This window comes from Rattus norvegicus, chromosome 17 (assembly GCF_036323735.1).
Source record: "Rattus norvegicus strain BN/NHsdMcwi chromosome 17, GRCr8, whole genome shotgun sequence".
NCBI lineage: Eukaryota > Metazoa > Chordata > Mammalia > Rodentia > Muridae > Rattus > Rattus norvegicus.
The window spans coordinates 18,714,241-18,786,329 of record NC_086035.1 but is presented as its reverse complement, the minus strand read 5'-3'; the positions used below and the strand labels follow the sequence as shown (position 1 = coordinate 18,786,329).

General features: G+C 44.4%; 1 long non-coding RNA gene across 1 annotated transcript; it reads left to right on the top strand.

Moving 5' to 3' along the window:
* Positions 1-16,394: 16,394 nt before the first annotated feature.
* On the top strand, positions 16,395-42,898 carry LOC108348532 (uncharacterized). Its single transcript, XR_001841837.3, has 4 exons — positions 16,395-16,598; positions 17,230-17,325; positions 37,827-37,955; positions 41,453-42,898. It is a non-coding gene; the product is annotated as an uncharacterized LOC108348532 (long non-coding RNA).
* Positions 42,899-72,089: the final 29,191 nt, after the last annotated feature.

The following is a 72,089-nucleotide window of genomic DNA, read 5'->3' as shown; positions in this document are numbered from 1 at the left end:
TCCATTTCCATCCCTGCACTTCTTTCAGACAGGAAGACTTATGGGCCAGAGTTTTGACTGTAGGATAGCAACTCCATCCATCACTTGATGCCCTGTCTTTCTGCTGAAGGTGAGCTCAACAAGTTCCCTCTCCCCACTGTAGGGCATTTCATTTAAGGTTCCCTCTGCTGCTTTGAGTCCTGAGAGTCTCTCACTTCCCAGGTCTTTGGTACATTCTAGAGAGTCCTCCCAACCTCCTTCCTCCCGAGGTCGCCTGTTTCCATTCTTTCTGCTGGTCCTCTGGGCTTCAGTCCTTTTCCTCCTCCCAATACCAGATCATGTTCCCCTTTCCCTCCACCCCATCCCCCTATACCTCCCTCCCCCCTTATGGTGACTTTCTTCTTCCTCCTAAGGGGGACTGAGGGGTCCTCACTTGGGCCCTTCAGCTTGTTGACCTTTTTGAGTTCTGTGGACTGTATCTGGGGTATTCTGTACTTTTGTTTGTTTGTTTGTTTGTTTTGGCTATTAGTGAGAACATACCATGCATGTTCTTTTGGGTTTGAGTTACTTCACTCAGGATGATATTTTCTAGTTCCACCCATTTGCCTGCAAAACTCAGAATGTCCTCATCTTAATAGCTGAGTAGTAAGCATCCCATTGTGTCCATTCTTCTGTCACGGGACATCTGGGTTGCTTCGAGCTTCTGGCTGTCACAAATAAGGCTGCTATGAACATAGTGGAACATGTGCCCCTATAGCATGGTGTGGCATCTTTTGGGTATATTCCCAAGAGTGGTATTTCTGGGTTTTGTTTTAAATGCTGGAATTGGTTACATGGGTTCTGACAGCACTGTGAATTATGTTGATTCCCTGGGACTCTGACCACATAGTCTAATCAAAATAAAAGTCACAGGATATACATAAGCACTAGCACATTTTGGTTGTAAGTTCTCATAGACTTCCTTCTCAATGTATACATGAAATCAAAGATGATGGTAGGAATAACACACAGAGAGACACACATACACATACAGATACACACATACACACAGAGAGACACAGACATACACCGATATGCACAGTCACACATACACACAGGCACACACATACCCACAGACACACACACACACACACACACACACAGCTACACACATACATACACAGGGACACATACATACCACACACAGAGAGACACACACATACCACACGCAGAGAGACACACATATCACACACAGACACAGACACACATGTGCACACATACACATACACTACACACTACCCATAATGCATTTTGAGCCCTATGTACCTTCTTCAGATAAGAACTGACAGGTCTGAGTTATAAAAGCAGTACGTTTTCCAAGAGCTCATCTAAGTATTTGTTGTACCTGGGCTCTTGTTTGCCTTGTGGGAGTGGAGGAGGAGCTATAATTTTTCTTTCCAGAAGCTTTTATTTTTAGCAAGATTGGCATTCCCTAGGGGACTACCGTTTTCTCTTAAATTTTTAAATGATGCATTCTTGTTTTATCTACTCTGTGTGTATGTTGTGGTGTGTGTGTGTGTGTGTGTGTGTGTGTGTGCACGCACGTTCATGTTCATGTGTTCGTGTGTTCAAAAGCTTGACGGAGCTTACAATGGTTTTGTGCAGAGGTCAGAAGACAGTGTGTGGAAGTTAGTCCACACTGGTTCCACCACGTGGGTACCAGGAACCAAACTCCTGTGCTCAGGTTTGGCTTGCAAGCACTTTTACCTGCTGAGCTGTCTCACCAGACCAGGGAGACTAGTTCTATGGCTGGAGGCTCTTTTCGATCTGTTAGAAATGTCTATTTGGATCTGCCAGAGCCAAACAGGTCTCAGTTCGCTAATAGCAATAAATGGGCCCAGACACTAACATCAGCAAGTTCTATTGGACTTAAAACCAGTCATTAATCGGACAAACACTTCTCCATAGAGCAGATTTCCATGGCAATCGGAAGTATTGGGATGAGGTCTGCAGTGGAAATCTGCAAGGAGCTTGACGGTTGAGTCGTCAGAGGTAATTAAGATGGGGAATGTTCAAGCCTAGAAAGGAAAGGTAAGTTACTGTCTAAGGGGAGGTGGCAGGCCTGGGCCTCTGATTCAGCTGTCCTTTGTCTTGGGACACCCGTGTTCACAAGCAAGAATGTGGTTTTCCCTTTCCTCTGAAGACAAACTCTCATATCTTCATAATCCATGGGTACAGAAGTGTCTTTATTCAGATCCGTTTTATAGCCTCAAGGTTATGAGGCAAAAATTTATTGAGCAAACTTCCAATAAAACATCGCTTTTATTAAGCCCGTATCCTTAAAATCCTGAGACATTTTGCATAGCAAAATTTGTCCTTTCTAACTTTAAGATGTGCTAAACTCGAGCCGAGAATGAGGCCAGTATCTTCAACTTCATTAGTGGTTACACAAGTGTTAGAGTCAAACTGAGATCAGATTCAAACATTTTAGAAAAACATTCTCAGAAAATGAAGGTCTGGGATTTGCAGATCTTCACAAACCTAAAGTGATTACTGCTTCTTGTTTTCTAGTTATGAGGGCATTATGTCTTTGTTGTAAAAATAATCGCGATTTTAGAGAAAGATAAAACTCAGCTTGGATCCATTTTCCATAGCATCTAAAATAATAAAGTACTGATAAATAAATATAATAAAAGAAACTTATTGAAAGCTACAGAACATCGTGGAAAGAAGCAAAGAGGCTCAGTTGAAGGAAGATACCCTCAGCTTCTGGATACCCAGCACTGTCGGGGTGGCCATATTCCCCGACTTATCTACAAATGCAGTGGTTCTCAACCTGTGGCTCATGACCCCTTTGGGACGTCAAGGACTCTTCTCACAGGGGTTGCCTAAGGTAACTGGAAATCACAGATATTTACATTATGATTCATAACAGGTAACAAAATTACAGTTACAAAGTAGCATTGAAAATCATTTTATGGTCGGGGAGGTCACCACAACCTGAGGAACTGTATTAAAGGGAAGCAGCATTAGGAAGGTTGGGAAATGCTATACAGATGTAATGCGAGCTCTCATGGAGTAACAACTACCATTTTTTTAACCCCTAAAATTTGTATGGTAACTCAAAGGACCCACAGCAGCCAAAACCACCTCAAGAAAGAAGCACAAACTTTATATAAAGAGACGAGAATTAAGGTACAAAGTGTTGACGAGAAGTTGGGCATTAGAATCAGTGGCACAGGACGAGAATCTAGAATCAACCTTCACATTTATGCTCAGCTGACGTTCAAATGGGACATCGAGGTCATTCAAGAGGAAAAGGCCACTGTTAACTCCAATGTTTTCTCTCTACGATAGCACACGAGGGAAGTTGGGTCCCGCATCATGCATACTTTTCACTCAAAATGAACTTTAGTAGCAAAAAAAAAAAAAACCGTAATAATTAAAGTTTTTAAAGAGAGCAGAAGCATCCATATTGGTGATCTCAGGAGAGGCTGTCAGTTTGTCAGACGTGATTTTCAAACTACAAAAGAAGAACTTAAAGACTGGGGTGTGGCTTAGTTGGTAGAAGATGATTTGCTTCATGTGAATGAAGCCCTGGGTTCCAACCTTAGTACCCCTGAAAACAGAACGTAGTGGCTCATGCCTGTAATCCTAGTGCATAGGAGGGGAAGACAGGAGGAGCAGAATTCAAAGCCATCCTCATCCTCGGCTACACGGTTAGCTCAAAGCCAGTGTGGGCTATCTGAGATGCCATTCAAATGCAAATGTGTATATTTGGAATTAGTAACATTTACATAATTTTATGTTTCAAACATACAGTCAAGAAAGTAAAAAAATCCAATTCACAGAATGGGTAATATATTGCACTATATATTATACAATGTATTCAATATATGCATTATGTATATGACTCATATTCCTTATATCATATCTTGTGATATGTATATGATGTGATAGAAGGAACATGAGTCTAAAATATATAAAGAGCTCTTACAACTCAATAATAAGACAAATGGGCACACGTTCTGAGTTCGAAGTTGTCCAAGGAAGGTATACAGGCAGATGAACCCATGAAAAACAGTTCATTATTAGTTAATGGGGAAGTGCAAATTGAAACCATGATAAGATGCCATTTCATACTCATAAGAAGAACTGAAGTTAGCCCCAAGTAACAAATTTGAAGAAGAGGCAGACATGTTAGAGGCCTCTAGGACGGTGCATGCCTGCAACCCCTATGTAGGGGGCAGAAGCGTTCTCTCCACACTCCACATCACCCTTGGCCACTATGGCAAGCTGGAAGCCCACATGAACTGCAGAGTGAGATCCCACCTCAGAACCCAAAGCAAAACAACAGCAAATCCTAATGTTCTTCTGGTGGGACTGTATCGTGACACTGCACTTTGGGAGAATACTTTGGTACTCTCTTCAATTCAGTTTCTTTTTTCATTTCTTTCATTGGATATTTTCTTTATTTACATTTCAAATGTTATCCCCTTTCCCAGTTTTCCCTCTACAAACCCCCTATCCCTTCCCCCTTCCCCGCCTCACTTCTATGAGGGTGCTCCCTCACCCACCCACCCACTCCCTCCCACCTCCCCACCCTGATATTCCCCTACACTGGGGCATTGAGCCTTCACAGGACCAAGGGCCTCTCCTCCCAGTGATGCCCAACAAGGCCATCCTCTCCTACATATGTATTCCATGTCTACTCTTTGCTTGGTGTTTAGTCCCTGGGAGCTCGGGGCGGGGGGGAGGGTCTGGTTGATTGATATTGTTGTTCTTCCTATTGGGTTGCAAAGCCCTTCAGCTCCTTCAGTCCTTTCTCTAACTCCTCCATTGGGGACCCCCTTCTCAGTTCAATGGTTGGCCGTAAGCATCTACCTCTGTATTTGTCATGCTCTGGTAGAGCTTCTCAGGTGACAGCTATATCAGGCTCCTGTCAGCATGCACTTCTTGACATCTGTAATATTATCTGGGTTTGGTGACTGCATGTGGGATGGATCCCCGTGTGTGGCAGTGTCTGGATGGCTTTTCCTTCAGTCTCTGCTCCAACTTTGTCTCCGTATTTCCTCCTGTGAGTATTTTGTTCCCCTTTTAAGAAGGACTGAAACATCCACATTTTGGTCTTTCTTCTTCTTGAGCTTCAAGTGGTCTATAAATTGTATCTTGGGTAATCCCAGATTTTGGGCTAATATCCTCTTATCAGTGAGTGCATACCCTGTGGGTTCCTTTGTGACTGGGTTACTTCACTCGGGTTGATATTTTCTAGTTCTATCCATTTGCCCAAGAATTTCATTCAGTCATTGTTTTTAATGAGTAGTACTCCATTGTGTAGATGTACCACATTTTCTGTATCCATCACTCTCTTGAGGGGCATCTGGGTTCTTTCCAGGTTCTGGCTATTATAATTAAGGCTGCTATGAACATGAGTTACCACAGAGCTATGTATGATCCAACAACACCGAGTATGCAACCAAGAAATCCAAAAGATTGCATCCGGATAAAACATATACATAAATGTGGGGCTGGGGAGATAGGTCTGTGGTTGAGAGCATGTACTGCTCTTTCAGAGGACCTGTGCTTAACTCCCAGTGCTGACGTCAGGCAGCTCATAGCCCCCTAAAACTCCAGTATCAGGGGATCTGAATCTGTCTTCTGTTCTTCATGGGCACCTACACAGACAAATCAATGTAAAACCGTACCTCTGTGTTTATAGAAGATTATATATAATAGCCAAAAGGTAGAGGGGTAAGGGTGAGCAGCAACAAAAGCACAAATGCAACGTGTGTTGTCCCATTCATGACCTACAAGAAGGTCCAAGGTACTTTATGAAGCAAGCAACAGAGGCTACAGCCTTCACAAACTATGCTAAAATGGGCAGCCAGTCACAAAGTCGATATTTTGTATGATTTCATATTCAATAAAAATCCATTTTAGGCAAATCTACATATATACACGCAGAGAAGAGACAGAGATATAGAGACAGAGACAGGCACACACAGAGACACAGAGGGGGTGGGGGAGAGAGGGGGGAGGGAGGGAGGGAGGGAGAAGGTTGGTGATTTCTCAGCAGCAGAGGGTGAATGTGCAAAGCAGTGGAGAATATTTGATAATGGTCACACAATTAGGGAATGAAAAATCATAGTCATACCCAAATCTGTAAAGAAATAAAAACGCCCCCAAACCACCAAATTTTATGATAAAAGCACTGAACATTTTGCCATGACTATTCTATTTCAATATGTTGGGGAGATGTCTCATGTTTTCTCTCATGTCTCTCATAGGAGAGAAAGAGACATGGAATTAAAAAAGAGAGGTTTTCAGAGACTTGGGGTTGGAACTGAGATAGAAGGGAAGATAAGAAAGAGTAACTGAGCAGGGTAGATATGATCAAAGCACACCGCACGCCTGTATGGCCCTGTCATAGTGATTTTTGCAAAACTGAATAAGCAGTTAAAACATTGCAGTGGCTGGTGAGGTGGCTTAGTGGGTAACAGTGCTTGCTGCCAAGGTTGATGATCTGAGCGGCATTCAAGACCTACATGATGGAAGGAGAGGACTGTTTCCCACAAGTTGTTCTTGGGCCTCTATGCATGTACCAGAACACATTCAACTCCCCTACTCACACACACACACACACACACACACACACACACACACACACACACACACACACACACACTAAGAAGTAAATAAAAGCTCTATTAGTAGAGTAGAAATGAGAACTAGATATGAGTAGTCTCTGAGTACTAACACCTCATTGACCCATTTAGAAATGGGATTTTCTAAAGGATAGTTTATTCTGAGAAGGATTTTATAACCTCAACTTTTTATTTCCTTTTTCTGTTTAAAACCATACCCAATCATTCTATCATGATGGGTATAATAAAAAAAATTGTATTTCTCTGTTGACAAGTATGTCTTAATATCTTGTTCAGTAGTCCTGAGTGCTATAAAAATGAATATTAAGAAGCTGGGTTATATAGTATGGATGTTATCTCAGTGAAGTTTCTGTTGTGATACAGCATCATGGGGCTCAGGATAAAAAGGGTTAATATCATCTTTCGCTCTCACATTCTAGTCCATAATCGAAGGAAATCAGGACAGGAACTCAAGGCAGGAACTGAAGCAGAAGCCATGGCGGAACATAGCTTACTGGTTTGTTCCTCCTGGATTTCTCAACCTGCTTTCTTATACAACACAGAAACTGCCCACAGCAAGTTTTAACATCAATCATTAAACAAGAGGATACTACCACAGGCTTGCCTATAGGGACAATTCAATGGAAGCATTTTCTCGATTCAAAGAAAGCCCCTCTTCCCAAATAACTCTAGCTTGTGTTGACAAAAAGCTATCCAGAACAATTTATATTTGATTTGTTTGACACTTTCTAGAACTATATCAAGAAGCATGCATTGTGTTATGGGGAGGCGATCTGTGTGCTAGTGTGCGTGTGCATGCCTGTGGGCCTGCATACACGCCGACTCATCCCTACTGGCTCCCATAGGGTAGTTTATTGTTACATGGATATACCATACTCCTGTCTCTATTGAAGGACCAGTCGGTTGTTTGTCCTCAGGAATCATTCTCTGATGAGCCTCTCCACAGCACCATTGAAATCCTCCTGGTTATGTTCAGCCATGATTGGTCACCGAAGCTAATGAAGTCATCACTTTAAGTTATCCCTTAAGACCTTACTAGTGACCACCAGGGGATGCTTCACCCACTTTTCACACCACTGTGGCAAAGGGACTTAATGAAAGAAAGAGGCTGGTGCCCAGGTTCAGAGGCTCCAGTCATTGTGCTTGGGTAAGAACATAGTGGAAGAACTGTGTGGCAGAGGAAGGCTGTTTACTTCATTGCCAACCAGGAAGCATGGTGAGACAGGGAGAGACCAGGCAGCAGTAATAGGTCTCTACGAACCCACATTCAGGGACTTATTCCCCCCCTCCTTCTAAAGCTCTCAGAACCTCCATAAATACATGGTGAACCAAGAATGTAAAATATGAATTTACGGAGCTATTTCATACTCAAACCATAATAAGAGGTCACTTGGATACGTTTTAAAAGTACTAATTTACTGGATGTGTGCTCTTGATTGTATTTAACGTTGCTTGTTTTCATGGAGAAAAGCAAGACAGACAGACACAATGGATCAAACTACTTCCCTTCACGTTCATCCCTCTCCCACCCACAGTGTACCTCTACCATGCAGGATCTACAACAGTGACCAAAACAACTTGGGGTTCCTTCCTACAAGACACCTGTCACTCTCACTGTTACCCCATGGTCCCATCCTTCCTTCCAAGTAAAGAGACAGAACCACAGGCTTCTTTGGGATTTAAAAAAAAAAATAGCTCTTAGAAGGATAAAATGCTCGGGCAGTGCTTGAAAGGCGGCACTGTGCATTTAGAAATAACCTGTTTTCAGGAAATGCAGAACTCTCTCCTGCAAGTTATGCTGGAGATAGCCGATTTCTCTTTCAGGGTCACTTGCTTGTATTAATAGAAATCCATCTGCATAAAGTGATAGTCTACGTTCCTGTTTCCCCGTCTGTCACCAGATGGAGACTTGGTCAATGTGGGATGCTGTCTTCCACACGGATGCCAGCGTATATAAAAAGACAAGTTATTGGTAGGAATTATAAGAGATGGAGATGAGGGACCATTCTAAAACAGACTTGGATCTCTGCTTTTGACACAGGAAATGTTGTTTACGCCATTTCAGTGGGGTTGCCTAAAATACACTGGTTTCACGATAATTACTTATACTACTTACTAACAGGCAATACATCGTTCCCAGCAAGTGTGAAAAAAATAAAAAGAAACTTTTTGTTAAGAGTTAATTAGGTTTTATCTTACCTTGCCTTAACTTGGAACGTCTTTACGAAATAATTAATAAAAGTGATGGAAGTAAGAAGAGGCTGGGTCATTCAGGGAACATGGTGGTAGAGGCTGGGTTCTCCCCTCTTTGGTCTCCACTCTTGGATGCAGAAGTTTGCTAAGTCACCCAGCGATAGACACAGTGGGCAGCTGGATGACAGTCAGCATGAAATGTGATTGAGTCTGATCAGAGAAGATGATAATAATGAAAGTAGGTGTACGACTTATTTCTCGTGACCATGAAGAGTACTGGGAACCAGCGTTAACCTTACAGACTGAGGATTCAGAAGTCACCTATCCTGGGAGGAGTGAGAACTAACCTTTCTTCCAATTTTAGAGAGAGCCAAAAGCAACTCTGACTTGTCCTTTTTCTTACAGAATCCTCCGGCATAGACCAGTAGTTTCCAGTATGTCCTGGGCAGCGAGACATGCTTCCTTGCAACCTCAGTTTAATCTATGTCATCTCCCAGAGTCTCCTGAAGTTTTAAGGCTCATTTGATGCACCCTCTTATTCTGCAGGATGTTAGCCCCTCATCCAGAACCTTGAAAGCTCTTCATTTACTCTATCTGGAGCTAAGTTTGGAAGACTCTGAACTCGTCAGGATTGTCTTTGACCATAGAGGTCTGACTATGGCGGTTCAGCGAAGCAAGGACCACTGTCTCATGTGAGAGACTTTCCAGAGGGGGAAATCCATCTAGAATTTCTAAAGCTACCCTATGAGATCATCAAGGGCCTGCATTCTTCTTAATGTCCTATTCTGAGATGCCAGCATGAGGGTCACAGTGTACAAGATGACTCTTCTACCCCTTATGGTTCCAGGCAACTGGAAGACTAAGGTCTAAAGATACAAGATAGCAAAGATGGTCCCTGAATCCTTCTTCTACCCTACAAAGAACGATTTTCAGAAAACATCACCCAAAGACTTGCGTTCAATCTACTAGTCAACAAAAAATTGCCCAGCCACATCAATATCAAGAAAGCCTAGGAAAAGGGTTTTCTTTGTTTTTAAGATTTATTTATTTTGTTGTGTGTGTGTGTGTACACATGTGTATGTGTAATATGTATGTATGATACACATATAATGGTCACGATTATGTGTGAGTGCCTACGGAGTCCAGAAAAGGATATGAAATCTCCTGGATGGATCTAGAGTTACAGTCTGGAAGTTGTAAGCCATGTAATGAGTTTGGGGAATTGAACTAAGATCCTATGGAAGAACAGTGAGCACTCTTAACGACTGAGCTATTTCTCCAGCCAAAGAGGGTTTTTCACTAGACACACAATGAGTTGCGTTATCAGAAAGAAGGAGAGAATGGATGAGGAGTAATGGTGCAACTAGCTATGTCTTGCACAGACCAAGTTCACTGAATAAGTTGGGCACCTGGAATGCTGGTCCTCTCAGTGAGCTGACTGCCTATGTCACCTCCACTATGCCACCGCCACACAGCAGCTCCTGTCTCCACAATGGTCCAGGATGCTCATCTTCCTAACAGTGGAGATGGTTCCATGTGCCACAGCCGTCAGTGGTAACTACTACAGCTAGGCACGGTCTTTGATGTTGTCCTCTCTCCACAGGCATCTCACGTCAGACCCGTGAAAACTCACACATCGTGGCCAAGACTCAGGGTCATAACAATATAGGATCTCAAAGGGGGCGTGGCATTGTGAGGATTGAGGGAGGTAGGGAAGATGTCTATTTTCTTTATTCAGATGATATAGAAATACCAGGAATAAGAAAATTTGACTGGTATGTTGAAGTCTCCCCTCTCCCACAAACCCATCGCTAAATACACGTTGTTGATGCTATTGCTAATTCTTGGTGTTTGCATCCAGAAACTTCTACCCCAGCGCACACATAAATGGTAGAATCTTGGTCAGCTTGACACAAGCGAGAGCACCCTGGACAGCTGTTACCTGATATTTTCAACAAACCTGATAAGCTTGAAATTACATGATTTAGATATCTCAAATGTCTTACACCGTTTCCCTGTTCTCCAAGTTAGCTTTGGCCGTCAACGTGAGATACTCCGGTGATGAGTGAGGTAAAAGCTCCATGGAGGGAACGGCCTGGAACAGATTTGCCTGTAGCCATGTCTGCAGAGAACTGTCTTGCTGCTGATTAACATGGGAGAGCCCAGCCCACTGTGGAAAATGCCATTCCTGGCAAGGTGGTCCTGGGCTCTGGTAAGAAAATCAGCTGACCATGAGCCCGGGAGGAGGCCAGGGAGGCCTTCATGGTTTCTGCTTCATCTTGGCCTTGACATCCCCCAGTGGTAGATTTTGGCTTGGAAATAAGCATAAGACAAGTAAATCTTTTCCTTCTCCAGTTCCTTTTCGTAAGAGTGTTTTATCACAGGAGCAGGCAAATTGAGGAAGCACACGCCAAGAAGTATTTAACTTGCTTCCATTCCTTTAGGGTTATCCAGAATGCTGAAGGGGGCAGCTTTCTATAGAGGACTTTAGAACCTCTGTGAAAACATGACCTGGGAAATTTCCTAAACGGATGGTAAACCTCACATTTATTGAAAAACAAAAATCATATTGGGGTTGGGTTTTTTTTTTGCCACAAATTCCTGGTTATACAGACAGAATAACTGAAACTATTCTCCACTCATAAACAGCCAGGCAGACCTAAGTGAGATGCTATTTTCCCCATTCACCATAAGCTACAGTTGAAACCTCAGAAGAAAAGTCTCCCCTTCTGATTTTTCCTTTGAGAATAAGAATAGTTAAACGGTGCTGCTGCCCCAGAAAAACCCACAAGTTAATAAAAAATATGACATTTTTCTTAGTAGTATTATGCTTTCACAAAGTGCATAACTGGTTTGAATAATTCAAAAGAGAAAACACAACAAATAATTTGATCCTAAAATAGCCAGAAGAGGAGATGGAAAGTATTGTGGGTTTTTCTTAATGTCTTACTATACTGGAGGGTGTCATTTTTAAGGATTTATGTCTCGTGTGTGTGTGTGTGTGTGTGTTTGTGTGTGTGTGTATGTGTGTGTATGTATGTGTATGTATATGTGTGTATGTGTGTGTATGTGTTTGTGTGTATGTGTGTATATGTGTGTATATGTGTGTATGTGTTTGTGTGTGTTTGTATGTGTATGTGTTTGTGTGTGTATATGTGTGTATGTGTTTGTGTGCATGTATGTGTGTGCATGTATGTGTATGTGTGTGTATGTGTTTGTGTGTGTGTATGTATGTGTGTGTTTGTGTGTATATGTGTGTGTGTTTGTGTGCGTGTATGTGTACACATGTGCATGTGTATACCTGTGTACATGTGTATGTGAGTGTGTACCACATGTGCACAGGTGCCTGAGGGGAACAGAAGATGGTGCTCTGTTCCCTGCAGCTGAAGTTAAAGACAGTTGTGATCCAGCTGATGTGTGCGCTGGGAACTGGAAGAGTAACAAGTGTTCTTAACCCCTGAACATCTCTCAAACCTTGGAGCTTCATTTTATTAGGAAACTTTGAGGGGGAAACTTTGTATCAATATCAAATATCTGTATGCAATGGTGTACATTTTAACTTTTGCATAAAGTTTTAGGTAACTTAGGGTTTTTGAGGAGACTTTATCCTTGCCACAGGTGATTCTGTAACCTCGTGACCTATAACCTCCTGACTCAGAAATTTTCTTTTCACTTAACGATATATCCATATATACTCACGGGCAGATGTAACAGAACAGTAAGAAGGCAATCATGGTTGAGTACAAGGAAAAGTGCAGGGACCATTGATTCTTGTTCAAATAATGCAGTGCCTTATACAGAGTTCAATAAACACTGAAGTCTAAGCTAAGCCACAATGGTAACTTACACGTATAATTCCAGTAAAAGGATGGGGGCAGGGCAGAAACATCGTTGTGAGTTCAAAGCCAGCCCTAGGTATAAAAACCGAGATGCTGTCTCAGAAATAAATGAGGCTCGGGGCAGTAAAATTAGAGCCAGACTTTCAAAGTGGCAGCTTGCTTGCTTGGTGGCTGATCTTAGGTCAATGCACCGACTAGACTACAGGATTTGGGAAACTTTTTAAATAAAGAATTTGGGAGAAAATGACGAGTAAAACTTTATATCTCTATCAAAAGGACTTTCATGGTGTCTCCGAGCATTTGTTGAAACCAGAAACGGCATTCATTTCACAGGCCGGCCCAAAGCTTTCCATTTTGCGCTCGGGCCTGGAGCCCGAGGAAGGAGAGCTGTTTCGTTCCCTCGCGCAGCTGTTATGTAAAAGCGAACTCTTGCCTCGTTTGTCTTTGTTCCTCTGTCTCTTTTATAAAGATGAATGATGACCTCATGACTTTTGAACATCAGTGGTTGGTTATTTCCAGACTTCGCCCCCAACAGAGCTGTCTTCTTCTCCTTCTTCTTCGAACCTTTCATCTATTCTGAGTTAAGCACTGACGGTATCAACCTTGGCCCTCTTTCTTTGGGGATGACTAAGAAAAAAAAATATCAACTTCTTAAAGATTGTCTCTTTAGGTTTTTTTTCTTTTATGCTTAAAGCTCTTCATACCCCCTTCCTGCCCCCACCCCCCAGTCGCGTTGCTACTGGAGCCTAGAAGGTTTCACTTAGTACCCAGTTGATTTGTATCCTACCTCTGTATCCATGGTGACTAGACTTTCCGACATCATTTTACAAGCGACGACACTGAAGCACTGAAGGTACTAAGGCATTTTGCCTTGTTCTTGTCTTGGTTTTTGATAGAGCTTGAGATCAGACATGCACTTTTCCGTCCAACTCCGCTTCCCCCCTTGTTTCATAACCAGCTCCCTCTGAACTCTTAGGTCTTTTATGAGATGGGTTTATAAACTCTGAATAGAATAAGTGGATGGTAAGGGAGGAGTGGCTGGAGCACCCAGCCACGGGCGCGCAGGAAGAGCTGGCTGAGTGACAAGCCAACTTTCAGAAGAGCTGCTTAATCTTCTGGGAGATGTCGGCCACCACCCAGGCTTACTCTGCTGGACTTTGGTCTTACAGTCTCCCGGTGCTGCTGTACTTTAGTCTGTACCTCACGATACCAAACTAAGGGAAGTGTGGACCTCAGACAATCTGGATGGTCTGGATTCTAGTTGAATTCAATTAGTGTGGTCTTACGGACAGGCTCTTAACCTCTTAGTGTTTTACTTTGTAAAATAGGGGCTTGGGCTTTCTGTGTCTGCTGGGGCTCAAACCGGAGGTTTTCAGGAGTGTTAGGTAGCACTAGCACTCTCCCTTGTGCCAAGCCCTCAATCCTGAGTTCTCATTACATATTCTGTGGCTGATAAAAGGGTCCAAGAAAAGGCTCAAGATATAGAGAGCCACTTGTTCACATACTTAGGAACACTATAAAAATTGGAAGCCTTAATATAACAAAGGACCTACAGGGCACGCACACGCACACACACACACACACACACACACACACACACACACCTACAGGTTAAAAACAACAAAAAAATTAAAAAGCATTCTTTGGTTGTTAAGAGCAAAAACACATTAAAAATACTAGAAAATATCAGTGTGTTTATTTTTGGATTTTTTATCATTTGATAATTAGAGTTAAGAATTGTTTTAGTGATTTTTTTTTCCGGAGCTGGGGACCGAACCCAGGGCCTTGTGCTCCCTAGGCAAGCGCTCTACCACTGAGCCAAATCCCCAACCATGATTTTTTTTTTAATTAGAAACAATTCACATTACTCTTTCTGATTGGTAGTATTCTAATATATTTAGAGAGAGCAGAAGTCTCTCCCTTTTTTTGTTCCTTAGTTGTTCTAAAACAATGAGTGCCTTTACACTTTCTATGACATTTATTAACTGTGTGGGATTGAGGGGCTAGGGCATATGCACTCCTCGGTACATAGGGGGAGACCAGGACAACTCTTGGGAATTGTTTTCTTTTACTACCATGTCTGTTCCAGGAACATAACTCAGGCCACCACCCTTTCCTGGCCAAGATAACTCACCAGCCCCCAAATTAACGCCTTTAAGTGACCTTACTAGACCCTGCTTGTAAGCCAAAGATGAGTCGTAGCCCATAGCCTCAGGTAATGTAGAGTGCACAGGTATGTGGCCAATGAATGCAATCAAACAAGTTTAACAAATGGATCTAAAGATTCAGTGGGTACATGGCTTTCAGTGCTTCCCGTAGGGAGATCTTGGAGAGCTTTATGGGCAGGGCCAGCTCCTGGGTACATTGGAGGCACCCAATACATTCTTTTCTATAGAGTGAGTGATGTAGCATATGAACCAGGTCACTGAGTTAAGTAGAAATTCATCGTATTGAATCAGGAGAGCAGGGGACAGAGGCCAAAAGAGTTGTGTGAAGGAAGGGGGAGACCTTGTGAACACGTTTGAGGGTGAGCTTGTGTCTAGTCAGGTCTGACACTCCCAAGATACTGCCATTTCAGTATGGTCTCTCAGCCTCTGAGTGTGCATACGCGGGGTACTTGCTTGCCCTTTCAGATCTGTCAGCCTGACAGACAGAGTGCCAGCCAACCCTCCATTAGCAAGCAGGGAACCTTTTCTCTCTGAACTCACTTCTAACCTCCACATCTCTGTCTTACTTCCTGGTCCTGAGCCGTATTTCTCTAAGCTGCCTCCATGCTAAGCTGTCTCTTAGATATTAGCTCTGAAAAGTCCTTGGGCTTTCAACACATAAGACATTAATTCACTGTCTCCTGACGGCCAAGGCTTCTAATAAAGCTGTCACAACCCATTGGCACATTAGTCCCCCCATCTGTAATATATGCAATGTGTCATTTTTCCCTAGAAGGCTCTAGGTCACCGGTGCTATCTATCTATCTATCTATCTATCTATCTATCTATCTATCTATCTATCTATCTAATTTATCAATGTATATGTGTAACTATATATTATGCATAGTAAAGTAATATAGAGAAATAGACAGATATAAATAGATATAATATAATATAGGTATATCTTATTTTAACCTTTGATTTATAGCCCTTTAATTATTATATATCCAATGTGGTTTCCTTTGTGCTTAACCCTATGGCATTCACTGAATTGCAATGACTTGTAAAGTTACTTTATTCTTTTTTTTTTTCCTTTTCTTTTTTTTTTGGAGCTGGGGACCGAACTCAGGGCCTTGCGCTTGCTAGGCAAGCGCTCTACCACTGAGCTAAGTCCCCAACCCCAAGTTACTTTAATCTTAATTTGTCTCTTTCAGAGCTGACAAGATAGCTCAGTGGGCAGAAGCCCCTGCTGCCAACTGTGAAGACCGTTCCGTACGCAAGACCCACATAGTGGGAGAGATTTCACTCCGATAAGCTAGCTTCTCACCTACATGGGTACTCTGCATGGGCAATCACAAGCCCATGCATACGCACATGCACATAAAATTAAAAAAAAAATGTAGCTAACATTGCATCTTCTTTCAACTGTGGAAGTTTTCAGCTCCAATCTGCTTCTCATCATCCCTTGGTGAAATTCCAGTGACGTGGATGTTAGAGCACGTGATGGTCTTCTGGGGTCCCAGAGGCTTCGTCTTCCTTTTGTTCTTATCTCTGGCCCTCAGGTTGGATCATTTCTATTGACCTGTCTTTAAATTGATACTCCTTTTTCCCCTTCGTCATTTCATGTCTTCTTGTGGACTTATCCAGTAGTTTTTCAAATTTCAGGAGTCAGGTTTCGAAAGCGTTACTGGTTCTACCGTTCCCAGCGTGTTCCTTCTAGGCGTTCTGCCTCTCTGCAGAGACCTCATTACCTTCCGCCCTCCGCATGGCTGTTTAGCTGTGCCTCACGGACCATGGTGAGACTGGCTGTTTAATGCCTCTGCCTGAGGATTTTAACATTTGGGTCATCTCTAAATGACACGTACAGCTGTCCTTTTCCTTAGAAATTGGTCTGCTCGTGGTGTAGGCAGTGCAGCCAAGACTCTGAGACATTGTGAACATCATTATATAAGCCTCTGGGAAATGTTGGGGTTCCTTTTAATTTATGAAGTGATCGTCTAAGCTAAGGGCTCCCAGAAAGCTCTTCTGGCCTCTGTGGGTGGTGGTTTAAGTGGGATGCCTCACACATGTACCTTCAGGATTAACTGCAAGATGGCTGACTGTTTAGAATTTCAGCTTTTACAGCCTTCGCTGTGCGGGTTAGACCTTGCACACAGTAGGTTCAGAAGCAGAACTGTGGGATTCTCCTCTTATGTTCTCTCCGCTCCTCAGCTGCTAGCACACAAAACCTCTCTTCCCCATCCCTTCAGTTCAGAACGCCGGGCATTATCTTGATTTTAGTTGCCTGAAGAGTAGACCTCTTCCAAGCTAGGCTTGCAGCTCCTCCAAGGGTAGACTGATAAGATAATAAGCAAAAGGCAATTGGAAAAATCAATTGTCTGATAGGTCATCTTTTCAAGTGTCAATGTCTTTGGCTTAATTTTTAAGGAACCAGCGACTTTGATCATTGTATCTGTCTGGAGTCTAGAGTCCAAATCCATATGAAAGGTAGCGGGCACCAGCTATGGAGACTAAGCTTGTGTGGTAAGTACATTTTCAAGGGTTTTAGCAAGGCAAGGGAGGAAGGAAACAAGATGGTCAGGAAGCAAGGGGGAGAGATGGATGTTCCTAGAAAGGTGTGGGCGGGGATGTTTGCTTAAAGGCTTAGAGCAGGGACCCTGAGGAGAGGTTAAATGAGGGTGACCTGTTTCCCTCTAAGATAAAGGGATGCTACACTGGAGAGAAATCTGAAAACTAGGTCAAAGCCTGCAGACTGTGGAGGGAAACCGCAACTTGGTGAAGTGACTTGCAAGAAATGAAATTTCCCAGGTGTCTGTTTTTCCCTTTCTGGCTTTGCCCTGTGGGTGGCTCCAAGCACAGAGCTGGGTAGGTGCTGCCAGCAGAGGATGCTAAACAATTCCGAGGAATCGGAGAGCATGGAATTTGTGGGCCCGACAGAGGGAAGAGCCATGAGAAAGGATTGCAAAGCCTTATGTCAGCCCAGACAAGTGCCGAGGGATTCACACTGCTAATTAGAGAAGGAAAAGATGCTACCCAGGATGCAAACACTGGGTGCAGCTTATAGGAGTATAGAGATGGAAGGGACGAGGTGGTGATGAGAATGGTCCCTTCAACTTTTGGGGTACACAGAAAGAAAGCTGACAGCTGACTTAGCTGACAGCAAATATTCTACTGCAATTCCTTGGTAAGAGCAAGAGAGGTACAGGGCCTGGATCCACGCTTGGTCAAAACATCCTGAGCAGAAAGGAAGCCCAGTCCACCTGTAGGGTCATCATTCATTCCTCTCGGACTGAGGCAGGCCATTTTTAGTTTCCCGGCACACCCCTGTTGCTCCTGTAGAGCCATTTACCAGCAGGACACTGTTGGGAGAAAACTGGGTCTAGCCCTGGGTAACATGTGGACTGCAGATTCTTTCCATTTCTTGAGTTGAAAATGGCTTTGAGGAAAAAAAAAACAAACCCATACAATTATAATATGTGGACCAAAGAAAGAAGAAGAAAAGTTAGCAATGTTCTGGGAATGGTGCCCAGCTCTTTTATGATTCTGAGTAGTAAAGTCTCAGAGCATCACATGCAAACTTATTGGCATTGTGTAGGATGAAGAAAAGCTCAGGCCAGGAGCCTCACCACCCATTTTCTCCTCCTCCTCTTCCTCCTCCTCTTCTTCCTCCTCCTCCTTTCCTCCTCTTCCTCCTTCCCCTTCCTCCTCCTCCCCCTTCCTCCTCCTCCCCCTTCCTCCTCCTCCCCCTCTTCTTCCTCCTCTTCCTCCTTCTCCTCCTCTTCCTCCTCCCCCTCTTCTTCCTCCTCTTCCTCCTTCTCCTCATCTTCCTCTTCCTCCTCTTCCTCCTCCCCCTTCCTCCTCCTCCCCCTCTTCTTCCTCCTCTTCCTCCTTCTCCTCCTCTTCCTCTTCCTCCTCTTCCTCCTCCCCCTTCTTCCTCCTCCCCCTCTTCTTCCTCCTCTTCCTCCTTCTCCTCCTCTTCCTCTTCCTCATCCTCCTCCTCTTCCTCATCCTCTCCCTCCTTCTCCTCCTTCCCCCTCTCCTTCCTCCCCCCTCCTCCTCTCTCCCCTCCCTCTTCTTGCCCTCCTCCTCCTCTTCATCTTTTTCTTCTTCTTTCTTCTTCTCTATGATTGTCATTATTTATTACCATTATTACTATTATTATGCCTCTCCCTCTTCCTCCTCCTTCTCCTCTTTCTCTTCTGGGCTACAGAGTCATCAAAGAGCCTCCTTGTAGTTTTGTGTTCATTCTGATAGAACTGCCCATTATCTCTCTCAACATCTCTTTCTTGCAGTTTGAAGCCCTCTCTCCTTCCTACTTCCTGAAACCTGACTCAGTCCTCTGGACCTGGACGCCTTCAAACTGTCCTGTGAGATCAAATGATCAAATTTCCTGCCCCTTGGCTCTCTGGAATCCCAGGCACCCGGCTTCTCCTCCTGATAGAGAAGCGGCATTTAGGGCCATGGTGTTGGTTTCATTTCTACCAGCCATGGGACCTTACCAACACTTCCTCAGGCAACGACACAAATGACACATTCCTTTTCCGTGTGTGGTTTTGTGGTTTGTATGTCTTAAATTCTTAAATGTTTTCATTAGAACATGGCAGAGTCTACATCCTGTGATAATCACTGTTCTATCATTAGATGATGGGACTTTATGTTTCTGTGAAGAATCCCCTGGTCTGGGACTGATTAAAGAGTCACCCTGGAGTGTCATGTAAAAGAGGGTCTCAGATAAAACTAGAGAATCAAGAGAGGAGAAAAATGGCTTGAGAGTGGATTTGCAACCACAATCTGCGGAACTGAGGATTAGAAATCAATACCATGGGATGAATCAACTTCGGGGTTGATTTCTTCATTCCTGTCAATCATCCAGGCAGCCGTGACCTCATTGGGTGAATCCTGACAATAGGCGGGGATAGGACACGCCTCTTTTTTTTTTTTTTTTTTTTGGTTCTTTTTTCGGAGCTGGGGATCGAACCCAGGGCCTTGCGCTTCCTAGGCAAGCGCTCTGCCACTGAGCCAAATCCCCAACCCCAGGACACGCCTCTTACAAATGAGTTTTAAACTCCCAAATCAGTCTGGGGATTCTGAAGGAGATCTGAGCTATAGAGTCTCTGCTGTTTATAGATGGAACAAAAAGGGAGGGGGTGGTCAGAGCAACGGTTCCGTGGTTGAGAGCAGTTTCTGCTCTTGCAGAGGGCCCTGGCTCCATTCTGAGTACCCATGTGGCAGCCCACAACCACATGTAACCCCAGTTCCAGGCATCCAGTGCCCTTCTATGGCATCCGTCAGCACTGTACACATGTAGTGCATGTACATATGTACAGGCAAAACTATACACATAAATGGAAATAAAGGCATCTTTTAAAAATGAAATCATCTCACACAACCTCCAGGAGTAGAAATGCAAGAGACGTTAAGCTACCCCCCCAGCCCCCCGTTAAGGTCACACAGCTCTGACTGTCACAGCTACAACTCAGAGCCCCAGGTGCTCCTTCCTGGGCATCTTCTTTCTGTGTGCAAATCTCTGACGATTCTTGCTGATCTTACTTTGGCCTTTGCTCTTTGGACTAACGTGTAGAGTGGGAGGAAGGGAAATGTTACAGGAACTGCCTTGAAAGAATGTCAGTCGGTTTCTCCAAAGGAGATGGCTTGAAGACAACAGTGCAAATGTATTACAAGATTTTCAGGGCTGGAGAGATGGCTCAGTGGTTAAGAGCACTGACTGCTCTTCCAGAGGTCCTGAGTTCAATTCCCAGCAACCACGTGGTGGCTCACAACCATCTGTAATGAGATCTGGTGCCCTCTTCTGGCCTGCAGTCACATATGCAGGCAGAATGCTATACATAAAATAAATAAATAAATGGAAAAAAAAAAGATTTTCACTCAGAGGGGAAAAAAAAATACAAGAAGCAAGAACTTGTCCTGCTCATTCCTGAAAGAGCTCCAGGCATCTAGAGACTTCTAAAACTTCCTTCCTTGCAACTCACAGCAATAACTCCAGACCAGGAGTCTCCTTAGCTCACAGCAGGGGCAGCTTCCCCATTGTTTCCTGAAGGTTCACACCCTACCTCTCCCCCAGGAGGCCAGTGAGCACACCCACCCTTCAGTTGGAAGAGACTTCTCATGAAAGTTAAGAGATTTTGCTTTGGTCCCCTCAAAAAGCTGCTCTTCTAAACACTCCCCCCACTAGTCAGTGCAGTGAGGAAAAGAGCTGAAGGACCTCGGGCCAACTCGGGAATGCGAGTTTTATTTAGGTTTTGAACAGCCTCTCTTCCTAGATGCTCATTCGTGAGCCAGTCTGAAGAAGGAAGAAGCAGTCAGCGGAGAGTCTCGGATATTATTTTAAAATAAATGTAGTCAAATCAGACTAGGCAACAAAGTGTGTGTGTGTGTGTGTGTGTGTGTGTGTGTGTGTGTGTGTGTGTTTTACCAAGCAGGGTCAGAGAAGACAGAATCCGGGCAACCCCAATCTCAGTGCGTGGTAGCATCAAAGTTGAATCGGGCTCCCCCAAGTCACTTGTTACCTCCAACAGGTTCTGGCAGGTTCTAGACAGTGTCTTCTGGAATTTCCTGAGCCCTGGGCCTCATGTCTTCCCCCAAAGTCCTCTTCTTAGAGTTCAGGAACCGTTATACCACCCTTGGGTGGTAACTCCAAGAAATAATACAATTCTGTACATGGAGCAAAACAGTGGGACTCATTCACAAAGCAGGGAACCAACCCCTACCTTGGCTAGGGTTGTCCTCCCTCCAACCCATGGATATATAGTGGATGCTGTCTTATTGTGGCTGTTTTCTAGAGATACACATTCACAGTACATATGTACGGGGAAACAGTGTGGTGTTTTCATATGTGAAAATACTGTGTAATAATTCAAACAGCGGAAGGAACCTGTTCATTGCTTCCCCCATGTGTGGCTTCTTCGCGGTGAAAGTGTTTGAAGCAGGCTCGCCCATCTATCCTGGAGTAGCCTATACGATGCTAATGCTATTAACTACAATCGCCCTATGCCTTAATAGAACTCGAGAATGGATTCTTCCAGTCCATCTGTAGCCTGGCGGCTGTGTACCATTCTCCCTCCTCCCTCTGCTTTCTCTTCCGGAGCTCTGGAAACCAGCCTTCTCCTCCTCAGCTTCTATGAGATTGCACACAGTGGTGAGATCATGCCGGATTCACCTTTCAGTCCTTGGCTTCTTTCCCTCAGGAAATTATAGCACTAATTTATGAAAACCCCAGAAGGTTTTAAAACAGGAGCCCTGGACCCCCAACCCCAGTTCAAACAAAACCATCAGCAACTAGTTGTAGGGCCCAGAGAAGTACTTTTAAGCGCTGTGTCTACACATGCCGCCTCCTTTTAATCTCTGGATCCATTTTCTATTTGAGATGCTATCTTTGTCACTCTGTCTTGCTGTCCTTCTGATCATTATAACTTTATCCAGCTAGAGCCTAACCCCAATTCCACTTGGTACCTCATGCTTTCTCTTCTTACTCAAGGGGTCAATGCAAGCTTTTTTGTTTGTTTTCTGTTTTGTTTGTTTTTTAAGGCAAATCTCAAGCCCTTCCTCAGACTCCCGGAATCAATATTCATTTTTAATCATATGATCCCCGTGTGATTGATACCAAGACTTAGCAGCACTCTTGAACTCCTAGCAACGGAGTTCGCCTAAAATTTTTCATCAACCTTGTCGAGGAGAGGATGTCTGTCTATAAGAAAGACATATAAACAATTTAAAATACCCATTTTCTTGACATATACATACTCAGAAGAGAATAGACTCTGTGGAGCCCATTTCTATTTAGAAAGCCATTCTTTCAGTAACGGTTAGAAAAGAGTAGCTTTGCGATCCTTTCTTCTATCTCCTGGTCATTGAGATGAGGCGTATCCTACACACAGCTCTCGGCTATGCTCTGGTAAAAGAGACACGAGCTGGGTCAGGGCCGTGCTTTCTGTGCAAGTGAGAACAAGAATTCAAATTCCTGTCATCCACATAAAACCTGGGCCAAGTGACATGCTCTTGTAATCCCAGTGCTGGGGAGGCAAAAACAGGAAAATCTCTGGGCCTTTGTGGCAAGCCAGATAAGCTGAATTGATGAGCTCCCAGTTTAGTGAGAGACTGTGTCAAAAGTAGAGGAGCCGAGATACTTGACATCTCTGTCTCTCCTCCATGGGTACATGTGCACATACATATATGCACATGCACATATGCACATGCACACATGCACATGCACGCACATGCACACATAAACATGTACGCTGATTCACATGCGAAAGACATAAATAACACATTCATACATTCTTTACTGTAGTTTATACTGAGTCTAGTGAGAAATTTCTGTTAACAAGAAAATCTCTCTCTCTTCCGTCTTGTGTCCCCCCAAGGTCTACAGCTAGAACAATAAAGTAAATATTCAACAAACATTCTTAAACTGAAATCACAATGGAAGAATGCGTGAACATGGCTTGACTAATATTTTGCAATTGCCTGAACTGTTTGGACAAAGCCCATCAGAAAGCTGAGAAGAATGTGGCTAGCGTCTAATTTATTCTGTTTCTTCTTGCACTATCAAAGTCAGAACAGTTTGTCAGGTTTTGTTTATAGCATGTAACTTTCCTAAGCAATGCATCCATGTTTCTCGTTATGCATGAATAGTATTTGGTTAAATATGGTCTACGCTGCTGTCTACCTAACGGGTAGAAATGATTTTAGCAGGAAAAAAAAAAAATGCAAGATGGGTGGTTGGAACATGTTCTCTTCCCTCTCCCTCTCTCTCCTTTTAAAAAATTTCCATATTGGTTTTGGTCTTTGTTTCAAGATATTTGTATCTGAGAGGAGATTTCCAGACAATAGTCTTTTGACTGAGTGACACAAAGCAGGGGTTACACCCTGTCTTGTCTTTAATCCCCCCCCCCCCGAGCTAAATAGAAAGGTGGAAGATAATTTGGCTCCAGAAATTATTTGAAAATGTCTGCCTGGGAAAAAAATTGGCCAGAAAATAAAAAACTCTGAGAAAAATCAGAGTTGGAAAAAAAAAAAAAAACATAGGTAAAGTCTAGTTATGCTGGAGAAAGAGTGTGGGGGGAGGGGAAGCTCACCTCATTTTACAGACAAGGAGAAAAACTCAGAGAAATGACTTATGTAAGGGCAGTTGGGTTTTAATGAAATAACTGAACGATGCCTGTAGCTTGTGTACAAGGTTCTTGTAGGAAGAGTTCTAACAGACTTCCTCACCGGCCCCCTCCTTTATCCCCCTGTGTATGTGAGGGGTGTTTGTGTGTTTGCCTGTGTGTGAGCACACATGGCTGCAGGGGCATGTGCACTTGTATGTGGAGGCCAGAGGTTGACCTCAGGTGCCATTCTCTGTCTCCTCCTTTCATATTGAGGCAGCGTCTCTCACTTGAACCCAGAGCTGGCTGAATTGGTTTGTCTAGCTAGCCAGCTTGCTCAGAGATCCCGTCTCTACCTCCTGAGCACTGGGGATTGATTTCACCTGGGCACACCACGCCAGTCTGGGGGTCCTTGTGCTTATATGGCACATGTGTTAGACACATCACACTCCCCAACATCCTTCCTTCCCTCCTTCCTTCATTCCTTAGTTCCTTCCTCTTTCCCGGTACGTTTTTGTTCTTCCTTTCTTTCTTCTTGCTTCCTTGTTTTCTTTTGTTCTTTCTTTTCTTTCCTTTCCTTTCCTTTTTCCTTCCTTCCTTTCTTCCTTCCTTCCTTCCTTCCTTCCTTTCTTTCTTTCTTTTTCTTTCGAACCTTTCTATTGGTCTATATAGCCCACCAGCCCTGGACATTCATGTTAACTACCCAGATATATAACAAAAGCTAAGGGCAGATGTTCCAAATGTTTCTGTTCTTTTATTTTTTTTTTTTTTCATTTTCACATTACTGCAGGGCTTTTCCTCATCCAGCACTGGTTGATTCTGTCTCCCAGGTCCATCAACCCGTGGCGTGTTCTGAGGTCTCTGCTGAGGGCCTGTCTGTTTCCCTCTGAAGTGCTGTTCCCTCGCTCTCACTCGGATAGTTTGCAAGTCTCTTCTCTTTCCATAATAACTGTGTCTTTCCTCCTAAGCAGTCTTTGCCTCCTCCGGGTTCAGCATTCCCTTAGTGACGGTCTGCATGCATAGATCTTATATTTTGACTTTGAGTTTTGAAGCCAGCATAGTTCGGTCCCCCCTTTTTAGTCTACTCATCTCTCCTTTTCAATTGGCTTATGTGTCGATTTACTTTTGAGAACAGTTCCGATGTTATTGCACTTCGGTTCTGTTTGTTTTCTTTCTGCTCTATCTCCCTGCTCTCTCCAGGTTCCCTTCCTTTGGGTTATTTGAATGTTGTGTATGCCGTTGCCATTCTATTGTATCTTACATTGTGTTCCTCTTTTTGCATACTTAAGTTTTCAGCAGTTGCTCTGAATAATAATAAGAGCTGAACGCTAATAGTATAAACTCTGGACCAACATTTACCACTTCTGACGGGATGCAGCCTTTTTATCACTACATAGAATCCTTTGCCATCTCCCGTCAGCACTGTCCTGTTCTGTGACAATTGGCTTTAAATGTCATCTCGCTAGAACCTAGAACTGTCTGGGAAGAGAAGCTTAGTTGAGGAGCTATGCAGGTCGGGTTGGTGTGTGAGCATGACTGCGAGAGGTTGCCTTGCTGGTTGATTGATGTAAGAAGGTCCACTGGGAATGTGTACGGTACCATTTTATGGGCTGGACCCTGACCCGCACAAAAGAAAGGAGGTGGGACATGAACTTAAGCACGCCGGTAGCATAGGCGTTTGCCTTTCTCTCAGCTCCGGTGTGATGTGGCAGCTGCTTCATATCCTACCTGGGATTCCCCACAGTAATGGACTGCGACCTGGAGCTGTGAACTAGATAACGACTTCCTTCCCCGATGCCACTTGGCATCAGGATGTTTGTCACAGCAACAGAAGAGAGCAGGACAGGTTCTATTATGTTCATATGGTTTGAAATTATAATCTATCCACAGGTGGCATTTCCAGAGAGTATTGTCACGTGTGAGGGTAAAAGATGGGGAGGGGGTGGCACCTTTCCTGAATGGGTACAGCACCTTTGAATGCTCCAGAGAGAAAGGGAAGCTGGAGGCAAGAAATCAGGAGCGGGCAGGTCTCTTCATCCCTCAGCGTTCTGTCACTGTGCCATCCACTGCCAGCAGTCTCTGATTTCTTTGTTCTTCCAAAGCACCTGCTTTTCTTGGTGAGAAACCGGCTTTTCTGCCTGCCTATCTTGCAGATTTCCACTGTTGGATTAAGTGCCTGTGAACCTAGCAGTCCAAGGCTCTCCTCCTCTGGAAAAGGAAGTTAATCGTCAACTATGTTCCCCTGCCTGCCTGCCGTTTCTATGCTTCCTCTTTCATTCCTGAGGCTTCCAGTTTCGTGTTGCGAACATTTCCCTCTGTCTGTTTTACCATCCATGAGTGGAGCTGGTACATTAGCTAACAGCACCCTTTGCAGTGGGGCCTTACCATCAGACTGTGGAAACAACCAGTAGCACTGGTTGCAGTCTGTGATGGTTGAGGGGTCTTTGGGGGACCATTTAGCCAATGACTTAAAAACATGCAACTCATTCCTGATAGTGAGGGTTTTATTTTATAGCATATGGTGTTAACTTGGGGTATTATCTCTGTATTTATATTCGTTTCATTCCATTCTCACTATTTTTTCTATCTCGGTTCCTCTCAGATTCTCCCTACCTACCTATCCAATATCATATTCTTTCTGTCTTAAAATAAAGCACGAAACAAAATGAAAACACACACACACACACACACACATTACACACACATACACACACATACACACATATACACACACATACACACATACATGCACATACACACATACACACACATACACACACATGCACACACATACATACACACACAAACACACACACAAACACACACACATATACACACACATACAGACACACACACACACAGACACACACATACCACCACTACCACCACCACCACCAACAACAACAATGACAAAGCAAAACAAAAGCACTCATGGGTATTTTGTGTTGCCGACTGTCCCATATCATGTGACCTGCCCTGGGGTGAGGTTGATCCACCCAGTATTGTTCCAAAGATTTTCTTTTTCCCATCATCTATTAATTACAAATAGCTTATTGGTTAGAGACGAGTGAATGTTCATTCCCACTTTTCCATGGGGTTTTATCTGGTTTGAGTTTGAGCCGATCTTATGTCTGTTGTCATAGTCTCTGTGACTTCAGATGTGCATCAATTCTATTGTATCTAGCAAACACTGCTTAGAATTGTCGGCCATTTCTGACTCTTACAGTCTTCCCACCTCTGCTTCTGCATAGATTCCTGAGCTTTGAGGAGAGAGATGTGATACAGGCGTCTCACTTAGGACTGAGTGGTCCAGGGTCCTTCCCTCTCCGTCTATTTGTAGGTCTCTGTGTAAACTGCTATCTGCTATAAGTAGGAGCTTCTCTGACGAGGGCTGAGCAAGGAGCTAAGCAGTGCATATAGTAATGTGGTGATGAGGGCCATTTTTTGCTATGTTTACTTGGCAGAATAATTTTAGTAGTTTTTTCCCCCCTAGAGCCCATGACCTATCTCGTCTCAGGCTCTTGGCCCCATTAAAAGTACCATGTTTGGAGTGGGTCTTAAATCCAATTTTAAAAGGTAACTGGTTGCAGCTAATTCAAATGGATGCAAACACCCACAGCCAAACAGTGGACAGAGCTTGGGGACTCTTATGGAAGAGTGGGATGGGGGGTGGGGGGAGGTTTTGGGCCTGAAGAGGATAGGAACTCCACAGGAAGACCAACAAAGTCAACTAGCCTGGACCTTTGGGCCTCTCAAAGACTGAACCACCAACCAAAGAGCATACACAGGCTGGACCTAGGCCTCCCTGCACATATGTAACAGATGTGCAACTTGGTCTTCATGAGGGTCCCGAATAACTGGAATGGGAGCCATCCCCAATACTGCTGCCTGTCTGTGGGATATGTTCTTCTAGCTGGGCTGCCTTGTCTGGCTTCAACGGGAGAGGAAGTGCCTAGCCCTGCAGAGACTTGATGTGCCAGGGTCGGGGATACCCAGGGGGACCCCCTACCTTTCAGAGGAAAAGGGAAGGAGGAGATAAGGGAAAGGGTTGTGGGAGGGAGTGACTAGGAGGGGAGGAAGTGAGTGGGAGGTAAAGTGAATAAGGAAGGAAGGAAGGAGGGAAGGAGGCATGGAAGGAAGGGAGAAGGAAGGAAGGAAAGAAGGAAGAAAGGAGGGAAGGAAGGGAAGAGAGAAGGAAGGAAGGGAGGAAGGAAAGAAAGAAGGAGGGAAGGAAGGGAGGAGAGAAGGAGGGAAGGAAGGAAGGAAGGAAAGAGGGAAAGAAGGAGGGAAGGAAGGAGGGAAGTGGCGTCTGGATACTCCAATAACGCTGTTACCACTAATGCACAGGTACATCTTGCAGGCAGGTTACTGTCGCATCTTGCAGCATTCGTAACTGGGTGAAACTTTAGTTATTTTTCCCCTCTAGTGTATGATTTCTTCTGTAAGTGCTAGTCGTAGGGAAGAAGCTTCTAGTTGAGCACCAGCTTGATTTCTCCATGTCCAATGATATAAGTATGTGGTGTCTTCAGCAATAGGGGCTTACTAGGAGGATATGCAGGAGAGGAAAAAAATGACCAAAATATATTCCATAAAAAAATTAAAGAAAAATAAAATTCTTTCGAATTCCTCCTTCTGAGGATACCTTCATTTCTGTTTTATGCCCCGTCCAGCCCCCTCTTTCTTTTGCTGACTGCAGGATTCTGAGCTGAGGGTTGAAGTTTATTTTTAGTACTTAAAAATTGTCCTACCACTTCCTGACTCTAGTTACTTAAAAACTAGTATGCCGTTTTGTCCCGTTTTGTGGTTTCTTATAAAAAGAACCAATCACCCGAATGCACCCCTTGTGAGCAGACAGGGGCTGAGGGGAAGCATGTGAGAAGGCTCAACAAAAGGGAAGCACCTGGCTGGCAGAAGAGCTCTACAAGGGCAGGCTACCTCCACACTGCTGCCACAGTCCCGGCACACCCCAGCACACAGAGCAGCTAAATAGAGCAAAAGCTTCTTTAAAACTAGAAAGCATTCGGAGTTTGCATTGTCTTAGCAAAAAAAAAAAAAAAAAAAAAGAGATAATCTGATTAATCTAAAATGATCGTGAGACTGTAGTGGAAACAGGCCTTCTTCCAGACAACCCTGATGGGCAGAGGCAACCATGGGGAGTTCTAGAAACCTCTGGTGACTTCTTTCTGTACGTGCATACAGGGGTTTAACCTCCTGATAGAGATAGAGACCTCCAACCTTGTCACTTCCCTTCTGCCTCATTGAGCCTAAGAACAAAGGTGTGTGTGTGTGTGTGTGTGTGTGTTTATGTGTATATATATGGGCACATGTATATGTGCATGTATATATTGTGTAAATAAATCTGTATATATATATGTATATATGTGTGTGTATGTCTGTGTTTATATGTGTAGGAATGTGCACATGTATATGTACATGTATATATTATATAAATATGTCCCCGCCAGCGGGGACCCAGTTATTCAGGGTCCCGAAGGGGCGCTACCCTTGGGCCTAAATGGGGGGCGAGAGAAGAAGGAGACCAAGCGAGATTCTGTTGTCAAGCTCTCGTTTATTGGGGTGAACGTTACAGCTTTTAAGGCTTTCAGGTAGGGGGAGTGTCCTTTGTGAAACACAGAGGAGGGGGAGGTGCGGATATAGGTAGTGATAGCTGGAGGCAAAGAGGTCAGGCGGTAGTCAGGCGGTCACCGGGTGTTGATTCAGGAGGTAACAGGTATCTGCTAAGGGAGCTGAGGCATCCCTTGAATGTTATCTTCTTGTGCTGTAAATTCATGGGAGAGGCTTTTATCCAACACTCTTAAGACTTAAGGCAGTCATCTTAGGGGTGAGTCTCTGTGGCCAAACAGCCCAGAGTCACCTAGTCACTTTGAGCCATGCAGTTCAAAAAGCGGCTAGGCCCAAATCCAATATGGCTCCATGCGTCTCCCCCATTTTTCTTTTATAAAAGACCATTAGGCGGAAGTAGTGGTCTGAGAGAGATCAGACATGCCTCACAGAGTACCCAGCTCGGCCATGGTGAGCCACTCTTGCAGTTAGGACTGCACCCCAATGGCTAGGAATGAACTTATGTTGTAACACACCATTCTGGGCTATACGTGTGTGTTTATTGGGGGAGAAACTGGGCCGAGGAGCATTTGACCGGCCCGTACATTTAAACGGGGTGTAGCCACCTCTGTCTTAGGATCGACCTCTCAAACCCCAGCCTTATCCGTCATAGGATCACCTTGTCGCCCCCAAGGTTCCTGTCTTAGATTGGTCAAGGGTCAGAGGAAGTTGCCCGTCGCTGAGGATAGCTACATCAGGTCATCTTCTCATTCCTCTTATTTGAGCCCAGGAGCGAAAGAGTAGGGGCCAGATGGCATTAATATAAGAGATTGTGGAAATTGAGCCTCTCCCGATAAGTAGTGGGCACCTCATCTGGTTCTCCTCAGCTGTTATGGCCATACTACCAAGGGCCTAGTCAAGCCTCTCCTGTAATAAAATTTAGAATTCCCAATTGTTAGCAACTACTCCAGAAAGTTCACCCACTGTGCTTGCCTAACAATAGCACCAGTTAAGGCAGCAAGAGTCACCAGGGGAATGAGGGGGGCAGGGGTAACAGCTGGAGTCCAGTCTTCTGCAGCAAGCAGCAGTGCACAGAGGGTCTGAGCATAGGCCGTGGTGGGACGGGAACACGCAGTGGTAACACTGACTGTAGCAACGCCAAAATTTCTGTGATGACAAAAGATGAGTGGGAATCCTCCATATTCCTCCAAGGACACAGGAATGACTCCAGGGACCCGAACCATGAGAGCTGAATCTTTATGCTCCCAGGATCAGCATGTCTCACCAGACACTCGGGCAGCTGGCACACTCCTGTAGCATCCTGTAGAAAAAACACAAAGATTCTCTCTTCCCCATATAAAATATCTGAACAGGATCATGCCAATATGTGGATCTTTCTATTTCACCTAGGCAGAAGTATGCTTAGTTGTAGGGTGCCATAAACTCAGAGTGTTTCTTGGCATCCAAATTTTAAAATTGAAATAAAAGGAGCATATTTTAGCATACAGGGATAACTCCCCTTTTTATTTATTAAAATATTGTTAAAATATTATTTATTAAGATAAGTCCTTGAGGATTAAATTGAGGACACTGAGCACTTGTATTTATAAATTGACTTTTATACCAAATTATTATCTCTAGCATTATTGTTTTGGATATATAAAGAATGAGATTTTTTTGACTAACTATTCCTATGTAAGGCCTATAATCTGCCTGGTATCATTGTCCTCCCTTGCTAAGGGGTCTAGGCAATCCAGTTTGAGTTCTTAAATGGCCTATAAAGGAACAGTACTTAGTGCTCTTAACCACTGAGCCATCTCTCCAGCCCCTCACCAGCTTTATTTACCTAAACATAAGCATTAATTAGAGATGCCAAATCCTATAAATATTGTCCAGATTTAGTCACTAGAAATCCCTGAGCCGGCAGGGTGAAGCTGGGAGTTGAAAGTAAGCAAATGGAGTCTTCCTCTTTTCAAGAGGGTGTGTTATCAACTCCATTACCATTTTCAAAGAGCTGGGTCTATGGTTTTGTTTAGTTGTCTGAGCCAGAGCACTGAAAGGACAGTGAGTTGTCAGACAATTCACACTGAAATCATTTTGATTTTAAGTAGAAAACCTGCCTCTAATATAGCATTAAGTAATTGTATAATTTGAGGGCTAGTAGTATCTAAAAAGGGAAACTTTTTAATCATCTGTAAACCATAAGCCATACATTGGCTATCAGTATATGACTTAAAAGCTTGATTTTTTTTTTAAAAACAGTGGCTACAGCACGTAATTTAATAATCTGTGCTAAAGCAGGGGAAACTGAAGAGAATAAACAAGTGATCCAATCATACATGTAGCCTTTTCATTAGATGAACCACCTATAAATATAGTAAGCTCATTTCCTATGGGTTGCATGCACAAATTTATAGGAAATACAAAAGCATGCAAAGAGTAAAATTATCAATTTTGCCTGAGATTTGTATATGTGATAGGCCAAATATCAGTATTTTGTAATAACCAATTTAATTGTTGTTTGGAATAAGATATGTTTCACCAGGTTTCTTTTTTAAAATACTTCCATGACTCTAGCCTATAATTCTGTATTAACACAACTGAAGCTTTATCTCCAATGAGGATAACAAAGGAAGGCTTAAGTCCTCTGGTAAGGTGAGGTAGTTAGCCAATTAACATATCCTTAGAAGCTTAAAATTAGCTTCAAATATTCTTTTCTGGAGTAGTGCAACAGCTACTCCCCAAATATTAAAGCTCATTTTGAGAGCAAAGGTTTGTAGTAAAAATTTCCATATATACTGAGAGATTTAAGGTTCTAACTTCTTACATTGAAGAAGCGACAAAATTACATAATAGAAGGCTATTAGCCATTCTTTTGTAAAATTTTTAATGATATCACTTTATGGGCTCTCTAAAATTATAAGCAAGCTCACGAAATGAAAACTCACAATGGCCAGGACGTAAACAAATTGTATAAAATCAGTCCTCTAAATCTATCTTGAAATGGCAGTTGGAGTAAGCAAACTGGCTGTAATGCTCTCACAAGTTCTAAAACCTCATCCATCTTTCGTAAGTCTTGTAACAATCTCTACCTGTTTGATTTTTTTTCTTTTTTCTTTTTTTTTTTTTTTTTTTCGTGTCAAGCCAGAAGAGGAAAAGGCCTCTGGTTTCTTTATGGACCAAACTATATATCTAAAGTACAGCACTTAGCAGGTATCTGCGAAGCACAGTGGGGAACCCTGGCTGAGTCTTTGGTAACAAAGGGCCTGAATAAATTAGGGAAATAACCAGGAAGGCCAGCCTAATTCTGACTCAGGTGAGAAGTACCTGGCCAGACAGCCAGTTGGGAACAAAAAGCTTCCACTTGCAAGGGCAGGGCTCAGCAGGGGTCAAACCTTGTTAGAGACCCAGAAGGGTCTTGTTGAGGCTGAAAACATTCCATGAATGTAAACTTCTTGTGCCATAAATTACAGGGAGAGGCTTTTGATCTTACAATCTAAGGCTAAGGCCAGACAGTGACAAGGCAACCAGGCCCATGTCACATGTTATCTAGAATGACTTCATCTAAATTACAATTTTAAGCCAACTTTCTGTTACCAATGTTACACCTTTTTAACCATATCTAATAACTTAAAAGCCAATAGTACATAACCAAGGCGTGTAGAGCATATTTATACATTTAAAACCAATCAGAAATAAAATTGAAGTGGCTATACATGTCCAGCAGACTTAGGCTTCTAGCTACAGATGTAGGCTCCAAAAGCCAATTGAAACTGTTTTTTATTTATTGTTCTCTTCTTGAAATGAGTTAAAACCAAGTCAAGGTGTGAACGACTGCAGATAAAGTTTTTACCATTTTTTCTTTTGAACATGAAACATAAAACATTTAAACAGTGAGAAACAAAAATCACAGACATAAACTGACAGACATGGATAGCTTGGTGTACCAAGGACAGACAATAGATAAAGAGGGAAAAAACTAGATGGTGTCCCACCCGAAGGGACCCACATATCCTACCTATGGAACCCAGAACCAGAAATAAGCGTTTCTCCAATAGGAGCCAGCAGAGAGGCAGGACGTCTCCTGCCTTCCCTCTGTTCCTAGGAGAGCTCTAAAAAGTTTTTCTCTTTCTCCAAGGCAAAGAGGTCAGGCGGTAGACGATGAGGTCAGGCGGTGGAGACACCGGGTGTTGATTCAGGAGGTAACAGGTATCTGCTAAGGGAGCTGAGGCATCCCTTGAATGTTATCTTCCTGTGCTGTAAATTCATGGGAGAGGCTTTATCCAACACTCTTAAGACTTAAGGCAGTCATCTTAGGGGTGAGTCTCTGTGGCCAAACAGCCCAGAGTCACCTAGTCACTTTGAGCCATGCAGTTCAAAAAGCGGCTAGGCCCAAATCCAATATGGCTCCATGCATAAATACATCTGTATATATGTGTGTGCCTGTGTTTATGTGTGTAGGAGTGTACACATGTTTAGGTGCATGTATATATTATGTAAATACATCTCTCTATATCTACATATGTGCACATGTGCACATATATGTTCAAGTGTATATTATGTAAATACATCTGTGAATATATATGTGTGTGTATACATGTAAGTGAATGTATATGTATGCACAGAGGTTTACATATGCTTCAGCTGAATGGCTGCTAGACGCATGGAGACTATACATTGTGAATAGCATTTTTTAATTCATGTGCACTGTTTTATTATCTAGCGAATTCTATATTAATAAGGATCTTCTCCAGGGCTTCCTAAATTAAAAGATTCACATGATATTTTTACTCACTTGATTCCCAAAATGCACATTTAAGTTTTTTTTGTCTATGTCTTCTCTTCTTAGCAGTCCTAAATAAGAAACTGATGCTTCTCTTACAAGTGGAAAAGGTCCTGGCCCCCTTCTAAAAGGAAACCCATTGTCATATTTCCGCCTTTGAGAATGAGCTCTGGTATTGGCCTCTTACACTGCAATCTGGCTGTTTATGAGTAGGACTAGCTCTTTGGGGGTCTTTGCTTCATCGTGTGACATTACCCATGCCGTAGGTACACCTTCTAGAATAAAGTTAATGTGCCTTTTAAACCCTCACTGTTAACGTTTCACAAGCTGTGAATATTCACCAGGCTTGGAATGGCAGGGAGGTGGTGTGACCCAGAGAGGGTCAGTGAAGAGTGTCTGCACAACTAGGATTCTTAGACGGTAAATGTCAATATTTCCCAAAATTCGGATGCAACATGCAGAACAAATCTAACTTCTGTCCCATCTTTATGGAGCCCAGACAAGCCCTTTATTTAGTTATTTCTAATTTTCAGCCCACAAACAGCCGTGATTGCTTCTCTGTCACCTGCCTCTGGCAACACTCAGTCCCGAGGCTTCAGCTCTGGCAGACAGAGGCCTTTCCTGATCAACTGTGTATGCCGAAGCCACAAAGAGCTCTTGGCTGTGTGGCCCAGTAAATATCTCTCCCGTTCTCTGCCTCACGCCCAGATGACAACATGGTTCGAACGGGGTTCTTCGAAATGATCCGTGACACAGCTATCGCATGCCAAAGGTTTTCTTGGAAAAGGTTGCATCTGAAGCACTGAAAATCCTCTGCTTTGAATCTCACCCAACTGTGTGTAGAGTGCACAAGAAGCGGAGTTGGCTCTCGGTATCTAACACCTCTGTCAGGCAAGCTCTTCCCGCAGAGGTTAGGGCAAGATGCTCGGCTTTGTGTGAGCACCAGATTGTTGTAGAAGAAAAGCAAATGTGCCAGTTAGGTTTTGATTTTCATGTTCTAAAAGTGTAACATGGTGGGCTAGGAGGAGTTGTGTCTGGAAAGGAAAAGACAGATGTCCACAGTGGAACCCACCCATACCCCTGTGGATTTCTCACTCTGTGGTATTTGTCCTGCCAATTCTACAGTTTCCTAGCAGATAATATGGAGGAGGTATTAAAAGTTGGAATCGACTAGAATCAGTCGGGGGCTACGGTTCTCCAAACATGCTTTCTCATTTATAGAAGAGGATAAAGCCTAATGGGTAGGATGGGGACGCACTTTCAATCAGTCTTCAGAGAACAGAGCAGAAGGGTCAGATCTCAAGTCTGAGGCCACCCTGGATCTTTATAGTGAGGTACTGTCTCAAAGAACTAAAGTGAAACAAAACAGGAGAAAACTAAAGTTTGAGATCATTACAACAATAATGAGAAAGGTCTTAAAGGTTTTTATGGTCATTATAAGTTAATATTAACTTTTGACTCTACCCCCGTGTTTACGCGTACATATGTGTAAGTAGAAGTCAGAAGTCAATGTCTTGTGTCTTCCTTGATCCCTCTCTCTACCCCAGGTTTTGAGACCAGGGTTTGCTGAGCCTCTATCTTGCCAGTTTGAACTAGAATGGCTAGCCATCACATCTCCAGAGATCTTCCTGTCTCTGCCTTCTTGGCTTTGGGATTACAGATGCATGCTGCCATTCTGGGTTGTGTGTGTGTGTGTGTGTGTGTGTGTGTGTGTGTGTGTGTCTGTGTGTGTGTGTGTGTGTCTGTGTCTGTGTCTGTCTGTGTGTGTGTCTGTGTGTGTGTGTCTGTGTGTGTGTGTCTGTGTGTGTGTGTGTCTGTGTGTGTGTGTGTCTGTGTGTGTGTGTGTGTGTGTGTGTGTGTGTGTGTAACTGGGATACGAATTCAGGGCCTTGGGGCTGTCACAGCACTGTACTAAGCCATCTCCCCAATCCACTCCACTTTCCTTTTTGAGGTACAGTCTCTTATAAGAGCTGGAGTCACCTCATTCCTCTAAGCTGGTTAGCCAATGAGCTTAGCCCCAGAGATCCCAGTGTCTCCACTTGACTGGTACTGACCTGAGGTACGTGTCACCATGCCCAGCTTGCTACACAGGTGCTGGGTGGGGGACCAAACTCAAATCCTCATGCTTGCACACACAGCTCTCACCTGACTAAGCCATTTATTTCCCTAGTCCATGGGTTACCATTTTAATAACACCGAGTTCTACCAAGACTGCTCCAAGATAAAGGGAATTTCGCCAATCCTTGCCACCCAGATTCCATCCTTGGCCCCATATGGTGGAAGAAAGTGACTCCCCAAAACTTGTCCTCTGACCCACACACATGCTGTCCCATACATGCAGCTCCACATGCTATCTCATGCATGCAGCTCCACATGCTGTCTCATGCATGCAGCTCCATATTCATAAAATAAACAAACGAATGAATCATATATAACTAAGCTACTTTTTTAAAAGTTTTGAAAGCCATATGCGCTGAGTACTTTATGATAATACTAGTTATTAGATAATGTATAGCTAGATAATATATCACTGTTAGATAATATACAGTAAGATACTATTAGTAACGATAATAAGTATCGATAATGGTAAACATTCATTGAATGCTCGAAATGCACCAAAGCCTTCCCATATTCCCTCTGGTGTGTGGTTATCATAGCAGGACACGTCCCAAACACAATGGCTGTGACTCAGCAGAGACTAAATCACACGTCTGGGGGAATCTCTGTTGTTCTGAGGGAGAATCTGTCATTCTTAATGACGGACTTAATGACTTCATTTCACTCATCTCATGCCCAGATTCATTTCTAAATAAAGACCTCATGCCTCCCGAGGGCAGAACCCAAGTCTCTTCTGGTTACTGATACTCCTGTCCTGAGCGTTTAGATACACTCTGATCAACAGTTCTCAACGAGAGATGGTTTGTCACCCAGGATCTGTTGGGCAGCCACAACGCCTGGAACTTGGGGTGTCTATATATTCCATGGTAAAGGGGTCGCTCAGTGGCCTCCTGTGTCTGCGACATCGGGAATTTTAGCTTCATGGCCTGACAGCATTGGTGAGCTCAGAGGCTGTGATTTAGAGGAGTAAAAAATACATAAGTAAGAAAGTTCACAGGAGTGCTGAGCGGTGTGCCAAGATGAAATGTGCTGTGTGAGCTCCATCCAGTCATCAGATGGAGGCTCCCATCCCTTCATGACCTAAATTCTTCAGTTTATATTTGAAAACTTACCTTGCATCAGGCTGTGTTTTGTCGAGTTCAATGACAGGACTTTAAAAGAAAAACAAATATGCAAACACAAATCTTGACAAACCAATGACATCTTGTTCTTTCCCCACCCTTTATAGACTGGATGGGAATCTCTGAAGCCAAGGTCTAAGCATCTGGAGATGCATATCCCAAAAACCTATGTCACCCCTCCGTGGAGTTAAACACTCGAACTAAAATGCATGGGACATTATTTTATCATCGTGAAAAATAAAATCCAAGCACATTATAGAAAAGGCTAGAATTCTAAGCCCTACTAGCCCATCCACGAGTTGACTTTTGATTCATTGCTGCTGTTCAAATCAGGCTCATGGATCCAGAAACAAGAAGTAACCACGATGGCTGCAGAGAGACTAGCTCTTGGGAGTGTCTCTAGTTTGAGCACAAACAGAAGAAAGATCTAAAAACCCTTTCAGGAGCATTATGACGTATCAGGTAAGAACAATTAAACTAACAAAAGATAAGAAATCAAAATCTAGTTTGCCTAAAATAGTCAGAATTCTGTTTCTATAACAAAATACCTGAGACAATTCATAAAGAGGAAATGAAATGGGTTTATTGAATCCACAGGTTCGGAGGCTCAAACACACGGTGCTTATATGTGCTCAGTTGTAGATTACTGACTGATGGTGACACACTGGGATGGTAGCATGTGCCAGAGTAAAAGGTCACATCTCAGACTAGAGGAGGAACAGGGACACAAATGGGGTGGGAGGAAAGGGGTAAAGGAGGGAGGAAAGAAAGAATGAGATCCTACCATCCAATCAGCTCCAAGGGCAAGCCCAAGGACCTAAGACCCTCCCATAAGACGGGACCATCTGAGGTTCTCTCTACCTCCCAACAGCACTACCTGGCGAACAAACTTTTAATTCGTGGGCTGTAGAGGGACAATCGCAATTCAAATGATAGCGCCAGATGTTCTTTGAAGATCATCACGCTTCCCTCCTCTCCTACAGGCCACTTTTGTGAAACAGCCTCCTGGTGTGGTCCCGGCCAAAGGAAAGTAGGATGGCAGACACACCGTTGTTTACAGCTCGGTACTGCCCTTGCTCCAGAAACTTCTGCGTGCTCTATATTTTGTGTCTGATATATTCTCTAGCCCGGTGTTTATTTTACTTTCCCCAAATCACTTATGCTTAATGAGATCCTTACTCTAGCCAAGACAATAGGTCGTTTGTTTACAAACTGACAGCAAGTGAGGTCCCATTGCTTCAGACAAACCCACACAAATCGTTGAACGTAAAGAGACTGAGCCGGTGCCTACGTAGAGCGGTGTCTACGTAGAGCCTTCACTTCCATGTTCCAGTGTCTAAGGCATGGGAAGATAGCACACATATTATCAAAAGGGGAAAAGATACATCAACACAACCACAAAGGCTTTGAGCTACAATCTATCCTGCCTGCAGGAAAGCTAGGGCAACAGTGGCACAGACATGGTGGGAGCAACCAACCAACGTCCGATTTGACTCGAGACCCACTCCATGAGATGGGACCTGTACCTGACTCTGCCCGGGTGGCCAAGAAGCAGTCTAGACATTCCAGAGACCTGGGGTGAAATCAAATACTGCTGCTCTGAAACAAACAAAAACAAAACAGAAAAACCAATAAAATGAATCCTCATGACATACTCCCATCCTCGAAGATCAGTGCCTGGCTCAGTCATCATCGGAGAGGAGAGGCTTCCTCCTGAAGCAGATGACCCACAAAATACCCTGAATACAGAGACCCACAGCCAGACATTATGCAGAGTGAGAGACCTTGGGCTCAGTCGTGGAACACTGCCTGATGGTGACACACTGGGATGGTAGCATGTGTCAGAGTAAAATGGTCACATCTCAGACTAGAGGAGGGACAGGGATGCAAATGGGGTGGGAGGAGAGGCATAAAGGAAGGAGGGAAGAGAGAATGAGATCCAGAGAGACAGAGCAGGGAGGGAGAGAGGGAGAGAGAGAGAGAGAGGGAGAAAGGGAGAGAGGGAGAGAGAGGGAGGGAGGGAGGCAGAGAGAGATGGAGAGGGGGGAGGGAGAGAGGGAGAGAGAGAAAGGGAGAGAGGGAGAAAGGGAGAGAGAGGGAGGGAGGGAGTCAGAGAGAGAGATGGAGGGGGGAGGGAGAGAGGGAGAGAGAGGGAGGGAGGGAGGGAGGGAGGGAGGGAGAGGGAGAAAGGGAGAGAGAGGGAGAGAGAGGGAGAGAGAGGGAGAGAGAGAGAGAGAGAGAGACAGAGACAGAGACAGAGACAGAGACAGAGAGAGAGAGACTGACTCAGCTCTAAACAAGATGTCTCCGTCAAACCCCTCCCCTCAGAGCTCAGGCAACCCTGCTGAAGAGGAGGCAGAAAGAATGTAACAGCCAGAGTGAAGGGAGGACACCAGAAGAACAGGGTTCTCTGAAAAAACTGAGCCAACTTTGCATGAGCTCACAAGCACTGAAGCAGCAATCACAGGGCCTACGGAGGTCTGCACCAGGTCCTCTGCTTCTAATTATAGCTTTCAGTCTAGAATTTTTAAGGAGACTCCTGAGTGTATGAATGAGTATGTCTCTGGTTCGTGTGCCTTCTCCTGGGGATCTTTTATTTTTCTCTCCGTTTGACTTGTCCAACTCTGATGTATTAAGTTTTTGTTTTCCCTTAGTGTATTTTATTTTGACACTTTTGTTGGTATCTCCTAGGACCCTGTTCTTCTCTAAAGAGAGACAGAAAGGGGGTGGACCCAATGGGAGGGGAGGGGAGCAGGAGCTGGGAGAAGTAGAGGAGAGGGGAACTTATTCAGATAACCTTCCATGAGAAAAGAACCTATGTTTAACAAAAGAGAACAATATCAGAAAAGAGATCGTTAATAATTTCTAGCATAAGAGACAGGATAAAGAAGTAGATTTGTAAATGAGTTTTATCAAGTCAACATTTCTTGAATTCTACACATTCTGCATTATGTTTCTTGGACAGGCTACTATTTTTTTTTCCACTAGGGATCATTTATCTAGCCTAGATAGTCAGAGGTAAATCAAAACTACCCTTGATTTCTTTGGTAGGCGGAGCAGGGGCAGAGGAAGGACTCTGCAGAGAAGACCAGAGGAGCTGTAAAGCCATTTGATTCACTTTAAACTCTTAAGTAGAGAGGCTGTAGGGATGGCTCAGGGGTTAAGAACTCTGACTGGCCTGGCAGAGGAACTGGTTTCAATTCTCAACACCCACGTGACAGCTCACACGTATCTGTAACTCCAGTGCCAGGTGACCCTGTGTCCTCTTTTGTCTTTCAAGGGCACCAATCACATGCTGCACAGATACACACATAGGCAAAACACCCATACACATAAAATAAAAATTGATAGAAAAACAAAAAAAAAACTTAAGTAAAACATGACAACTTGGATTAACAAATAGAAAACTTTGTATGCATGTAAGGACATCTTATGAAAGAAGTTGGGGTGGTTCAAAGGGGGCTGAGGGGAAAGACAAGATCAGTAGAGGAAGGAGTTCCGAAGGAAGAGAAGGCAGGAGGGCAGATGAGGTGGCGCCCTCTGTCGCACTCTCTGCCACATCCACCCCACATCCCACCTCATACCTCACCCAAGACTCACTCGCTGACTTCTTAGCGAAAAATTCCAGACTTCATGGTGGCAGTTTAACAATATAAAATGAGATGGCTTTCCTGTTAACTTCTTAATATTTCATTGTTTTCCCTTGCCTACAGAAGTGGGGTGGTCCCCCCTCCTCCTCCTTCCTTCCCGAAATGCTGCACTTATGACTAAAACCTAACGTGCCCATTTTATCAAGCACCAGTCAGTTAGATGACAGAGAAATCAGATAACACTTGGAGGGGGAAATGGTCTATGTATCTTATAATCACGGTGTAGGGAAATTGTGATATGCTTTTAGAAAATTATTCATCTTCTTGTGAAACTCAGGAAGGTTCTTATTTCTCTCACCCCCCGGACAGGTGACAGTAACCTAAGGATGCACAAGGAATGTCACTCATCGGTGCTGAATTCCCCAGGGTAAACCAGTGACAGAACCAAAGCACAGCGGTAATAGTAAGACAGGGTACAGGTGTCGTCAAAACAGCGTTGTTTCAACCAATGAAGAAGTATATACACAGTGGGGGACCTCTGAGACTGTATTGAAATCGGGAAACTCTTGGAGCTTCATGACATTAATGTCATAGTAAAATAGACCATGTATTTGTGACCATGGTTATGTGAACTAAACCACCAATCTGGCCCTTATGTAAAGGTTCACCCTAAAAACTATATACATACACAGTACTTGATAATGATGATGTCTGTCATTTCAGGGAAGTCATGACAGGAACTCACACAGCTAACCACATCACAGCCACAGCTGAAGACAGACTGGATCTCACCCACACAGGCTACCTGCTTAATTGTGCCCAGACAGCTTTTTTTTCACTACTCATCAGTTCAGTGCTAAGCCTATGAAATTGTCCCAACTGGTGTTCAGGGCGGACCTTCCCACCTCTGTTAATAATCAAAAACAAATCCCCTACAGATATGGCCACAGGCTGGTCTAGATAATTCCTCATTAAGACCCTCTTCCCAGGTGATCCTAGGTTTAAGCAGATAGTTAAAACTGATCAGCCTGGTTTATCATATTGGGGTTGGGGGAGCTTACTGTAAACATGGTGTATTACTCTTCAGTGGACCTTTTCACCCTGTGTTTATGCTTACAGTATGTGTTGATAGCATCGTTCTCTGGTGCTTGATTTAAGCTCATGCTTTGTTCATCCTGGACCCTAAATATAAAAAAAATCCACTGCTGATGTGACTAGCAAGAGGTCACATGGAGTAATTGACCTGGAAATGAAATTTTAAGTGATTAAGGACTATGGAGGTGAAAAATCGATGGCGGTTATTGCTCTCCAATCAAGCATGCCCCAGCTCGAAGCTACGGTCTTGAAAAATGTGTACAAGGGGATCGAAGCTGCTTAAGGATCTGATTTGTGGAAGTCGCTAGAAGGTGGCAATGGAATCCTAGCACTTGGGAGACAGAGACAAAAGGACCAGAAGTGTAGCGTCATCCTTGGCGACATGGGGAGTTAAAAGCCAACCCGCACTCTCTGAACTTCTATTTCCAAAAACTAAAAACTACCTAGATGAGGCTGGGTAAGATTTGGAGGAACCTCCAATGGCCTGGATCAAAGACCAGACAGAACTACAATGTATCCAAGCAGCAAGACAATGGGGACCATTTGCTGGACCCGCCCACAAGGTTGAGGTTCCAGGTGGTTTGAGCTAATCAAGGAGTGTTATTTTGTTACTCGATGTCAGAACAAGCAGTGGGTCTCCCAGGGCTGATGGCTCTTAGATACTCTGTGGAAGCTGACTGCCGGAGGGAGCTACTTGTAGAATAAGATCTTTAGTATGGATAGTATCTCCCTGTTCTGGAAATGGAGACCCGGAAAGCAGTCCCATCCGTAGGGAGGTAGAATTGGTGATCACTTTAAAGCTTTTAGACAAGGCAAGAGTCTTCTTTAAAAGCAGTGTTGATACAGGGCTGTAAATCGAGGCCCTTTTGCCACCTGGCATGATGGCATGGTGGCATGGTGAGGACCCCAGGACCTCCCAGCATGGCCTTCCAGTGTGTCAATATGCACCCTACTGGTGGCCTGCAGGAACAGAGAGAGGGCAAAGACAGTCCAACTCTGCTCCCTGGTGTCCCGCCAACTCCTTATGCCAGACCAAGAAGACCGTTTGGAAAATGGTTTTTGATGCTTTGCTTGTGTAGGTGCGTGTACACAAGTTGACTCAATGATGTCCCGATGACACATTTCAAACCTGGTAACATGTGACCATACTCCGGACCTGTACCAGGCACTAGTCCAAGTACTTTGTGTCTATCCACACCTGTGAGGTGGGGTCTATCCGTCCCATTTTCTATGTGAGTAAACTGAGGTTCAGAGGGTTTAAGTCATGACTAATCGATGTCAGATCATCAGGAGTCCAGCTGCACATGCTCCTGAATATAGCCTTTTGATCATGGTGCCTTGCCTTTGAAGTTTGCCAGTAGGTCTAAACGCTACTTTAGAAACTGCTGATGGCATGTGCGAGCTTGCTTTTAGAGGGTTGGCAGCCAGAATCTCAACTCATCCACACTGTGCTAGCTTGCTTCCCAGCATCTGCACACACCCCTGAATGTTTATAACTGACACAGCCACTTGAATCAGTCACTGTCAACTCCCATCCGCATTCTGCCCCAAAATGCCCACATGACACCATGCTAGGCTCTCAGCCATGCAGGGCGCACATTATCTACGATTTCTTCTCTTCCCACCCGCCTGCCGCATTTGTCCGATCCCCTAACTTACTGTTTCATAGGGCTGCTGTGGGCTCATGAAGTCTCTCAAGTAGGATCTGATTGCTGCCTCTACCTTAAGCTTGGCCCATTTGCAAAAGCCAGTGCTGTTTTTAGTACAGTGCCCAGCTCAGAAAGTCCCCGAGGATCAGAGAAGCGGCTTGTTCATGGAAATCTTTCTCCATACATCACCGATCTGAGGCATAATCTGTAATTGCGTACATACAATGCACTCAGTGGTCACATGTTCCCCCTCCCACTTCTGGGAAACTAGAGCTGGGAAAAAAATATTCAGAACCTTAACTGGGCTCTTGCTGGTGAAGCAGAAGATTTCAGGTGAGCAGTGGATTCGCAGAGTGGATGCAGTGACCTTTGTGATTTGCAGTGTTTTCATTCTGCAGCTTGCACGGCAGGGACCCTGACTTCAGAAGCTCTGATGGCCTGAGGCTGTGTTGGAGAGAAAAAGAAATAAAGACAGCCTGCCCTACTTCCAGCTTGTCTAGTAATCTCCCTGTGCAGCTGGGAACCTGAACCGGGCAAGACTGTGTGGATGAGCGACCTCTAGTGGCTGTGATTGGGAAGTGCTCCCCGGCTTTGAAGACTGCTCTTGAAGGCTGTAAGACAGGTTTGTGTCCATCCTCGGCTGCGCCGCAGGAAGATTTAGATGAGATATAAACATACAAATGTAAGGAGCTTATCCTTCAGGCCGAGGAAGTCAGAAGAACACACGGCTTCTCTACTGAGTTGATTGCGTAGGAACTTCCTAGGAGGCAAAGTAGGTAACTCAGGAAGCTGAGCCCAGAGGGACAAAGGAACTTTAGAGAACTGTCCGGTGGAAGGCCATCTTTGGATAGGAGAATAGCCCAAAGCAGGCAGGAGAGGGAAAGAATTCCTGATGCGTGCAAAAGGGATTTCAAGGGAAAAGGATCAAGTCTGAGTAATATTGGGTTGCCTGTAAAGTAGGCCTGAGCTGGGAAAACAGTTCAGTCTGGTGTGTGTGTGTGTGTGTGTGTGTGTGTGTGTGTGTGTCTGTCTGTCTGTCTGTCTGTCTGTCTGTCTGTCTGCCTGCCTGCTTGTCTGCTGTCTGTCTACCTGTGTGTGTCTGTATATCTGTGTACCTGTGTGTGTCTCTTTGTGCTTGTGTGTGTGAATGTGTGTATCTGTGTGTGAGTGTATATGTTTCTCTGTGTGTGTGCATGTGTGTGTGTGTGTGGCTGTGTCTGTATCTCTATGTCCCTGTGTGGGTCTCTATGTGTCTTTAAGTGTGTCTGTGTGTGTGCCTGTGTGTCTCTGTGTGTGTGTTGTGTCTCTGTGTGTGTCTGTGTGTGTAGGTGTATCTGCATGTGTGCCTGTGTATGTCTGTGTGTGTGTGTGTTTGTGTGTGTGTCTTTAAGTGTGTCTGTCTGTGTTTGGGTCTGTGTATGTGTTTTTATGTGTCTGTATGTCTGTGTCTGTCTGAGTCTTTAAGTGTGCCTGTGTGTCTGTATGTCTGTGTCTGTGTGATCTGTGTATCTTTAAGTGTGTCTCTGTGTCTGTGAGTCTGTGTCTGTGTGTGTCGTTAAGGATGTCTGTGTGCGCACCTGTGTGTGTCTCTGTGTGTATCTGTGTATGTGTCTCTGTGTGTCTGTGTGAGTCTTTAAGTGTGCCTGTATATCTGTGTGCCTATGTGTCTGTGTGTGTGCCTGTGTGTGTCTCTGTCTGTGTCTGTGTATGTGCCTGTGACTGTGTGTGTATGTGTATGTATCCGTGTGAGTATTCACACACACACACACACACACACACGCTCAGTAGCGTGCTTATGAAGATCAGAAGATAAGAGTTGGTTCTCTTAGCCCTGCAGTGAGTCCAATAATTAAACTTGGGTCATCAGGCTTGGTAACAAGAACCTTAGCCCCCAGAGCCACCTCACTTGTCGACTTGGGCTCCTGGTGATATACCCTTCTTGGACCACCCCTGCGAAAAACTATCTCATCTCCCAGCCTGGGCAACTCCTTTGCCCCAAATGTACGTGTGGCACATTTTGTTCCAATGACAAAAACACCAGGGTCTGTGAGCTCAACCCCACCAGGGCTGAATAGTTAACACAGGTGAGTGAAATAGACAGCAAGGAAGACTCTGGCATTCCAATGCTGCTAATTTTAATTTTCAGCTTTTAGTCACATTGGCCAGCCTAGAGTAGTGAGTACAGGTGGAAAGAGTAGAGGTTATGAAGTCAAAAGGAGAATTAAAGCCTGTGGAGGCAGGGGAGTCCCTGAAATAATCCAAGAGTAAGACAAGAATGAAACCCAGTTCAGTGCGACTCAGTATCCACCACTGGCTCAAGCTCTGAGAGTCTCACTTCAGTTCATTTATTTAAGCACTGCACAATTTGGGGAGAGGAGAGGGTTCTGATGACAATTAACCCAGTCCTAAGTGTACAACAAATTTAAGGCAAATTGAGATTCTTTACAAAGTGCATCTGGCTTCTTTCTCAAAGATGGGTATCGTTGACTCAGAGATGGTGCCCAAGATTCAGGGTCTAGGGAGAATCACTGAGTTTTACATAATGCTCATGGGTGTCAGGATTGAACTGGCCCTACGATAACACAGAAGCCACTTAGGCTGTTGTAAAGCACAAGCAACATCACTCATAAGAATGACTTTTATGCCCTGGAAGCAACGCTCAAGATTTAGGGGGAAATGGGTCTGGCATAGCAAAACATGAACTCTAGGGACTATGGGTAAAGCCTGAAACAACAGATACCGAATGGTCTGCATGTGGTAAACTACGATCTTTTCTCCTAGCGTTCTGGGAGAACAGCTAAGCAACTTCTTCCTTTAAAGAGCTAAACTGCCCGTTTAACTTTTCCAGCTTCTCCGGTGCTTATCTGTATGCGGCATTTTTGCCCTTCTGCAAAAAAAAAAAAAAAAAAAAAAATGCCCGTCCAGTAGTCAGCAGTTCTGGGGGATTTTTATAATCAAGAGCACAGATCTGGGCTGGTGAGGGGCTGGGTCCACACAGGTGCTTGTGGCCAAGGCTGATGATCTGAGTTCGATTCCTGGAACCCACTTGGTAGAAGGAGATAGCTAACTCCAGAGAGTTGTCGTTTGACTTCCTCACAAATGCCATGGCACATGTCCGCCCACATACATACATGCTCCCCACAAACAAACAAACAAATAAAGGTGATATTATTTTAAAAAAATAATAAGGAACCCAGATGTGCTGCCAAATAACCCCTGTCTTACCAGCAGTATAATCTCATGTGAAATCTCTCCATGTTGAAAGAATGTTCAATCATCTTTCAAATAAAACATCCTGTGTCTCCAGTGAAATATTTGGCCTTATATCCCTACTTTATGAACTGAGGTGCACGTTAACCAAGTTTAGCTTGAGTCTCTGGCTTGAGAAACCTTTTCTGACAATTCTTATGGTCCGAGGACACCTCCCGGCTTTGGTTTCCGTAGGCATCTCTTTTGTTTGTTTGTTTTTATGTGTGTGGGTGTCTTGCGTGCATTTATATCTGCACACCACATGTGTGAGTGATGCCAGTGGAGGCCAGAGCAGGGTAGATTTACAGCTAGATGGTTGCGAACTGTAAGGCATGTGAAGGGAATCGGGCCAAGAGTCCTTTGGAAGTACAGCCAGTGCTCCTAACTGCTGAGCCATCTCTCCAGCCTCTTTTTTTTTTTCTTTTTATGAGAATGGTCTATGAAAATGTGTTGTGTAATGGCCACTCTGGGAAAAGCCCAGGAACCTTTGCTCCCACTCTACCATTCCTGTTTAATAAGTAGGGGTTTATTATTCTCATCAGTGTAATCCTCAATCTAATGAAGGTCCGTTGGACTTGGATGTTCTAATTCCTGACGTAGCACCTCACTCTAGAACTCTGCAATTCTTATTTCCCCCTATGTGAGAAGATTCAGGCTCACCTATCCTCTGTCTGCTTTGATTGAACTCGTCTATGTGCTAGCATCCTGTGAGCCTCCAGGGCAGACACGGGACCACCACCATTGAGCTAAGTTGCACAGCAGAACGAACCAGTCACTTTTGCAACAACAGTCATGTCAGACCATCAGGCCTCGTTCCAATGATCCCAGAGATGGTCACGGAGGCAGACAGTTCTAAGATGGTGGGTTGCCTGAAAAGCACTGGTGTAGGCAGCGGCAGGCTTGTGAAACTTGGGCAGTTGCAAGCTAAACCACAGGGAAATCAAGACACACACACAATATATAGACTTGTCAAGACGTCTCTCCCCATTTCCAAGGAAGCAAAGAAAGCCAGAAGCCTGGACAGTATAAAAGGCTGTGTTGCCCAATATATCTAAATGCTGTCATCCATCCTCATCAGCCTGGCTGGAAACCCAATACCCCTATGACAATCAGGCACCATGGGCTATTGGGACAGGATGACTCCTGCTGGGCAATAATACACGGTCCAAAATCCAACCCATGACAAAACCCTCTATTTCATATAACTTTATATTTCATGTTTCATATTCACTCATCATGAACATCACTATCTTAATTTTGTCTTTCTGGAATATTGAATTTATATCTTTTACCTCGAGTACTAGATTTTGAGCTGATGTCTTCAATTTGACACCCAACACAAGTGCCTCGTTTTATCCTACTTACTCTAGCCCTGAAAGGGAACTCAAGTGCTCTCTCTGCTTGGGTAAGTGAAGTACCCATGTTGAGCCTTCAGTCGCTCATGGGTAAGACGTGATTGACTGCCAGTGCCTACTCTTCAGCCTATAATGAAATGAGGTCATGTAGTGAAATTACAGCACAAAGTGGACGCTTCTCAGTGGAGGCTAACATCATGGGCTGGCAACTCCCTCATACAAAACAAAAACTAATGGTTGCCATGGTTCCCATTTGTTGGCTAATTTCAAGAAAGCTTGGATTTACAGGTTGCAGTGTGGGTTGAGGATTAGAGTTTATACACAATCTCTAGCTAGGGTTCTAGGTTACAGGTGTTAAGTCTCTTATATAAACCTTAATCCAAAGTATGCATGTATTACCACGGTCTGTTGATTACAGGTGTTGTGTGTGTGAGAGAGATAGACAGACGGATGAAGACAGACAAAGACAAAGAGACAGTCAGAGAGAGAGAGAGAAATAAGTAGAGACAGACACACTGACAAAGACAGACAAAGAGACAGAGAGAGACCTAATGTGCATTGTTGTTTTAATCTTTGTTATACATTTGACTCTGAAATTTTAGATTTAATGGGTTTGAAGAGAGAGATCTACAGATTTAAAGTAATAGAATATTACTCTTCTAGATACTATTTTAATGACAGTGAGGTGGAGCTGGGGTTCTGGTACTTTAGGTTCTGATAAATGGGGGCTGCAGGGTAGTCCCCATTTCTCTGTTTAGAGAAAGCTTTCAAACAGGACTGGTTGTGGGCCTGAGTTGGTGGCTTAATGAATAAAGTTCTTGCCATGCCAGCCTCTAGAGCCATCAACATCATCAACATCATCATCATCATCATCATCATCATCATCAACAACAACAACAACAACAACAATAACAACAACAACAACAAAAGCCAATATAGGCTTATCCACTGGTCTCCAGTCCTACCTGGGAGAAAGTCTAAAGCAAGATGGTGGTCCGACCACCCAAGTCAGTGATCTATGGGCTCAGGAGACAGACACCCTCAATAATAAGGTGGCAATCAACTGAGAAAGACGCATAATGTCAACCTCTGGCCTACACACACATGCACACCTATACACGACAATAAAATATGATAAAAATAATACTGATTGTATAATGATATATAATGGGCATAAAAATGAAATCTCGGCACCTCTTGTTAAATAGTTGTTAATAATTTCAAGACAACAAACTACTAGGTCAAATGTGGAGTCCTTCTGAGCACGAGACCCTATGCTTTACACAGAGCACATAATCATGAAGGTTACCTCACCCCCCAGAAAAGGCCTGGGCTGTAGGTCCATGGCCATACTCTAAGTCATGCTTTGCCAAGTTAAACTTTTGGTGTCGGTGGGATCCTTTGGTGTCTGTGCTGTTCCTAATGAAAGCCACTGACTTACCTGTGACCACTGAGCACTTGAGGTGTGGATCCTGTGTCTAAAACTAATGTTTTGGTTATTTGCAGTTAAATTTTTAGTGTCCCATGTGTCTCCTGGATTCCATATTGCCTGGCACAAGTTAGATGCCAGCTTTGTCCAGCAGGTCCCTTTTCTACTTTAGCATTTGCTATCTTCTAAACTGATGGGGAACTTTATATCCAACAGATATCAGACCAGGTCTTTTTTTATATTTTCGTCCACCTATTTAAATGTTTCTTCAATCTGACAGGTAGCGATGCTCCAAACAGTTTCATGGAAAAGCAGCGGCCTGATCTGTGAGATAATTTTTTTTTTTTACGTTAAAGAAATTCTTTTTAAATGACTCTAGGCGGTATTGGCAATTCATAAGTTAAACGTTTCTTTTTTCTACTTTCATGGGAGATGATTGACAGCTTTCAGGTGCTGTCTGGGTCTTCTCAACCAAAGTGACTGACACCCTTCCAGCAGATGTGCTTCCTTGCAGCTTGGAATATGACTTGTTCTCCCTAATGTGAAAGCTTTCAGGTGTCTGGCAGCTCCTCGGGCAGTTAACCCTTGAAGTGCAGGCGTCATGATTCGGGTTGCTGGCAGGAACCTGAACTGAACCTGAACGGGAAGCAAAGACTTAAGAATTGAGCCACCGGGCTGCAGTTATGAAATAGAGGATCTGTTTTCCCACTCTTGTTCTGGATTTGGGCTGAGAGAAAGATCTGCTTTGTGAGTCTCTGGAGGGAGTCTTCTGGTTTCCACACTTTACTGTGTTGTTTTGAAACAGGATTCATGGGGCATTTGGTGAGAGAGAAAGACAATGAGAGAAATACACAAGGAGAGAGAAGGAGAAGTTCAGAAAGGGGTGGAAAATAAAGAGAAATAGAGGGAGAGGGAGAGGGAGAGGGAGAGGGAGAGGGAGAGGGAGAGGGAGAGGGAGAGGGAGAGGGAGAGGGAGAGGGAGAGGGAGAGGGAATTTTTAAAATCCGGCCCCTGAGTTCAATAAGGAGAAATAACAATAAGAAGAAATAAGGATATGGTACCAGGAGGTCAGGAGTTGTGGAACACAAAAAGAACTCCATTAAGACAAACAGCCACTGAACCAAAACCAATACCCCCCCACCTCCAAGAATTTATAAATACCAGAGAGAATGACCCTCTCTGTTTTTATGACTGTTTTTTCCCTCTGGGTCTGCAGTTAGTTCATGACTCTTGACAGGAAAGCGCAGTGCCCAGAAAGAATTAAACGTTCTCCAAATGGGACACTGGTTGACCATTCCAAGTGACACTGGAAACAGACCCCAGAATCTCTGTGATGCTAGTGGAGCAGAGGGGACAGTGGGTGGAAGGTGGGGCCGGATATCAACTGGTCAGACGTTTTTGGAGAGAGCAAGCATTGCTAAAGTCTTATCCTCTGCAAATAAATCTCAGCTAGAAGAAATTTTTGTGTTAAGAGCAAACAAAACCCCAGACTATAAAAGTATTGGGGCAAGGGTAGAATTTCCAGGTCAGGAGAACAATGTGCATTTAATTTGACTGAGCACTGCTAAGCCATCTTCCTGGACTGCAGTCCTTCCCTCTGCCAGCCTAAGAGCAGTTCAGTGTCTATAAATCTGTAACCACATTCTGATCCCATTCTAAGGAGACACAAAGTGTTAGTTCATCACTGCTTTAAAATGCATTTCCCCACGTAATGTAGGAGTCTGCAGATCTCTCCATGGGCTCGCTAGTTGGGAACAGTTCGATTCTCATAAAAATCAGACTTATATCCACTTCCCGATTTCTTTGAGGTTTTTCTGGGTTTTTAATTGACCAGAAAAACCTCCTATGGTATTTTTGCTCTTGGACACTTGCTGGTTCACCCTTGTCCCCAGTTGACACTGTCTATGTCTGTCTTTGATGAAGAGAAGTCCTTCACCTTGATATAACTGAGCTCCTCTCCCAGAGACCCAGAGGTGGACAGTGTGTTGACTGTAGGGATGGGGAGCTGGTAGTGAGCAAATACCTATCACTAGGAGATTAGATTGGTAGAGTATGACAGACACAGGGGACTATTTTAGTCATTTTCTCACTCTTGAGACACCCCTGGAGAGAAGCAACCAAAGAGAAGAGAGCTTAATTTTAGCTCATGGACTTGGACAATAGGAACTCGAGGTGGTTAGCCTACATCTCAGTGGTCAGAGAGCAGAGACTCCAGACTAGAGTCAAGGTTGGATGTATAAACCTCCAGTGCCACTCCTACAGCTCTGCTCTGTCTACCTAGGCTCCATGTCCAGAAGATTCCATAGCCTCCCCAGATAGCACCATCAGGACAGGGATCAAGTGTGCAAACACGTGACCATGTGGGGGGACACTTCACATTCAAACTGCCATAAGGAGTATTCAGAGGCCAGGAGCAATGGTCTCCACACACCCAGAGTATTAAGAGTGGGCCTTGATTGTCCTCTGAGAGGCTCTACCCAGAAGCTGACTCAGATAGATGCCGACACACACAGACAAACAGTGGATGGCGCCTGGGGACTCTTTATGGAAGACTATGAGGAGAGATTGCAGGCCCCTAAAGGGACAGGACTCTACCAAAAGACCAACAGAGTCAACTAACCTGGAACCTTGGGGCTCTCAGAGACTGAACCACCAACCAAAGAACGTACAAAGGCTGGACGTAGGTCTCCCTGCGTATATGTACCAGATGTGCAGCCTGGTTATCGTGTAGGTCCCAAACAGCTGGAGCAGGGCTATCCCAAAAGCTATTGCCTGCAGAGGGGATGTGTTCTTCTAGCTGGGCTGCCTTGTTTGGCTTCAGTGGGAGAGAAGCACAGAGACCTGAAGTGCTGGGATGGGAGGATACCCAGGGGGCCCCCACCTGCTCAGAAAAGAAGGGGAGAGGGAGGGGAAAGGATTGTGGGAAGGAATGACAGGGGTGGACGGTGAGCAGGATGTGAAGCAAATAAGTAAACATTAATTAATTAATTTAAAACAAGAGTGGCCTTGAAAGCAGTGGTCACTATTTGCCATGCTGTCTTTAGGTTTTACTGCCGTGAGCTGACACCATGACCAAGGCAACTCTTATAAGGACAACATATATTTGGGGCTGGCTTACAGGTCACAGGTTCAGTCCATTATCATCAAGGTGGGAACATGGCAGCATCCAGGCAGGCATGGTGCAGGAGGAGCTGAGAGTTCTACATCTTCATCTGAAGGCTGCTAGAAGACTGGCAGGCAGCTAGGATGAGGGTCTTATAGCCCACACCCACAGTGGCACGCCTACTCCAACAAGGCCACCCCTACTCTACCAAGGTCACACCCACTACAAGGCCACACCTCCTAATAGTGCCTCTCCCTGGCCAAGCATATACATGCCATCACAAATGCCAAAGATAATCAAGATACACACCAGTGAATGAACTGATGAAGAAAATGTGAAGCTGTGTGTGTGTGTGTCTGAGTTTGTATGTGTACATCTGTGTGTGTCTGTGTGTATCTGTATGTGTGTCTGTGTCTATGTGTGTATCTGTGTATGTGTGTATCTGTGTGTGTATCTGTGTCTGTGTGATGTGTGTACATGTGTGTGTATCTCTGTATATGTCTGTGTATACATGTGTCTATGTGTGTGTCTGTGTGTGTACATGTGTGTATATCTCTGTGTATGCATGTGTCTGTGTGTGTGCGTGTGTGTGTCTGTGTATGTGTGTATGTGTGTATGTCTGTGTGTGCATGTATGTGTATCTCTGTGTATGTCTGTATATACATGTGTGTGTACATGTGTGTGTATCTCTGTGTCTGTGTGTATCTGTGTGTGTGTCTGTGTCTATGTGTGTATCTGTGTATGTGTCTGTGTGTGTATCTGTGTCTGTGTGATGTATGTCTGTGTGTATGTCTGTGTGTGCATGTGTGTGTATCTCTATGTATGTCTGTATGTGCATGTGTGTGTGCATGTGTGTGTATCTCTGTGTATGTCTGTGTATGCATGTGTGTGTGTGTGTGCATCTGTGTATGTGTGTCTGTATGTATGTCTGTGTGTGCATGTATGTGTATCTCTGTGTATGTCTGTATATGCATGTGTGTGTGTGTACGTGTGTGTATCTCTGTGTATGCATGTGTCTGTGTATGTGCGTGTGTATGTCTGTGTGTATGTCTGTGTGTGCATGTATGTGTACCTCTGTGTATGTCTGTGTATGCATGTGTGTGTGTTTGTGTGTGTGTGTGTGTGTGTGTGTGTGTGTCTGTGTCCATGCATGTGCACAAGTTTGCCATGGCATACCTCACTTAATTGTTTGTAGCTAATCCTGAATAAGTCAGGCAGACAGGCCCTAAGCGTGTAAGGATTCCCTTAGCTCACAAGGCATCTTGCCATAGGATGAGGATGACAGACACATGGCTTTACATAGGTCACAGAGGTGGGAGGTTGCCATCTGAACCCAGGTCTTCAGCTTGAACGTCTTCACCTGCCAACTGGCCATAGTGTTTGGACCAGACAGTAGCTCATGTCCCAAATGGATAACCATCTCTAGTTCTATACCTATTCTGAGATAGGTAGTCACCCTCACTGGACTAGTTGACCCATGGCATTATGGGAAGTGAGTGAAGTATCTTACCCAGGGCTTGGTTGATTTGCAATAAACACTGTCTGCTGTTCTCGTGATGAGGCCCCTCAGATAGGAGCAGTTCATCAGTGACAGACCTAACTCCACTCCTTCCTTCCCACCCATCGTGACAGTCCTGCAGTTCTGGGGTTCCGAAGTCAAGCACAGTGAAGGTGCACACTCCTTTCTCTTGCTTGGATTCTCCAAGTCTCTTGTATCCCTATATAGGTCTTGTATCTTGAGACTGAGAGCCTCAATGACACATCCCCCGGAGAACCCTGAATAACTGTATTCGCCCAGCCTTAGTGAATAGGGAATTTTTGGCGGAGGAGCTGGGTCCCAGCTGGGCACTGCCTGCCAGCCCGGCTTGGGACAAAGCTTCGCCAGGTGCTGAGCATCTGCTCGGGAGAGACCCGACAAAGGGTGGGCGGGGCTTCAGATAGCTTCCGCTCCTCCCAGCCTCGGGGCTCGCCTTGGCAACAGTTCTTGCCCCTGTTCTCTTCTGAAAGAGAATTGTGTGTTGCTGGCACTAGGCAATTATCATTTGCGAATTTTTTCCCCCTCCTGTGTCATGTCAGAGGAGCACAAACACAAATTTGCCGGCAAAGAGTGTATTCAGGAATTACGGGCACGAGTCAATCTAGTTTTTAAAATGATGTTGCCATCTAAATTCTATTAACCCTACAATGCAATCTCCCTTCGACCAAAATATTGCAATTTCCTCCCCTTTTCACTTTCTTCTTCTCCAGTGTAATTTGATTTCTGCCCTCTTTGGAAGATATACAGTAATCAGGTTAGGCCACCGTCTTTTTCAGTTTGCCCCTACAGCACACTCCCTTTCTATTTCAGGCCATTCTCAACTTCTTCTTTAATCCACTTTCTGCCCAGTGAATATCCCAAGAAAAACTGGACAGAGATAAATCATTTCGCCTTGGAAACTTATCAGGCTGGGGGTAAAAAAAAAAAAAAGAAAAAAAAGAAAAAAGAAAGAAAAAAGAAAAAAGGCAGCCGCCTTCCAGAACTCAGAAAATCATGTTAGCCTGAGGTACTGGGTCTGTTTATTTCCTTTATCTCAGGGATAAATTTCATTGTGAAGGCTGGGACTGCCTGAATGGCCCAAGAAGTCCTGAACATGAAGAAAGTGCCAGAAATAATAAAGGAATGTGTTTGCTATTGCAATAGTCCAAACTGGATTTTAGAAGGGATTATGTTTGTTTTTTTTATTTGCGGGGAGGGGAAAAAAAAGTGAATCGTATAGGTTTTAAATAATGATTCTGCCACCTCAGCTCTTTCTGAGGGCATGCAGAATTCTGTGCCAACTTCAGAAAGCTCTGGAGTAATTGATGTAACAAGACCGAAGTAATATTGCTTTTTCTGCAACTTAAGGTGTAAACACATATCTCTCCTCCTTAAAACACTTCTGATGCTTGGCCTAAACAGACATGACTACGAAAAAATATGACTTGCTTTGTTCTTTCTTTTCCAATGTCCAAGAAAATGGAGAATAGAATTATGAACCAGAGTGGAGTGGGTGATGGAGACCAGGTAGATTGCTTATTTTGCTATCTATCTATCTATCTATCTGTCTGTCTATCTATCTATCTGTCTGTCTATCTTTCTTTCTTTCTTTCTCGTTCTCTCTTTCATGTATGTATATGAGTGTGTGCCCATGTATGTGCGAGTGTGTGTGTGTGTGTGTGTGTTGCATTCACACACATGTGCATGGATGAAGGCTTTAGGTGTCCTTTCTCAGGAGCTGCCTGCTTTTGTTTGTTTTGGGGGGAGGTTATGGAGCTCAAACACTAGGTGAGGCTGGCTGGTCAGTAAGCTCCAGGGATCTCCCTGCCTCTCTCTCCATCCCCAGGGCTGAGATTTCAAGTGCACACCACCATGCCTGACTTTATGTGTCCTCACACCTGTGCAGCAAGTGATTTGCTCTTAAGTTATTTACCTACCCAGCCTTCTTTCTTATACACTCTGGTGACATCTGGACTTGAAAGAAAGGGCTTTCAACTCGTGTGTGTGTGTGTGTGTGTGTGTGTGTGTGTGTGTGTGTGTGTGTGTATGTGTGTGTATACATATATTTTATATATATATATATATATATATATATTATAACTACTACCACAACAACAGAAAAAAGAAAGAAAGGAAGGAAGGAAGGAAGAAAGAAAGAGAGAGAAGAAAGAAAGGAAGGAAGGAAGGATGGATGGATGATAAAATGGAAGAAAAATAAGCAAGATCTAGTTAAAGGTGACTTGTTTCTACTTTAGGAAAGGAAGGTGTAGAATAGTGGATAACCTTATTTATTTATTCTGGCAAGTCTAGCTAATTCATGGTCAGGTCAGGGAAGGGGAGCACTATAGTTTAGGGTCATTCAAAGAGCTGTTGACTGGGACACGCTGTGATGGTTTGTACATGCTTGGCCCAGGGAATGGCAGTATAATGAGGTGTGACCTTGTTGGAGTGGGTGTGGCCCTGTTGGAGTAGGTGTGTCACTGTGGGCACGGGCTTTAAGACCCTCATCCTAGCTGCCTGGAAGCCAGTTTTCTGCTAGCAGCCTTCAGATGAGATGTTGAACTCTTAGCTTCTCCTGCACCATGCCTGCCTGGATGCTGTCTTATTCCTGCCCTGATGATAATGGACTGAACCTCTGAACCTGTAAGCCAGCCCCAATTAAATGTTGTCCTTATAAGAATTCCTTGGAAGCGCAAGGCCCTGGGTTCGGTCCCCAGCTCCGAAAAAAAAAGAACCAAAAAAAAAAAAAAAAAAAAAGAAAAAAAAAGAATTCCTTGGTCATGGTGTCTGTTCACAGCAGTAAAACCCTAACTAAGACAAATGCCATCTCCAGCCTCAGGCATCCTGAGCTGCTCACAGGCTCTGCAACCCGGGTCAGCTCACGACCTTCTGCAACCTGCCTTCATACCCTGCCATCCTTCCCCACTGGAGCCCCACTGTGCCTTGGCAAAATGGACTTAAAACTGGATGACCACAAAAGGTATCTTTTTGGTAGGAAGTAGATTACAAACTCCCTCACTGACAGTTCCAGAAGCGTGGATTTGCAGTCTCCCTGTGATTCAAACGAGGAGTCTCTGTTCATCTCAAGAATAGCAGTGGGTTAAAAAGTAGTCGTATAGTCCCTTTGGCAGAACATTTTACCTTCTTGCTAATATTTAAATTAAGTTGGCCAGTGACATGGTAAATAAATCTATCTAAGCTAAACATAAGACAACACTAACCATCTTCCTGGATAAGTATGTATAGATGTATGTATGTGTTCATGCATGTATGTATCTCTATCTATCTATCCATCTATGTATCTATCATCTATCTAACCTGTCTGAATAGCTATTCTCTGTATCTATTTGTCTGTCAACTATCATATATATATATATCAATCAACTATTTACTATCTACCTACCTATTATCCATCTATTAATCTATTGTGATACATAGATCCAGCTGGTACATTTTGCCGGCATTTACCCTGTATTTACACACCTTGTCATAGCACAACACTGCCAGGATATTGGATCTCACCCTTTCAAGTGGGCAGGATCGCTACAACAAAATGTATCTTCCACCTTGGCCGTTTAGTCTGCATGGCTGTACAGAAGACCCTTAGTGATGGAAGGTGGGAGGAGGGTGAGCTTAACGCACATCATGAGACCGGCTTGAACATTGTTGAGGATGTGGCTCAGACTGCAGGCAATACCTTTGGACTGTTGTCAAGCAGTGAAAACGGGAGCCTGAGGACATCTTCGAGGGGAGCTGAGCTGTGTTGGAGAACAGAGGAAGCTAAAAGCAAGGTTAGAGTGGTAATGGTAATGCCGTGTCAGCATGGGCATTCTCAATGCAAGCACAACAATGGAAAGGGTGTCTCAGAAGCAGGTGATTCTTCCTGTCCCTCTTACCCCAACACTCCAACTGCCAGCCTGTTGTTATTTTAAACTAGAGATTTCCTTTTCTTCCTGCTTTTAGCATTTATGTCTGAACACCGGGGTGCTGCGATAATGTACTTGGACAATGTGCTAGAGTAGAGGCATGGGAAGTCCGGGTCCTTGATCACAAAGGCTACTTGGAGATCTTTTATACAACCAGAAGCAAAGCATGATGCACACAAGTGTTGCTATGATTGGCTGTTTTACTTATTATTTACCTTAAGAAGCTTGACTATCTTTAACAAGTGTCTGTCTGTTTACTTGTTCAAATAAAAACAATTTTGTTACCAAAATTACGTGAAACCAGAGTCAGTCACTCAAAGGCCACTGTGGAATCTTCTCTCTGTTATCCCTTTCTACAGTTATGGAAGAGGACTTGGGTCCTAATGTTCTTCCTATTTGTGAAGTTAAGCCAAGGGAAAGCTTTGCTGAAGCGAGATGATATAGAGCTTTAGGGAATTTGACCTAAGTCCAGAGCTGGCTTCTGTCTCCTTAGATCTTGGAATACGTGGAAGAGGGGTGTAAAGGCACACACTGATGGCATCCTACCCTGGGTTCCTTCCTGAAAGAAAAAGAGCCAGACACAGGGGGGAGATCTATCTAGAAAAAAAAGGAAATAACAGAGAGAGAAGGATGGAATTCTAGGTGAGGTTCCCACTAATCCTATCCCCCTTCTAGAAACCTACTTCCCGGGTGATGGGCAGATGGCTTTCTCCCTGGCTCTCGGTACATGCAAGTCTATTCTGTCTCAATTTGCACACCTGCACACCCATGTACACACACACGTGTGCCTCTCTGCCCTCATCTCTAAATAGGGAAGAAAGAAAAGAGAAGATAAACTGAGAGGAGGTAAGTCAAGAAGGAGTCAAAAGGACACTGAGACGCTATTGGAAGCAGAGGACACAAGAAAGACAAAATGAGAAACAGTAATGAAAGATGGATATTGGCTACAGACCGCCATGGTTTGACTATGAAATACTCAGGTAAGCTTGTATGTTTCAATAGTTGTTTCCAAGCTGGTGGCCCTCATTATGGAACATTTGGGAAACAGAGCCTTGGAGGGGGAAGTACTTCATGAAGGAAGGGTTTTGAGGTTTTGTAGCCTGGCCCCTGGTATTTTCTTTCTCTACTTCCTGTTGGGATGTAAAACAATCAGTCCTCTTCCTGTCCCTGCCATCATGATTCCCTGGCTATTGCCATGTCATCTCCACTCCGATGGATCTCTCTCTCTCTCTCTCTCTCTCTCTCTCTCTCTCTCTCTCTCTCTCTCTGGGAGCCAAAGTAAACCCTTTCTTCCCTAAATTGCTTTTTCACGGCATCAGGAAGAAAACCTGAACCGTACTGAAGCATAGAAGACACGGAGGGAGAATATTGTCCCATCCGTCTTTCTGCCCGTATGCTGCTTCCTGTTCAGACCGGCTTTGATTTGCTATTTTGGTGGGAATTGTCACATGAACCTAAAGTTGAGTGTAGTGAAATCTGGGGAAGAAATAAGAGAGAGAACAAGGCGGGAAGAGAAAGGACTGCTATCATTCCTTGGCTTGGCCCCCTTTTACCCCTGCACGGAATGGCTTCATCCCAGCAAGCACTGTGCGTTTAGCATCTACTGCATGAAAACTGAAATTACTCATCATAACCTTTGGGAAAGGATGCATTTGTGATGGAGAAATAAAATGACCATGTTCGGAGGCTGCTCTGCAGTGAGCTTCCGGCTGGTTAACTTCTAAATAACAATGCAAGGTATAATGAAGGCCGAAGGGTACTTGAGATTGGCTCTTGTGCTACAAAAAGTGTCAGGCTCTGTACGCCTATTAAACTTGGAAGGAGGCTATTGCTATAAAGAAATCGCAAATGGTGACAGTGGTCCTTTATCTGTGTGCACAAATATTTGAGATATCTATGACAGGATGTGAAAAAAAAATAAAGACTGGTATAAAAAGAAAAGGCATATTGAAAAAAAAATAGGTAGGAATTATATAAACACTGAGTTCAGATGAAGATGTTCTAAGGACTCAAGGGAAGGATACCCCATCCCCTTCAAGCAAGGGACATGATGACCAGCTAGCTGTCAGACCCTACGCCATTGGAAGTCCTAACCTAATTCGGATCCCATGTTGAATGACCTCCCTGTGATGGTCTGGCTTCTCAGAGAGCTGTGCTAACAGAGGCAAGAAGATATTTATCAGGTCAGGGCCAATGTCTGAGCTATTCAGAGTTAAGCTTTCTTCTGCTGCCAAGTAATACGCTTGGATTTTATGGATTTGTTTTAATATTCTAATTAAAAACCTCACGTCTTTGAATTAATGGTGCCTTGCTTGGGGCTTGGTAAAGAGCTCGCTGTGCAAACAAAGGAACCTGAGTTCAGAGCCCCAGCCCCTATGTACAAAGCCGGGTGTGGTGTGCGTGCCTGCAACCTCAGTGCTGTGGACGTGGAGGTAGGGGGGTATATGGAGCCAAGTGGCCAGCCAGCCTTGCCTCAAATGCAGAAGGTGCAGATCAGCCATCTGTCCAATGGATGACCGTTCTTGCTTAGGGGTCATCCTTCGCATTTTGACCAATGTAGAACTTTTCATCCACGATTGAGACCTGCTGGCAGGAAATGTCACCTGATCCCTGCTGGATCCTTTCCCTCTTAAACGACTTCTACTTCACTCTGCCCTTGGGCCGATGCAATGCCTCCTTTACGATCTGATCTTCTTCTTTCTCTAGACACAGTCCTAACATCTCTCAAGTCTTCCAAGAGCATCTGTTGTTTACATAGCACTTGGTACTTTTGTCTACAAGGTCCAGGATGGGTTACTCCCGCAGCATCTTCCTGTTAGACATAAATGAGTTTGACAAGGGCTGGCAACGTGTCTCCATCTTACCCATGATCCAACTGTACATGTGTGCCCTGCACACAAGTGGAAACCCATGGGGAGGAACGAATCAATGTATTCCTCAGTTTGTCCTGTTTAGTGTTCTTATTCTGAGGGATAAGCATAAGGTGGGGCTACAGAACTGATGTGTAAGAGAAGAAAGGCCCATGGAGAAGCTGTTGTCTTTCTTCTCTTTATCTTCCTGCTTGTCTAACTACAAATACTCAAAATCATACCAGTGAGGACAAGATAGGACCAGGGAAACAGCAGGGCTTCTGATGCCTCTGCCCAGTGCTTCAGGGACTTCAAAGGATTTCAACAAGGTCTTTCTTAGAGCCTGGGCCAAGTAGCGGAAACATCGAGAGTTGGAGAGTAGATTGGAGAGGATGAGGCAGCCCCTCACAGATCGCCAGGAAAGCTGGGGCTTAGCAGAGGTAACAAGTGTGTAGAGGGAGGGCGATGGGAAATGATGAAGGCTCTGGCCAGGAGAAGTCCAGCCTTCCTTTCTGTTGAGACTTGGCCTACCAAGAACTGGCCACACAAATGTTCTAACCGGATCCGTCCTTGCCTGGCTGGCTATGTGTTTCCACAGAAGCAATGGAAGTCTAAAGCACTTCAAGGGTTCTTGAATGAACAGGGGCTAAGGAAAAGCAAATCATCATCACTCTTATTACAAGGAACTTGCTCTAGACAGAAACAGACGCCACAATGCATAATTTCTGTAAAAATAAATAAATAAGCAGCATGCTGCCACCTTAGAAGCCGACGGGCTGTTAGATCCTCTTAGGTAATTTGGCAGCTGTAGCACAGCGAATGCTGGGGAAGGTGAGTGTTTTTCCACTCTCCCAGAAGGTTGGAAGCAGAGACAGCAAACACTCTCAATCCCGTCCATCAAATTAGACTCTCAATTCAACGCTGGACAAAACATCCTGAGGACAGTGGAGACGGAGAACGGGGCAAGCATCTGCAGGGCGAGCATCTTGAAAGGGCTGAAAGGAGGCATGTGCGAGGTCCACGTGAGTGCTGTAGTCATCAGAAAACGCAGCACATTGGAAAAAAAAAAAGGCCAAATAAACATCAGCTGGTGAACTTCCTCCGTGCCTTCGTTTTTTTACTGGTCCAAAGGGAATTTGTGTTTTAACTGCAAGATGCGCTTGTCATGGCGGCTTCAGCAGAGCTGAGAGCGCCAGGAAAAGGAGGAGGAGTTAGCTGGATGCCCTGTGCTGTGCAACAAACCAGGACGTTCTGCAAGCAGTGAAACCTCATGCAATAGCTATGCCCATCAAACAGGCCAGCTCTCCGTGCTGACCATTAGCGCAAGGCAAGCAAGACCGTCTGTATTTGCCAGGGTTTCGGACCAAGGGCATAGCCAGGCGAAGAGGAAGCCATGGCGTCTAGCCACAGACGTAGTTAGCCACAGCAATGAGATTGTCTATTAATAGTCGTGTTTACACCAGGAAGGATGGAAGCCACAGCAGAAGGGGAAACTAGAGACATTATATTTTAGTGGAGCTAATTTTGGAAGAATGGAGCAAATGCCGGGGAAGTGAAGCAGGATAAAGCTATTGAAGAGAGAGCCGCAAAGGAAATAGAAAGTGTTCAAAGGTAAATTGATGCGTGGCCAACAGCATACGAGCTACTTGATCATAAATATCCCAGCAGAGGGAGAGAGGGCGCTAGGGCGGATTAGAGAGGGAAATCAATGGTTAGAGAAACAGAGGCATTGTAGAACACAAATTGGGGGGAGGATAGGAAAACCAGGACTGACAAAAATGCTCCTTTGAGCGTTGACGAATAAAGTAGAAATGCGGAAAAACAATCCCTTTGTTGAATAAACAGATCTGTTTACACTTCCCTCCTGGGGTCTGTCGGTCCGTAAATAGTCCTGCTTGTATGTCTGGTGTCCACCTCAGTTCTCTGGATCCGCCTCCTGTTTTCTAGTGTGTGCTCTCCACAGAAGGAGGGAAATTGCTTTATGTTATGATGGAGGGGTAGGGAGACCCACTCCAGAAGGTTAATGCGAAGGCTTCACTCCTTCTTTAAAAGGGGAACAAGAATACCCTTGGGAGGGAATAGGGAGGCAAAGTTTAGAACAGAGACTGAAGGAACACCCATTCAGAGCCTGCCCCACATGTGGCCCATACATATACAGCCACCCAATTAGACAAGATGGATGAAGCAAAGAAGTGCAGACCGACAGGAACCGGATGTAGATCGCTCCTGAGAGACACAGCCAGAATACAGCAAATACAGAGGCAAATGCCAGCAGCAAACCACTGAACTGAGAATAGGACCCCCGTTGAAGGAATCAGAGAAAGGACTGGAAGAGCTTGAAGGGGCTCGAGACCCCATATGTACAACAATGCCAAGCAACCAGAGCTTCCAGGGACTAAGCCACTACCCAAAGACTATACATGGACTGACCCTGGACTCTGACCTCATAGGTAGCAATGAATATCCTAGTAAGAGCACCAGTGGAAGGGGAAGCCCTGGGTCCTGCCAAGACTGAACCCCCAGTGAATGTGATTGTTGCGGGAGGGCGGTGATGGGGGGAGGATGGGGAGAGGATGGGGAGGGGAATACCCATAGAGAAGGGGAGGGGGAGGGGCTAGGGGGATGTTGGCCTGGAAACTGGGAAAGGGAATAACAATCGAAATGTACATAAGAAATACTCAATTTAATAAAGATGGAAAAAAAAGAATGAAAGAGAAAAAAAGAAAAGAAAGTTACTGAAGAGGTAGGTGGTAGGACTACCTTACCTGTTCTCACGCCCTCCTTGTGAGAACAAGAAACAAGAGCGGGGGTTCCAAAGTTCTCAGTGACAAAGTTCTTACACACAACACTGGGCTGCTGATCCTGTAAGTCAGATTTCTGTTGCTGTAACAAAACACCTGAGATAATCAACTTAAAAGAGGGAAAGGTTTGTTTGGGCTCTTGGTTTCGGTCTTAAGTTCATGCTCACACAGTGCATTATGGTAGAAGCATGGAGAGGAGGATTGTTTGCCTCCTGGTGACAGGAAGAGGAAAAGAGAGAGGATAAAGGGCCAGGATCCCAATATCCCCTCCCCCCACACACACACACTTCAAGGGAACGCCTGCAAATTAAGTAGGCCCCACCCCCAATAATGCCCTGGCTTGGGGATTAAGGTTTCAACACAAGCCTTAGGAGATCATTCAGGGTCTAATCCACAGGCTGGTGAAAGGACAAATGGGTTTGTTTGTAAACTGCAGACAGGGCCTCCTCCTGTGACTGAACAAAGGAGAGAAGGGACAAGCCACCACCAGCTTGAAGACCTGCCTCTCCAGTCAGTGAGGCAAGGGGAGCACTGAAAACTAAAAATGAGAATCAGGGGGGTTGGGGATTTAGCTCAGTGGTAGAGCGCTTGCCTAGCAAGTGCAAGGCCCTGGGTTAGGTCCCCAGCTCTGAAAAAAAAGAAAAGAAAAAAAAAATGAGAATCAGGAAAAGGAAAGATTACAGCCCAGGGCTAAAGCGCTGGCAAATGGCTCTAGGTAGCATAGCAAAACAGGGATTATTACAAACTGTCTCCCGCTTCACAGAAGTCAAATACTTTCACCAACAAACACAGATGCCCTGCACACCCCACCCCCACCCCTCCATAGCAATGATTGTAAGGTTTCGTTTTAATGAAATTCAGGAATCTAGGGATCGATGGTTGCAGGATAGCTCTCTTTTTCTTCCTCTTTTTTTCCAGGGAGGATTTTGTTTGTTTTCTCTTTTGAGAATTTCACGCCTGGGTGCTGCACTCACTTTGTTTCCAGCCCTCCCTCTCCATCCTCCAAACTCTTCCTATGTCTTCCCCATCCTCCCTCAGACCTGGGACCTCTTCTTATTAAGTGTCACTGTTACACGTGTGCGCACACACACATGTGTATATGTAAATTCTGAGTCTGTTGAGTGTGTGTGTGTATGAGAGAGAGAGAGAGAGAGAGAGAGAGAGAGAGAGAGAGAGAGCACACGAGAGCGCAAGACCATTTGGGACTGGATAACCTGTCCATGGCAGGTCCCTGGAGGAGGCAGAGTGTCTGTCTTTCGACGGTCGATAATTGCCCGTAGCTCTTAATCCTTTGTTACAAAGACTCCAGACAATTATTTTCAGGATTTATAGTTACGAAGTCTCTATTTCTCCATCTAGAGGCTGGGATGGGAACTACTGGCAGGTAGGGATTCCCATAAGCCCCACTCCTATGAGTCTAGGCAAGAGCTGTGCTTGGAGGAAGGTGCCACACATCTCGCCTTCATGATGGAGATAGCTACATCCCCTTGTGAAGAAAACGGATGCCCAAGATCCCAGAGTGGGAGCCAAGCCCTGCACCGGGGTGAAGACTACAGATGGTAAGGTGACTCTCAGATTGATGAACAGAGGACCATCTCTAGATCTCAGGGCATCGACGGCGGGAATGAAGACAAGGGCTTGATTTAAATGAGGCCTTTCCTGACACCAATGTCCTTCCAGAATGTAATCTTAGGTCAGAATGAGGTTGTTTTACACGTAGTTAGTTAAACTGAGTTCATGATGTCTGAACGTTGGCCCTAAATTCTGTACCTGGTATATATCTTACATAAAGGCCGGGCAAAGACAGGAGACTGACACCCACAGCGAGGAAGTAAAGATCAGAGAGAGACAGAGCGGGAATCAGGACATAACCACAAGCCAAAGGGTTCTGAGGAACACTGGGGATCAGCAGCAGCAAACAAAAGCAAGGAAGAAGAGGTCTACCATGGAGGCTTCAGGTGAGCATGGCTCTGCTGGGAGCTTGATGTACAAAGCATGGACTTGTGGATCCAAGAGAGACCATCTGTTGGTTTTAACCAATCATGTGGAACTTTATTACGCAGCTGGGGCTGTTGACAGAGAGTCTGACTACTGAGAAGGAGTGTACGGAGCAGAGTATCTCCAACAATCTGAACAAAGACCTTGAAAGCATAGCTTCCCAAGATGCCTTATCCTCCATCAACCAACCCAGGGTAGCCCACACATGATTGAGGGTAGCAGGGAAAGTCAGAGGAGCCTTATCCAAGTAATTTCTGATTGGATAAGAGGCCTGCTCCACAGGAGAAATTCAATGCCTTGTAGACCATGGTTCGGGAGATCATAGGCCCAGGAGTGGACCCTTGCTGATGCTGTCAAACTCCCTTCTGTATATTTAGCTCCATACCCATAGACTTGAGCTGATCAAAATGCAGAGCGTAAGGACCCAAGAATGCTCAGCTGTGGACAAATCATCTTTACCAACCCTCCCCCGTCCCAAGCTCAGGCAACACTGCAGAAGAGGGGGCAGAAAGAATATAAGAGTTGGTCAGGAAGAGGGAGGCTCTGAGAAGCTGGCTTCTAGACAGGATATGACTATTGCACACATGGGTTAGCAGTAGCTGTGGCATGTACTCTTAACTACCCATCTATCTCTTCAGCCCCATACATATGTTTTTAAATGAGTTGCTGGACAATTTTGATGTGCATGAGGGCTGTATTTTAATGCTTCTTGGCCAGATCCTGGGAGGGAAGCAGTGAACGGGGGCAGAAATGTACACAAGATAAAGCCAGTCAAGGTTCCAGCATGGATGGGAGCAAGCCCCCTGGAGATACCACCATTAGCAGAGAAGCTACCATTTGGTGGCTACCCATGGACTCAGAGGCCACTCTCCTTTGGGGACAATCTCCTTTGCAGATATGAACACTGTCAAGTCACTGGTGCCCCAACAGGTGCCCTCACACATTAGCAGAACTAATTAGACTCAGAAGTTTTCTTAATAACAAAAAGAAAACATAAACTTGGAGGAAGACAGGACAGGAGACAGTAGAAGTTGGAGGGAGGGGGGTGGTGGATAGTATTAAAATATGTTGTGTAAATGTATGAAACATTCAAAGAATAAATGCAATTAAAATTTTAAATACGTGTGTTTGTGTGTGTGTGTGTGTGTGTGTGTCTTTGTGTACACATGAGTGCAGGTATCTGTGGAGTCCAGGAAAGGGTATTGGATTGTCTGGAACTGGAGCCAGAGAGAGTTGTGAGCCACCCAGTATGGATGCTTTGAACTGAACTCAGGTCACCAGAAAGAACAGCATGTACTCTTAACTACTCACCCATCTCTTCAGCCCCATAAATATATTTTTAAATGAGTTGCTGGACAATTTTGATGTGCACGAGGGCTGTATTTTAATGCTTCTTGGCCGGATCCTGGGAGGGAAGCAGTGAACGGGGGCAGAAATGTGAGTGTCTTCTGTGTCCCAGGGACAGTTTCCAGGAGCACTCTGCTGGAGCACTTCCAGTCTACCCGAAGCAACAGGGGCTATAAATTGCTTCCTGTGGCAGGTTGTGAAGGGAGATCAAAGAGGCAAAACAATTGCTGGAATCAGGCAGGGAATTAAGGCAATTAAAGAATAAACCTTAGTCAGGCTGGAGAGATGTGTGGGCAGCGGCTCTTAGGCACTCTATGTGTCCCTCTTCCATGTGCTCCCAGCCATCCACCCTTCATTCACTGCACGATGCTACAAGCTCTTCTTGCCCTTCTGTGAGGTCAGACTCCTCCTTTCATCCTCTTGGTCCTTGGCTTTGTGTATCCTGGTGCTTCACTGCATCAAGAAGGCTTAGGCCCTCTGTGTTGGTTTCAATCAAACTCCTCCATATCTCCTTTTGCCTGTGTGTGTGTGTGTGTGTGTGTGTGTGTGTATGTGTGTGTGTTTGTGTGTATGTGTGTTTGTGTGTATGTTCGTGCATGTGTGTATGTGTGTATCTGTGTGTGTGTTTGTGTGTATGTGTGTGTATGTGTGTTTGTATGTGTGTGTTTGTGTGTATGTTCGTGCAGGTGTGTATGTATGTATCTCTCTCTGTGTGTGTGTGTGTGTGTGTGTGTGTGTGTGTGTGTGTGTGTGTTGGAGGAAGAGGAGCTTTGTGTGCATGTTTATGTGCATGTGTGTATAGAGGCCAGAGAGTTATGTTAACGCTCATTCCCAATTGCTCTCTACCTTGTTTGCTTGTTTGTTTGTTTTGAGGCATAGTCTCTCGCCTAACTCCAAGTCACTTATAAGACTTCATTGATTGAGTAGTTGGTTGGTTGGTTGTTTGACTGACTGATTATTTTGAGACATAGCCTCTCACTGAACCTCAGCTTCATCCATGAGTCTAGATTTCTGGCCATCGAGCTCTAGGGATCCTCTTGCATCTGTCCACCTGGCACTGGAGTTGTGCGTGGGCACCACTGCTCCTGCCCTTTTATGAGGTTGCTGGGAATCAGATCTCAGCTCCTTATCCCTATGCAGCAAGTGCTTCATTTAACTGAGTCTTCTCCCCAGTCCTCCTTCCCATTTTCTACGAGAACCTATGACATCTAACTCTTTCTCCTCTGTCCTGGTGACTGAGTATATTCCTATACACAAGCCACTTGTACCTTTCCCTCTTCCCTGGGACCATGACATACCATTTGTCTCATCTAATGGTCCCTATCACCTTCAGTAGCCACCCTATCCTGTGCATTACTTTCTAGAAGGTTCTGGAAGGAACATACTATATTCAGTGGACCTCCCAATGTCTGTACCTGGCTTTTGATTCTACCATTATCCTGAAGCTATCTTTGCCAAGATGGCTTCCATGTGCAATAGACTTTCTGCTCCTTATTTTGTTCAACCACATTATGATACCATCTCTTCCTCTGAAGTTCTACTCTTCCTTGACTTAACTGACATTGGGAACACTCTGTCTAAATTGCATCAGAAACACACCATGCATGCTGTCCCAGACAGACATCTAAATGCCCAGTCTCTCTTCATGTACTCACATCCCACAGAGACTCCTAATTTAACAAGCTCCAACATGAACTATCAGCTCTGTTGTACAAGGCGCGCTAAGTCAAACTGCTGAGTCGGCTCTTTCTCGTCTCCTTGTTTACCCCCTCGCTTCCTTCCCGCTTTGCTGGTAATTTAACTAAAGTTTCATGAAGCATCAAGTGTCCAGGTGTTCTATCCCAAGCTTGCAGTGACAAATGAGATTTCAGAGTACAACGGAGGACAAGAATCAGTAAATTCATGTCTTCCTTTAACAATAAAAGGAACGTTAGAGGTCTTCAGGGGGATACTGAGGCAAGATGGAAAGGAAGTGATTATCCAAAGGAAGAGTGAGATTGGTCAGCCAGGAAAGGCTCCCATGAGTAGATAAGATCATTTTTCTCTCAAGTCATTGTTGGACTGCTCTCGTCAGCACCAATCACTAAGTCATTGCCCCACAGGGAGCCTGGGATTTTCCTCAGAGCCACCTTCTATATCCATGGAGAGTCCTGTCTACATCATAGGTGCCAAAACCTCTCACAATGTATCCCCACCATTCGGCTTAACTTCCATGACATCTCCAGTTCTAATGGAGGCAGAGCAAGGCGAGCATCTACTCTGTTCACGTCCGACTCCCCAGGAGTTGGCAATCTCTACACTCACTGGTTGTTTGATCTCTGGCTGTTGGATTCAAGAACGTTCCAGAAGCATAATCATTTTACTAAGCCCCAGATCCAAGCACATTCTCTCCATGTTTATGGTTCTCTAGTGTCCTCCTACAATCAATCAGAGGAGAGGAGCAGGGCACATGGGTCAGCCAGTAAAGCACGTGCCTTGGGAGCACAAAGAACTGAGTTTGCTCCCTTGGACCCATGCTTTCAAATGCTGGCACGGTGGCAAGCACGCGTCATGAAGGGGGCAGAGACAAGAAGGCCTCTAGAGCTTGCTGGGAGAACAGCCCAGTTTACTTGGTGAGTTCAAAGCTAGTGCCTCCAAAAGCATGATGGGCCGCCAAGATGGCTCGGTGGGTAAAGGTGATTGCTGCCAAGCCTGTCAACCGGGGTTTGATCTTGGATCTCACTTGATGAAAGAAGAGAACTAACTCTCACAAGCTGTGCTAAAGTATATATGTGCCCTCCCCAACACCACATATATATATATTTATAAAAACAAAAACAAGGCAGATGGTCGCTAAAGAGCAACAGTTGAGGTTGTCCTCTGGCCTACACACACAAACACACAAACACAAACACACATACACAAACCCACACACAGACACACACACAAACACACACATACACAAACACATACACAGACACACACACACACACATACACAAACACACATACACAAACACACAAACACAAACACACATACACAAACACACACACAGATACACACACAAACACACACATACACAAACACATACACAGACACACACACAAACACACACATACACAAACACATACACAGACACACACACATACACAGACACACACACAAACACATACACACACACAGACACACACACACACACACACACACACACACACACACACACACACACAGAGGGACACACCAAAACAAGTAAGAAATTGATTTTGGTGAAATAGCCCCTTCACCATACTGATAACCATCCAGGATTTTTCACCAGCCTCGTTCTCATCACCAGTTTCCCCACTCACTGTTATTTGAGTTACAGGTCTGTCAAGCAGACACACCACGTTGTTTTAAGCCTTTGATTGTTCTGCACCTTACCAAGAACAGCATACACCTTCTGATCCTTAAGATAAACTTGTGTTCATCCTCAGAGATGGGGTTCTGGATTCTTCACCTTTCTCTTATGCATCCCGTCTGACCAAATAAGGTTGCGACTTATGCTTGACCCGCACAGTTCACTGGCTCCCTTGGTGTTTATCTCTAATCATGTCTCTGACATATTTACATATTTTCTTACCCCATAAAATTGTAAGCTTCATGAAGACAAGGAGTCGGAGGACAAACATCGGCCTAATTAACATGTGGTATTGCTTTGGAGTCACAGAGAAAATCTGAAGTACAAACAAAGGCAGGCAGATACTCCTTCCTCCCTCCACGCACTGCCGTCTCTCTGGGAGAATTACATTTTGTTTTTAGAAGGAAGCAGTCAGGTGTGTGATATATTTAGAGAGATTTCTATTAAAATGGTTGGGATCTTGAAAAAATATTTGGGGATGTTTAGAAGATAAACGTTAATTATGCGAGGACTCATCAGTACATTTCACTGCCTCCCAGCGCAAGATCAAAGGACACAGGCAACAGGGCAGAATATGCAAGGACACTTTCTGAGCCCATGTAAGGTAACACACTCCATGGGCGATACACACCGCTGAGGCCACAACGGGAAACTGGGAAGGTGACAGATGAAAGCTAGGACGTGAAGGGGGCTAGGAAACGTTAGGCGGGCACAGCAGTGATGCTGCTGGAGGGACAGCGTAGAGGAACCTGAAAGAGAACGCTCTCTTTCAGACACAAGGGCACCTGTGGCTGATGTTGGCTTTTCGTAATTACCATTCCTCCCACGACTCTCGCCTCCCTGATTAGAAAAAACATGACTAGGAATATTAATAATCTTAGTTAAATCAATTGAACTAAGAAAACACTCTATAAATCTCAGCAAAACTGGATCACCGACGAGAAGTGAACATGCCTGGAGTAGCCACACAAACCCAGGCGGCCCCGTTGGTATCTTTAGGAACAAAGTGGTCAGCCTCTGTAGGTATTAATTAGTTGGGATTTAGCTTTGGGCTAATGCCTTTTCTGGAAACTTCATAAAACAAAGGTAGTTCTAAAGGACAGACATTAGAGAACCTGGCAAGCTGACACATACTTGCAACCAGGGGGCACTCAGCACTCAGGAGCTGAAGGTAAGAAGATCAGAAGTGTGAAGTCGTCTTCATCTAAATAGCAAGTTTGAGACCAACCAGAGCTACCTACATTAGACACGTCTTATTATTTTGTTTTGCAAAAAGAAAAATAAAGGATGATTATTTTTAATGGCAATAATTG